The sequence below is a fragment of the Primulina eburnea genome, chromosome 15 (assembly GCF_022965805.1).
Source record: "Primulina eburnea isolate SZY01 chromosome 15, ASM2296580v1, whole genome shotgun sequence".
In the NCBI taxonomy this organism is placed as follows: domain Eukaryota; kingdom Viridiplantae; phylum Streptophyta; class Magnoliopsida; order Lamiales; family Gesneriaceae; genus Primulina; species Primulina eburnea.
In genome coordinates this window covers 32,154,033-32,223,054 of record NC_133115.1, presented here as the reverse complement: position 1 = coordinate 32,223,054, position 69,022 = coordinate 32,154,033, and the positions used below count along the sequence as shown (strand labels likewise).

The 69,022-nt window shown below is 35.1% G+C and overlaps 4 protein-coding genes and 1 pseudogene across 9 annotated transcripts; 2 read left to right on the top strand and 3 right to left on the bottom strand.

The window, feature by feature from the left end:
- The first annotated feature begins 8,771 nt into the window (after positions 1 to 8,771).
- LOC140814070 (formyltetrahydrofolate deformylase 1, mitochondrial-like) lies at positions 8,772 to 14,207 on the top strand. Of its 2 annotated transcripts, XM_073172929.1 has the most exons (9): positions 8,772 to 8,885; positions 9,364 to 9,628; positions 10,971 to 11,083; positions 12,034 to 12,184; positions 12,287 to 12,360; positions 12,449 to 12,608; positions 13,173 to 13,271; positions 13,355 to 13,441; positions 13,930 to 14,207. In XM_073172929.1, the coding sequence occupies exons 2-9, from the start codon at positions 9,488 to 9,490 to the stop codon at positions 14,074 to 14,076; spliced, it is 972 nt and encodes a 323-aa protein (XP_073029030.1). In that variant the 5' UTR covers positions 8,772 to 8,885; positions 9,364 to 9,487; the 3' UTR covers positions 14,077 to 14,207. The 2 variants fall into 2 exon arrangements, with proteins under 2 accessions (XP_073029030.1, XP_073029029.1); XM_073172928.1 differs by lacking the exon at positions 8,772 to 8,885 and having other exon boundaries at positions 9,229 to 9,628.
- A 768-nt stretch (positions 14,208 to 14,975) lies between these two features.
- LOC140813979 (uncharacterized) lies at positions 14,976 to 19,467 on the bottom strand. Of its 2 annotated transcripts, none has more exons than XM_073172817.1 (7): positions 19,239 to 19,467; positions 18,069 to 18,335; positions 16,992 to 17,633; positions 16,318 to 16,494; positions 15,713 to 15,858; positions 15,463 to 15,573; positions 14,976 to 15,222 (listed from the first exon to the last, which is right to left on the bottom strand). In XM_073172817.1, the coding sequence occupies exons 1-7, from the start codon at positions 19,389 to 19,391 to the stop codon at positions 15,144 to 15,146; spliced, it is 1,575 nt and encodes a 524-aa protein (XP_073028918.1). In that variant the 5' UTR covers positions 19,392 to 19,467; the 3' UTR covers positions 14,976 to 15,143. The 2 variants fall into 2 exon arrangements, with proteins under 2 accessions (XP_073028918.1, XP_073028919.1); XM_073172818.1 differs by having other exon boundaries at positions 18,222 to 18,335.
- Positions 19,468 to 36,455: 16,988 nt separating this feature from the next.
- LOC140813470 (SNF2 domain-containing protein CLASSY 3-like) lies at positions 36,456 to 48,000 on the top strand. 4 transcript variants are annotated; one of them, XM_073171943.1, is made up of 11 exons: positions 36,456 to 36,474; positions 37,113 to 37,379; positions 37,559 to 37,717; positions 38,354 to 38,641; positions 39,421 to 39,696; positions 39,817 to 40,077; positions 40,201 to 40,473; positions 41,256 to 42,502; positions 44,552 to 44,707; positions 44,985 to 46,933; positions 47,670 to 47,999. In XM_073171943.1, the coding sequence occupies exons 3-10, from the start codon at positions 37,576 to 37,578 to the stop codon at positions 46,908 to 46,910; spliced, it is 4,569 nt and encodes a 1,522-aa protein (XP_073028044.1). In that variant the 5' UTR covers positions 36,456 to 36,474; positions 37,113 to 37,379; positions 37,559 to 37,575; the 3' UTR covers positions 46,911 to 46,933; positions 47,670 to 47,999. The 4 variants fall into 4 exon arrangements, with proteins under 4 accessions (XP_073028044.1, XP_073028045.1, XP_073028046.1 ...); XM_073171944.1 differs by lacking the exon at positions 36,456 to 36,474 and having other exon boundaries at positions 37,042 to 37,379; positions 47,677 to 48,000; XM_073171945.1 differs by lacking the exon at positions 36,456 to 36,474 and having other exon boundaries at positions 37,042 to 37,379; positions 39,832 to 40,077.
- Positions 48,001 to 48,516: 516 nt separating this feature from the next.
- LOC140813884 (eukaryotic translation initiation factor 4G-like) lies at positions 48,517 to 57,822 on the bottom strand. The gene is given in 12 exon segments (XM_073172674.1): positions 48,517 to 49,000; positions 49,080 to 49,274; positions 49,947 to 53,047; positions 53,146 to 53,538; positions 53,678 to 53,902; positions 53,904 to 54,476; positions 55,032 to 55,088; positions 55,198 to 55,271; positions 55,408 to 55,587; positions 56,985 to 57,118; positions 57,295 to 57,522; positions 57,663 to 57,822. Coding segments are annotated over 11 exon segments (5,427 nt in total). The 5' UTR covers positions 57,459 to 57,522; positions 57,663 to 57,822; the 3' UTR covers positions 48,517 to 48,669.
- A 6,319-nt stretch (positions 57,823 to 64,141) lies between these two features.
- Positions 64,142 to 69,022, bottom strand: part of LOC140813885 (eukaryotic translation initiation factor 4G-like) — a 9,202-nt pseudogene continuing 4,321 nt past the window's right edge.

Sequence of the window (69,022 nt, the reverse complement as noted above, 5' to 3'; positions counted from 1 at the left end):
CTTCTCAGGAACCACCAAGGGAAAGTATGGGATCTCATAATGTAAATATGAGAGAATCTCAGACTGATTTCCATACTGGTGGAGGATCACACCCAGCGGGAACAAGGGCAAGGAGAACTCAAATTCCTCTGCACCAAACACCCTATGGGAAAACTGTTTTAGATCCTATACATCCTTACGGGGTTATGCTTAACCTTGATGTATTGGACTTCAAAAACAGAGAAGATCTCATAGACGATTGGACATCTGCTATGAGGATCGCAGCAGGAACACTTGATCTCAACAAAGAAGGATTCATTAAACTTTTGGAAATGAGTCTTATAGGATCAGTAAAAATTGCTTGGGACATGACTTCATCAGACATGAAAGAGTCAGTCCTAGTTGGGGAATCTCTTAGTGAGATCGCTGGAAAGATGGCTACCCTATTCAAAGCACACTTTATACTATTTCAATAGTCAAGATACAGAGAAGAAGAAAAAATATACTCAAGCTCTGTATAGTCTTGAATTACATGATATATGTTTGGTAGATGAATACATTATGTTATTCACCAAATATAGATGGAATTCAGGAGTCGAAGAAGATATAGCTATGCAGCTTTTCTTCGCAAAAATGCCAAGTCCTTGGAGAGAAATGCTCATAAGGGAATACGTACCTGGTAATCCAGATACATTGGGAAGAAGAGCCTCTTTCCTTAAAGGGAAATTAGCATAATGGTGTCACATGGCAGCATTACAAAAGAATTACAAACGACTAAGGGGTATCAACAAAAGAACTCCTTTGTGTTGTAAGGAAAATGATCTTCCAAGAATTATTGGAAGTAAACCACAGAAGCATAAAAGGAAAAGTTTTAGGACTCATCCTTATGCACGAAGTGGAAGAAATTCTTGGAAACCAAGAACCGTATGGTCTAGACAGAAAGCCAGATCTTATAAATCTGGACAAAGAAGCGGACCATCAAGAAGTAGGATATCATCCCAGGCATCGAGTTCATCTCGAAGCACAGGAAGAACACCTACAAAGAAAACTTTCAGAAGAGCTCATACGCGAGCTAATGAAAGTTTCAAAGATTGTAATTGCTGGACATGTGGAGCAAGAGGTCATATCTCAACCAACTGTCCAGAAAATGAGAAAAGAGGTATTAAACGTTTCGATCCTACTCCGGATATAGAAGATGCAGTTTATTACCAAGATCTCATTCAAGTATACCGATTTGAGGATATTGCCTCAGATGAGAGTATATATGAAGAAGAGGAAGTCTTAAGTCAGGAAGAATCTGATGGAACAGAATCGGAATCTGACTGAAGACGAGGTGTTTCGACACGAAACACATGAAGATTTGTCTGGGTTTTTTAGCCAGACAACAATATCTCATAACATGGTTCAAAGAATCATGAGAGAAAATCCAAGTCTACAGAGATACCAAGGTTTCTCTGCAGGACAGGTAGAAAAGTTCTTAGGAAGTCTTGGCCTAAGAAGCAGAAAGCATCATCTAATCTATAAAGTTTCTAGAAGGGAAATGACAATCCCAATGGAACTTACAGGAAATAGAATGGAGATGCAGTTAATTCCTTCCGAAGAAATAAAGGAGGAATTACAAAAACTCAAGATAGAAGTAGCAAGGACTATGTCCTGGATTCATATAGGAGCAATCCAGATTATGATAAAAGCTACTTTCAAAGAAGGGATAGATTCACCAATTGATATCGCCATATGCGATAAAAGAATGGGGAATCTACAAGATTCAGTACTGGGAACAATCTCAGGAAACATCTGTGCAGGAAAAATTGTAGGAGTAATCTATCCAAGGATAGCCTACAACCTGGCAGATCGAGATTTCAGCCGAGCCTTGACATTACATCAGAACTTCAAGGAAAAAAGGTTGATGAAAGAAGGCAATAGACCATATTCTATTATCTATCAGATTTCATATGCTCTATCTAATACACATCATTCTGAATTGTTTATTAGAAACGAGTTTATTGAAATCCCTGAGATATTTGGAAAAGTTGCGCAGGCAATTTATCCAGAAAGAATTGAGTTTCCTTTAATACAGGAAACAGATATCCAGATCCAAGACAAACCGATTCTACAGAGAAATCAAAGTCTTAGACTGGAACCAAGAAGACTATCTTTTCAAGGAGATAGAATTACAAGTTACAGATGGGATAAAAAGCCTGTCATAGAAACCCAACAGGAGTTGAAAAGTTCTTCTACAATAGGAAAGCTCAGATGCCCAGAAGGTTGGAAGGAAGTAGAAATAGTATTTGACATTACAAAACAAAGGAATCAATTTCCTTGTAATTCAATATACTATTTGGAACAACCGATGATAGGAACTTATCAAGGACTGATTAATATCGGAGAATTGGAGGTTCATATTCAAGGAATTCCAGGAAAAGAATCAGAACGACTGATTCTTGGGCTAGAGTTTCTCGAGGAACATAAACCTTGGAAACGTCTAGAGTATGGAATGGAGTTTATGGCAGAAGATAAAATGTGGAAAATCCAATGACCACAAGTCCATTCTCCATATACATTCCAGTAGGAATGTTGTATGAACAATATAAGGCAGAATACTTTGCTGCATATATTGATTCAGGTGCTGGAATATGTACAGCAAAACGAGGAGTTTTTCCAAATAATTTGGAAGAAGAGTTACCCAAGATTGCTGGAAGAGATTTTTCCAGAAGAATCTTAATCTTATGTAAAGGGATTAAGATGACTGAAATCATGATTGGCGGTGCTAGACAAACACCTTGGTACAAGGTAAAGACACCACCAATTTATTTTCATGATACAGGAGCTGACATATTGTTAGGAAATAATTTCCTACAAATGTTCAAGTCCTATACACAAGAAAATGAGACTAGAAGATTAGTGTTCACAACACCATGTGCTCACAAAATCATAGTCCAGAGACTTAGGGAGGCATTTTACAGAAAATTGCCAATCCAGTTTCGCAGCAAGCGTGGTGATTCAGGAAAACTTCTGAACCCAAAAATGAAGGATTCAAGACGGTTTGGAGAAACAATGCTTCAGTTAAGAGCAGATAAGGAACTCCAACCAGAAGATATAGAATGCCTTAAGATAACTCTACATACAAATGAAATAGAGTTTGAATCTAAGGTATCATTGGAAGATGTCAAGAAGAGGATCAAAGAAAATTATAACGAAGATCCTTTGGCATGGTGGGACAGAAATCAACTCAGGGCTTGCCTTAAGATCAAGGAAGGCAAAGAATATGAATTTGTCCGTTGTAAACCCATCCCAATGAACATCATTGATCAGAGGGATATGCAGATTATAATCAAGGAACATTTGGACCTTGGATTAATCAAAGCAGGTATGTCACCATATAGTAGTCCAGGTTTTCTGGTAAGAAATCATGGTGAAATTAAACGAGGAAAACCCAGATTGGTTATTAATTATCAAGAAATTAATAAGATTCTGGAGTTTGATGGGTATTTTATACCTAGTAGAGAACACTTGATTAGTTGTATTCGCAATGCCAAGATATTCTCTAAATTTGATTGCAAGTCTGGATTCTATCAGATTCGGATGCAGGAAGAAAGCAAGAAATTCACAGCTTTCTCCACACCTCAAGGACATTATATTTGGGAAGTATTACCAATGGGATTGGCTAACTCACCCCAGATATTTCAAAGAAAGATGGATAATCTTTTCAAAGATTATTTCAAGTTTATGTTTGTTTACATCGACGATGTTTTAATAGCATCCAAAGATATGAATGAACATGTTAAACATTTGGAGATTTTCTCTAATGTTTGCAAGAAAGAAGGACTGGTTTTATCTGAAAAGAAAGCAGTCATTGCTACAAGAAAGATTGAATTCCTCGGAATTGAAATCGATGAATCAGGAATAATTCTGCAAGAACACATAGTAGAAAAGGTGCAGAATTTTCCAGAGAATCTCAAAGACAAGAAGCAACTTCAAAGTTTTTTAGGGGTTGTTAATTTTGCTGGGATGTTTATTAAAAACCTAGCAAAACACAGGAAGGTGTTCAGTCCATTGTTGAAAAAAGATGCTAGATTTATATTGACAGACGAACACACAAAAGGACTTATCCATTTAAAGAAGGTTTGCAAAAATCTTCCAAAGATGGCTATTCCTCAAGACGAGGATGATCTGGTATTATATACCGATGCCAGTGATCATTGGTGGGCTGCAGTATTAACAAAGCTCACACCAGATGGAGAACAACCATGCAGATATTGTAGTGGGTTATTCTCAGACGCAGAAGCCATAAGATGGCATATCAACGAAAAGAAATTTTATGCAGTAAAAAGGGCTTTTGAAAAATGGCCGTTATTTTTACTTGCAAAGAAATTCACTTTGAAAGTTGATAACACTCAAGTTAAAGCCTTTTTGAGGAATAGAATTGAGTCTAAACCGGAGAAGGCTAGATTATTACGATGGCAAACTTTATGTCAAAATTATATTTTTGATATTATGATAATAAAATCTCATGAAAATATTCTTGCAGATTTTTTAACAAGAGATGGACAGCATTGATATTGATGCTATTATCAAGATGCAGAGGCATTTGAGGGAACACCTTGAAATGCTTCAAACCGAGTTCAACAAGTTAGCTGTTAACGCAGAAGTTGCGGGAAGGCTACAACAAGCTGATAAGAGAATTGTCTCTGATCGAATTACAGGATGTTTACAGGCATATACTCAGTTATGGTCTGTAACGCAAAGGCCTATCCTCCAGGGCATTGAAAAACCATTGGTTTCTCAAATGGAGAGTTTTCGAGTACAGGACTCTATACCTGTAGTGGGGGATTCAAATACCCCTTGCACAAGTGTTAAGTCGGGATCATCACGAGATGAGTCGGCTGAAACAAAAATTGAGACTCCTGATCCTTATCTTGAGTCCTCAAGTCAACCCTTCACCTCGGGGATTGAAGAGGGAGAGATCAACCTTAGGCCTCGTATTGACAAAGGCAAAGCTAAGGTTGGTACTAATGAAGGTGTAATTTCTCCATTTCAGGTTTATCAGCAGAATTGGGAGAAATTAAAAACACGTATTGGCATTAACCCAGCTACAAATAGGGTTGATGTTTCAGGAAAATATCCAATGGTATGGATGAAACCTAATTCATATCCCAAGGAGGTTAAAGCTTGGTATGAATTTGGGGCTCTTGCCTCAGTTTATACTACATCACCCAGCTTTCCGGAAATCTCAGGTTTACCAAAGTGGATCCAGGAAGCTGTTCACGAGACTTGGGCAAACAATGATTATTTGTCCAGAGGAGATGTTTTGGAGCTATACTTCTTTAGTGCAGCACCAGAACCAGCAGGGAAAGGTTCTCACGAAGCCTTTCATTTCATCAAGCTAAGGAGGCCGGATACAAATGTCCAAAAATTTATCAAGGATCCTCCAACAAAAGAAACACCCCTGGTTGCTTCAATCACTGAAGATGACATTTCTACCAGAAGAGCTTGGGGTTTATGGGTCTGTCTTACTGAGATGGACAAAGTCAAGTTTCCGTTCAAATTCTACAATCATTCAGTGAACGGATCATTCCTGTTGAATACCATGACAGGAAAAACAACAAGTTTTGCAGAAGATTTATTTGAAAAGAAAAGAAATCTCTTGTGGAACAGCAAGCTACCGGCAAGCAAAGAGACTCGCCGAAAGTTCTGTAATATGGCACACATAGGAAGATGGTCGGAGAACATCTGCTCTGAATGCCAAATACAGAAAGAACCAGAGTTCGGTAAAGGTTTCAAACCAAGATCTGATCGGAAACATTTTACCGAAGCAAGGACAAGTGGGGAAGGACCACATGCACATTTTCCTCGAGGATACAAAAAACCGAAGATTCCTCGACAAAATTAAAAGGGACATGTGACCCTCCATTACAAAAAGCAGGACCACTACCATGTGAGTGGTAGAATCAGGACAACCACTAATTAGTGGTAAAGGACAAATTGACCACCAATAACAAATGGTGGATGACTCAGCAAGCATTGGATACCAATCTAAAAAGAATCCAATGAATAAAAAATTAACTGGTCCCGAAAAATTCATCCATAAATAAGGACAGAATGAAAACCAGTTAACATACCAGAATCAAAACTTAAAAATGTATCGAGTATATTTGAAAGTTTTGAAAAGAAGGTTAACATACAAGAGGAAAGAGGCAGAAGCTCTTAAATGGTTAGTAAATCATTTCAAAGAGTATAAAAAAGATGAAATTACTGCCGATATCCTGGAAACTCATCGTCAATGGTATCTAAGAGAGATAAAGGAGGATGAGAAGTTGATGTCTAGATTAATAATCTAGACAGGGACCCTTCAACCACTACATGGTCCCCAAGCAAGCTGTAAAGGCTAATGAAGATTTGAAATCCGAGTTTCAAATCCGAAAAAAGCCTTCTATAAATAAAGCCGGAAGAAGGAAGTGAAGATCATCAAATATTTTCTCTATTTCTTTCATACAAGGTTGTAATATTTTCCTTCAAGTTTTATGTGTGTTAAGAGTTCAGCTACGATAAGTAGCTAAACAAGTTTCTCCTCCTCTACAGGAGGTTACTATGTAATAAATAAATGTTTGTGTTTGAATAAAAGAGATCTTTGCTTTTAGCCCCTATCATGTATTATTTTCAAAATTTGATCTTTTGCTGTACGCTCTAAGGTAGGAAACGAATTAGAGCTGTGCTAAGTATTGCTGAAGGAATCTGCTTAGTAACCATCGGTTGCGATCGTGTGGTTGGACTGTGAGGAGCAGTTCGTAAAAAACGGTGGATATAACCCGGTGGTACTCTAGTCAAAAAGGTAAAAGATTCAATTTATTTTACGGAAGCATGATGGGCCTTTTACTACAAAAAAGAAATCAATTATTTAAAATAAATATATAAGGGCAAACTTGGAAATTTGAGGGATATGGGGAGTTGAAACAAAGTTTTAATGGGGTAGGGAGTAAAGAGGAGGTTGAGAATGGAAATAGGGAGTTTTTGACAATTTCCCCTTAAATAATTAGTCAAGCTAAAGTCAGTAGATTCATTTAATGCTGTTAATTATATATTTTATTGCGAATACATGATTATTATACCAAGTATACCCCATATATTTAATTTTTAAAAAAATTATATCTCAAATGTATCAATATGATATGTATTCGAGTTTATCTCTATTCGTAGTTTGGTGAGATGTCCACATATTCCACATCATCAGTTTGGTTCATCGATACAACGATAAACTATATATAACATAAGAACGATAAATCGAAATATTTGGATAAGATAATAAATTATATTCAGCAATGACACGTTGTAGAGTTTGAGCCAAATATTAAACAAAAAATAAGGATAATTGGTAAAAACTTGTGTGAGACGGTCTCACGGGTCGTATTTTGTGAGACAGATCTTTATTTGGATAATCCATAAAAAAGTATTACTTTTTATGCTAAAAGTATTACTTTTTATTGTAAATATGGGCAGAGTTAGCCCGTTTCATAGATTGAGATCTGTGGGACGGTCTCACATTAGACCTACTATATCTTTTTTCTATATCGAACGATATTAGGTATACCATTGAGATAGCACCGACACTCAAAAAGCTACTCGATATTAACTTATTCATTAAAATTGGTTTCTCTTTAATCCATTTTGAATTTTAACATTTTCCATCATCTCTACGAGAAAGAAGGGCTCATTATTCAAATTGTAAACATGCGTTACGTACACATATTTCTACTATTTTTCACAATAATAATTTATACAAATGAGGGACGATCACTAAAATTAACAGATATTTAGCAAATTACAAGATTTTGCAAGTGTTGGGTTGTGTGTTTGAAACGAATGTGATAATATTTTTAAAAAAAGTTTTTATATTTTGTATAAAAATTCGGGAGACGATCTCGTATATTTATATTCGTGAGACATGTCTCATTCATATTTGGAGTGCAAAGTAATATTTTTGATATATAAAAATAATATTTTTTATTGAATGAGTCGAATAAGAAGTGAGACAGTCTCATAAAATAATCGATATTGTATAGAATTAGAAATTCTATTGAAATTTAAATCTAAAAAAAAGAAAAGAAAGGATATTCATAAAATAATTGATATTGTATAGAATTAGAAATTCTTTTGAAATTTTAATTAAAAAAGATAAAAATTTGTGTTTGACGATCTCACGGTTCGTATTTTATGAGGCATATATCTTATTTGGTTATCTATGAAAAAATATTATTTTTTTATTGTAAATATCGGTAAGGTTGACCCGTCTCACCGATAAAAATTTGTAACCATCTCACATAGATCTACTTGTATTATATATATGCACACCTTTGTGAGCATCGATGAGTTGTCATTCACTCATTGGATGCGCAATTTTTTTATATTTCATCACATCCAATAGGTGCTCACATAAGTATCTACGATAGATATGCATGATATCAAAATATATATATATATTAAAAGAGTAGGTCTCATGTGAGACCGTCTCACGGATCTTAATCCGTGAGACGGGTCAACCCTACCCATATTCACAATAAAAAGTAATACTCTTAGTATAAAAAGTAATACTTTTTCATGGATGACCCAAATAAGAGATCCGTCTCACAAATATGACCCGTGAGACCGTCTCACACAAGTTTTTGCCATATTAAAATAAGATTTTGTTAGTACATACATATATATATATATATATATATTTATATATATATATATATATATACCGTGAGACTTGATTTGTACATACATATTATATATATATATATATATATATATATATACAGTGAGACTTGATTTGTACTAACAAAATCTTATTTTAATACATCTAATTCCCAACCGCACAGGGGACAACCGCTGCTTCCTTAGCCTCCACCAATTAAGCGAGCGGAGAGGTAAAGATCTATAAATGTGTTCATCTTACAAATTGTTTTTGCTTTTGTTCGATTTTAGTATTGTTAATCTCTGATTTTAGTTTGGCAATCGTATTTACGAAAGATTTGAAATCAATTTCCCGCTGAATGGATATAAGCTTTTCCTTGTTTTGGTTTCACCTAAAATTATCCCTTGTGCTTGGTCCACACTCCGCAGTTCGAGTTATCTTTTTTTGATTTTACATTGGTGATGTTCTACTGACGAAGTGTAGTCTGTTGAGCACGGATAGAGATTATTTAAATGGCTGGTTTCTACCTCTACTTATAGAAATATGTTGAGAACAGTCACCGAGGTTTATGCTATGATCACAAACTTCTAAGTTACTCCTACGCATCTACCATCTATTTTTTTCATTGTCCTACTTTTTATGTCTCAAGTGTTTGGGGTATTTCTAAATGTATGTAAATTAAAAACATGATCTTTCCATGTCAAATCCAGAACCATGAATGGGTCGCTGCAATTGAAATGTACCCACCTAAAGTGATGCCTCAGAATTGCCAGCTTTGGGAGCCCGTTCATTGAAACCTATGCAACTGTTGATATATGTTTTTGTCTTTCGGGAATGAACCTCCTTCGAAAATTATCCCCACAGGGTCATGCATTTGCGAGGAAGTCCTTCACATCTCTCAAGCTCCCCGGCAAATCCCTGGATGATATCACCTCTCCTTCTCTAATCCATGGTATTCATGTATTCCATTGCCCAGTAAGCCCCTTTTCCTTGCATACAAAAACACAGAAGCACATTTATATCATAATATAGAAATGCAAAATCGTTATTTTGTGGATATAGTCTTTTTTGTTGTTGTGGAAGGAGATAGGTACGGTTATTCTCAATTGTAAATAACAGGATGAAGTGTTAGTACGCAGAATTGTGATTCCACAATCTGGAACATTTTATTGAAGAAATACCCTACATATGACATATTGCACATTTAAACGCTGGCAGTGTCTGGTTGAATATAACATCTCCATTGAAAACATTTATTCATTAGAAGCACACATTTTCCATTTACTTATGTGAAAGATATATCGGAAACACTTAATAGAGCATAAGAATGGATATATACATTTTTGGTCCCTAAAGTTCACCACAAATATATTTGTTCCTCACGCGTGTAATAATTTGGATCCCTAATATTGTATAAATTAGACATTTTTCGCCTCTGCCGGTACAGGATGTTCAATTCCCTATGTCTGCATTCACATGTACTGCACATCTGATTGTTGTTGATGGTAACCTGGGGGTGCATATACTTGATTTTAGTCCATAAGGTTGATCATTACTACAAATTTTATCCCACATATTTCACAACATATCTCTATCTTAATTTGTAACATAAATACATTGAAGTTTATTTGCCAATGATGAGAATATCACCACTTTACAGCGGGATAGTAATTGGTTATACATATTTTTTATTTCTAATGTTTTGGATCTAGTTTGACAATAGTGTGTTCTTTACAATATTCGTCTCGTGTCCTTAGAGTACATGAAGAAAAATTGAAGCTTAATTCATTTAGGAAGAACTTTAATGCTCTCTTCATGAGTTACATTATTGTTTGTAAATCATCTTTACCTTCAAACTTTCGTAGATTTGAAGAGTTGGAATTGAAAGGAAAAAAAGACCGACTTATCGTCAAAATTATACAAAGAGCTAGAATTTTAAACTCTAGAATTTTTAATATTTTAAATTGATATACCCGGGCTAATATCATATTATTCTAAAATTATACAAATTTACCTATAATTTTTTTTAAAAAATTGGGCCAGCCCGGGTAGAAGCCCACATAGCTCCGTCCCTGGATATAGATTGAGCTGAACCATGGAAAAAACTTGGCTGCTTTATGGGAGAAATTGATTTGATATAAGATAGTTGTAAAAATACATAGAGAATGTCGAAATTTAGTCCAAAAGGGACATAAATAGGTCACTGGGATTATTTCTATTACTCATAACGTGTGGTGATAAAGCATAATAGATGTTTGTATGGAAGTTATTGAACCATGGATGTAAAATTTGAATGATTGAGGTTATGTAAAATCAGGATGAAGTCGGAATTGTGGCTAAATTATCGGAATGCATAGCTTCAAGGGGCGGCAACATTCTGAATGCTGATATCTTTGTCCCAGAAAAAGAAAGTGTTTTCTATGCCAGAAGGTTCTGTCCCTCTCCCATCTCCTCTTCCTTTATCATCTTATGCCTTTTGTTGTTCTTTCAAATGTTTTATTAGCTTTTTCTGTATATTTTAATGTCATTTTTGCTACATTTTGATTGGGTTTCAACGTTAAAGCTAAACATGTATTGCTACTCTATTGGTTTTGTGATAAAGTCCAATATACTGTAGCAAGAAATTTGTTGTAACCGAAATCAAACTGATATTAATCTTTGCAGTTGCATGTAGTTGAAACTTGGGAAAATGCTTCATTTGCGTTTTTTGATACATTGATTACGTTATATCATAAAATTCAAATGATTCTACACTTGATCATTTAGCTCTGTATATATGTTGATTGATTAAACTGTTGTCGCAGAATAGGTTGTTGTAACTAAAAATGTTTGCTAGCAATTTGTAGCACGAACTGGCTGTCACTGTTGGTTCTTCAGACATGCAAACAGCGGTGGGTGTGCCTCCATGATACATTTCTTTAGGAATTAAATTTTTAATTCAGAATATTGGAATGGTATATTTTGTTTTCACTGCACAAGAAAAAGGTTTGAAGGCAAAATTAAGAGTTCAAGTCCAGCCTCTAGTAATATGACAGTCAGCAAATTTTGAATTGTTGTTTTATTGAATGAGCGGCGCCCAACTTTGTTTTCCAATTTTAAAAGTGCCAAGACAGATGTAGCATGGGCACACGGGGATAACGATCCCCAATGATTTTTTGAAATGTGGTTATTGGTCCTGTAGATCTTCGCTTAGCTAGCTGCTGTGATACATTCTCCAGAATTAAAATGATTCAACTTGAAGTATATGTAAAAGGGGAAAGTGCTTCCAACTATCTGTATTTTTTGCAGGTGTTTCATAGTTCAGTTGTTTGTAGATGTGATTCACCTGCATTAACATGTTTTCATATGGCAATTGGTATGAACTCCTTTATAATTTACAGTGGGTTTGTCTTTGACCCTGCTAAATGGCCACGGATGCAAATGGATAAGGATTTCTTAAAGCTATCAAAGACGTTTAATGCAATGAGATCTGTTGTTCGGGTGCCCAACCTGGATCCTAAATATAAGATTTCAGTTTTAGCTTCAAAGCAGGTGTGTTAATCCGACACCAGCTTGTGCTGGCTAGCTTATGCTGCTTTTTTTTTAAAGTATTGTTTCTTTAACATGCACTGAAGCTATTATCTATTGGTTCAGGATCACTGCCTTGTTGATTTGTTACATGGATGGCAGGATGGAAGGCTTCCAGTTCATATTACATCAGTCATAAGGTAAAATATAAGAAGATGCAAGCACTGTGTGTAATTGTCTTTAGCTTTGAACAAGTTATTCAAAGTGCTAAAGAGAGAAGTGTCACAGCAATCATGATCGAGGTCCAAACACCCATGTGCTGAGATTTCTTGAAAGACATGGAATCCCTTACCATTTTTTGGACACAACTAAAGAAGACAAAAGTGAAGGAGATATCTTGAATTTGGTGAAAGATACTGACTTTCTCGTGCTTGCTAGATACATGCAGGTGACCAGACGCTGAAATATTTTGCATCGAGTTGTATAGACATGATTTGTAGATAAAGCACAAATTATCTGGACTTGATAATGGACATTTTGTATCAACTTAATATGATCAATTATGGTGTAGGAGTATTTTTATTTTTCTGAAGCTCTTGTTTTTTTACACGGGCTTGTGGTAAATCTGTGTTAACTGTCATCTTTAATTGAAATTTGATATTTATAGATAAATCAACCATCTCGGGGCTAGGATTTATTTTTCTTCTTTTGGAAATAATGAGAGACATTGGACATGTTCCATGCCTTCTTCCAAGTTCTGAGGCACTTGGCATGGGCATACTAAATCAATGCTGTGAGGAAAGCTAATCCAAAAATGCATGATTAGTGAGAAGGTTATCCATTGAACCCATTTGCATTGATTTTTTACGTCCTTTTTTGTATCTCAAAATCTGGAAAGATTGCTCATACTTCTGGCTGTTGACTTTGTTTCCAGCTTCCGTGGGAAGAATTTCTCTCTTTATGGCACACAATGCACTGACTGCGTTTTAAAATAGCAGTTTATTGATATCAGGTATTGTCTGGAAGTTTCTTAAAGAGCTATGGGAAGGATATTATTAACATTCACCACGGCCTATTGCCCTCTTTCAAGGGTGGGAATCCATCTAAGCAGGTTCAATTTTTAGAATTTTCTTCATGGATGCCTGTATCATTAAGTTTGATATTCATGATTTACATGTTGCATAACATTCACAGGCCTTTGAAGCTGGTGTGAAATTGATTGGTGCAACAAGTCATTTTGTCACTGAAGAACTAGATGAAGGCCCAATAATTGAACAAATGGTAATCACTCTAATGCTTGAACTTGATAACGGCTTTGTTTTAACTACCATAATTCCATGCATGTGACTACTTGAGTCTCTCGCATGGTTGCTTCATCATCTAATACTCTCAAATCAGTTAGCAAACAAACTTACATTAATCGTATGTTCATTAGATGCATATTTTCTTAACCCAAACATAAGTACATAACCTTTCAAATGCTGTCATAGCGAGCTAGTAAATGGAAAACACTTTCTTTTCCCGATGTTAAAACATTATTGTACATTGCTACTGCGTTTCTTTATCCAAATTCACATGAATGCTCTATCGGCAACAGTCATCTAGACGCCAAACCCAAGTTAGTTCGGTCTTAAGTTTTTGAATGGTGCCGCCATGAAAGAGTAAGGAAAATCAGCACTTGGGCACAAACTGTGATAACATCTTCATGTAATATATTGTACTATTTGTTTGTACATCTGGAAAGACATGATACTCCTCGATTATTTTAGGTGGAGAGAGTTTCTCACCGGGATAACCTGCGGAGTTTCGTACAGAAATCTGAGAACCTGGAGAAACAATGTCTTTCACAAGCGATAAAGTCATACTGTGAGCTGCGAGTTTTGCCTTACGAGAAAAACAGGACTGTTGTATTTTGAGCCTAATGGCTGAGTGAGAGCACGACTCATTTATACTTCATTTTTTATCAGGAGCTCAACTATCCTTATTCTAACTACTTCACCCATTTTTTTATGGCATAAATGAAGTTAAACCTTTTTAATCAACTGAAGTCAAATTTGCATTAGAACTTCAAGTCTTGTATCATGACGAATTTCAATCACAACATAAGTCAATGAATTCCATTGAGATTACACTTTATTTACCAAAAACAGAAGAATTAATAGCAGGTTCTTAAGGCGAATATTTAGTTATTACATTCGGTCTTTTAAATGTTACTTTTACCTAAATCTGCTTGGTTCTTTAAGAAAGAAAAAGAAGAAAAAATCTGCTTGGGTTTTTATTTGCAACAGTCATCTACTTTGAAGCAGTGTATAAATGGCAGCCGACACGGTTGGCAGCTATTGGCCGCACCGCCTTTACCCTTGACGGTCGTGTAGGCAGCGAAGGTGAGATGGGGCGGGAGAGGCAGGCCGGTTTAGACAATCAAAAAGTCAACAAAATTTTAAAAACCCTAGTTATTAATATATTATAGACTCACACTTCAAAACAAAATTTAATATATTACATTTTTAGTATCAATATGCATACTTATTAGTTGCATTTATGTTGATATTTGCACCTTGTATAAATTGTATTCTATTTTATGAAACTTATTTATATATAAACATTATTTGATTTGTATGTATCTCGCATATATATAATTAATTATAAAAAATAATATAAAAAGCGTCTATACTTAGATAATTAAATGATTTGACATCTAATCCTTTTTAGGATTTAAAATATTTAGTAACTGCAGATTGAGCTCGATCATTTTTCTTCTTTGGAGTCCAGGCTCCGGCTAGTCAGAGCCACAGAGTATATGAACAGATACAGCTTCAAATGAACATATAAATTCCATATAATACAATTTTCCATTTTGTTACATTCCTGAAGTATTACACATCTTAAAAACATCAGCTGAGCATAAATCACAGAAAGTTATTTGTAGATGTCTTTTTACAATTGCTTTATCAAAGGCATTATTTATGTAACAGTTGCATCATCAAGATGGTATTGCCAAATTTGAGGCAGAACATTCTCCAGCACCATCACAAACATTATGTCTGCAGAGAGGACATACCCTGGTGAAGCAAAGCAAAATAGTGAGAAAATGAGTTATTTTAACGTATACATGGGGACGTTTCTCCTGGTGTCCGCACGACCCTTCAGTCATGTGGGCCAGGGATACCATGTTCTCTTTTGGCGTCGTAAGTCCCACGATAAATCAAAGGCCTGGATTGCATGATGTGTAACACGCTTGTTGCACCATAAATTTATAGGATCAAACTAGGTATCATAGTCATGAAGTGACAAAGAAATACCTATTTATTTCTTTGAGCCATTTATCGATACAAGGTACATGGTATTCGTGATTGCATGGAAGAACTCTTAACTTGTCCTCATCTTCATAGTCAGCTAAACAAATATAACATCTGTCGAGTATGTGCGACCATGTATCAGACCAAGAAATTAAACTTGAATAATATACGGTATCTGCAATTTCACATGGTAAGTTTGTTGCTTATGATTTCTTTTCAATTTAAATGTAAGTAGAAAATGAGACAAACTTACTGTTGAACATTACTGGGATCACGCTCAATGTTTTTAACCTTCTTGTGATACTTGAGAGGAAACGTATCCACGAGAGACTCTGGAGCAGGGAGTGGGACAAGGGATTCTGATAGTGACAAAGACTGATGATGAATTTCGTTCAAAACCTGTATGATAGATATCAAGTGAAATAATTCAGTGGCCGTAGTTTCAAGGACCTGCCTTCTATTTTCCAGTAGGATGTTATAGCTTTACTTATTATCATATATAAAAATATATATAATGATTTTAGTCTCCCCAATTTTTTTTTCCTCCAGATTTAGTTTCACCCTCCCTCCGTCGCTTTTCTGGCTCCACCATTGCAACAAAAAGTACCAGCAAGATCATAATCCAAGAATATGGGTTAAATTTCTCATTTACAACACTGATTCGGCAAGCTTACATTCAACAAATATTTGAAAAATCATCTAACACCTTTAGTAACAGAATTAATTTGTTTTTCCAAATGTTTCAAGCATGCCAAAAGTAAGTTTCTTGTCTAATATTGTTCGAACCACAGTAAATAGTGAAGAGCTAACGAGAAAAGCAAATTGTGAGAGGGGAAGCCAATGGAATCGAGGATTTACCTCAAATAATGCCTCGGCAAGCATGATTATTCTAGAAATACTTTCAAGAGTACTGGATTCTTCAGCCGTAAGGAATGAGTGGCATGAGCATGTACCATCAGGGTGGAGTCCGGATACACACAATGTAGTTTCCAGGCTTCCCTCATGAAGGACACTGCCTATAATTCTTTCCGAAATCTATACATTTGAATGAAGTGAACGGACAAGGTTAGTTTATGTGTTGCATGAAAGAAAAAATAAACTACTTTCAATAAATTTCGATCGATCTTGTAAAGTTCATGTAAAAATTCGACAGATCGTAGTTAGATTCCCTTACAAGCAAAGAGTATTCAAATTTCTTATAGTATAAATTATGTGCGTCTATAACTTAATGATAAGAAGTATTTGGGCCTCGACAAATAGTTATTATTGTACTAATATCTTCATCAAATTTTAATTTTAAAAAGGAAAATAGAAAAACTTGTTTGTAAATCATAGTTACGCCCATACATTTTCTTATACAAGCTTCTTCGAGTGCAAATTACTATCCATATAGGGAATGTTAATGAAAAAGTATGGAGGCATTTTCTCACTTATGTGATAAAGTCTAATATCATCTACAGGATATCTTGACAAGAGTAAATCCAGTTTTAGGCAAGTGTCAATAAAAATTGCAATAAAAAACTAAAAATCACCTCCGATCTCAATTGCCGTCTCCTTTCACTTCTATGATGATGTCTAGCACTGAAGGAATCAAGATCATAACCAGCTCCATTATAATCAACATCACCACCTGAATCGAAAAGCCACCTCATATGGGAGCCAGGATGGGAAAGATCACCGGTTAACAAAATGGTCGGTGATTCACTACGTCGTCTAAAGCTGTGTCTTGATAAAGTGTCCCAAAATAGCCTCCCGCCGTTTCTTCTTGATTCGTGACTTCTTTCCCCAATGCTACTTGATAGCAAATTTGAAGAGATACTCAGCTCATTGAGATGAAGCACGTTTCTCAAATCCTGATCACTATTAGATACAATAAATCCTGGACTAGAAATGGTTGTCACGTGAGAATGGTCATCTCCAGGGAATTGAAATCTCGGAAAAGAATCAGAAACCACAGAAAGAGACCTTAAATCGGAATGATTGTACTCTAAACCCACATCTGGATGATGTTGAAGGTTGTCTGAATCTGCACGTGAAACAGTGAATCCCTGTGAAGGACTTCTTGATTGATCATGGGCTGAGCAAAAGAAAGGTGTGATTTCTGCCGTTTCATCAGGAGCACCAGCAGTAGATATGCAATTTGTTGCATTCTCAGAAACCAATTCTTCACCAGGCTGTCAGAGGACACACTTGTAATTTCATGATTTCTATGTCAAACAATTAGAAATAAAAGGATATATTATGGGATTGATATTATTAAGATCGCAATGTTCTTTGACATTATATGATTGTGATTTAGTTTCAGGAAAGATTTCCTAAAATATTTTTAATGTTTCTCGCCTATATAAATTTATATTTGACATGATAGAGTTGAGATTTAGTTTCAGGAAAGATTTTCAATAATAATTCAACGTGTTCTCGCCTATATAAATAGGTGATTTTAGTCTAAACCGAGTAATCGATAGATTTCTAAAATCTGGACCTTACGTCATAGATGTAGGTCTTAATGGTCAAACCATGTAAAACCCGTGCTATCATGCATTCTCTCATAACTATATTTTACGATTTAGAATTCAACAGTTCTATTTCTAGCAATCATGAAAACATGCCTGAAATGGAAGAGATTCTGTTGTGTTCGAGAAATATGTCTGATCTGTGCTTGTTTGAAGATTTATCATTGAAGATTCCTCAAAAGCTTCGTCGATAATACTGTTATTTCTTCTAGACGAGTCTCCGTTCTCATAAAGGGAGCTTGTGCTTACCATGTGTGGGCTTAAGACTGAAGATGATTCTACCATCGAGTCATGAAAGTCACTACTGACTGGAGCTATTTTTTTGGTATCGGTAACCAATGACTTTTCTGGACAATCTTCTAGCTTCAAGGAACAAATTATAAGAGAGTCAAAGTCAGCATTAAAGATGAGTTATGGTGCATGTAGTATACCCCTTACATAGAAATTTAAATTTTGAGTTATGAAAATCCAGCTGAAGCAAAGCATTTTTGACAAGTTCATATAATCAAAAACCAGATGAGTAATATTGCTACTCACCAATTCCCCTCACATGCACCTGAATCAAATACATAATATTATCTCTCGCATAAATTATTGGACTAGATATAGTTGTCGCTATATCAAAAGTTATAGCGGCTAGCAAGTAGTTGCTGAATTCAGATCTTTTAAATCATATAAGAGTTGTTCCAGGTACTCTACAATATAGACAACCACACAGAATAAAATGTGCATAACTAATTTGTTTGCAGCAGATTCATTCTTCACCAAGAACTTACCCAATAGACCCAATTCCGTCCAATGCTACAAGAGTACTATCTTTTTCAAATGTCAACGAACTGAAAATCCGGGGGTAAACTTCATTTTTTTTTAAATGTCAATAAACTGAAATTTCAGGCGTAAGCTAAATGGAGTAATAAAATAAACATCATATGATACTTTAAACAACTCTGCGCACAGACACGGATTCATATCATGAACCCAAGGCATTTGACCCATCGTTACCCATCCCACACCTAAAAAAGAACAGGAAACATATGATATTTTCTCCCATTATAACATCAAGTGATTACTCCCAATCGATATCAAAATTCAAAACCAGGGATAAAAAATTCAACCATCAAGATTCGTACCAACACACTTCAAACAGTTCATACAATCAAGAAAACCTCGATGAACACAACGAAAAGGTCTTAATCCTAGCAGCAGACATAACCTGCACCAATCACGTAATCTGTATGAAAGCAAAAAAACAAGATACCAAACAACCTCAAAGGTTGCCTTCGAATTGAAAGAAGCGCAAAACAAAGAGGAAAGTTTGCGTTTTGCGCGGTTGATTATGGACCCACTTGAGCTGGATAACTTTCTCGCCGACGATGATGATTTCGAGGAAACCATGAGACTGCTGTTCGAACCCATCATCTGCCGGTTCTTGGAAAATTCAAGATTATTGTGCCGTATACAGAAGCCACTTAGGTACCGTTTGGCTATAGGAAGATTGAATTATTATAATTTGAGTGATAAATAATCGAAAGATGTAGATAAATAATATTGTCCGATAAAATATAGAAAATTTTATATGAATTAATAATTTGGATTAATCCTATGTATTTTATAATGATCAAAATACTCTTAATATCAATTTTTCTTTACCACGTCTTTTCCATTTGAAATTAAATTATCATTCTAGATTAAAAATTAATTTGGATATGTTTTAACAAACATATATTTTACATTTCCAAATAAAACAAATTTTTACTATTTTGACAAAACATTCAATTATATTATCAAAATTCAGTTTGTTGGTTGATTCAATTAATTTTATATATAGTCTCAATATTTAACGGTAACTTGTAAAAAAATATCCGTTAATGATTGTAAATGTGCTTGTTGTCGATTTATCTTCTTTTCCGGTAATAGTTGACTTCCGACAGAGACTTTCAATCTGATCCTTAACACTGATCGGTAGGAACTAAAAAACTGTATTACTTCATGTTCTGATCCTTAATCACTGATCGGTAAGGCCCTTGTAACAATTTGGTCTAAAGTGATAGCATGTCGTTTTGAGTTAAATCAAAAGTCTTTTAATTAGTTTGATAAGTTAATTTTTAAACTGGATATCAATTTGAGTTTGCGATCAGTTAAGTTACTGATTTCAGTTTCTTGCTCGAATTGAGTTGGGACTTCGGATCTTTTATCAAACACCAAAACTAAATGTTTCAACACAGTTATTATAAATTTAATTATATTTTTTGCTAAATGATATTATTATTAAAATTTTATGACGTTTCTTATATTTCAAAAATAAATATTGTTTGGTACATTTTCGGAGTTGGAAATGGTTTTGTGCTTAAATAATATTACAAATAAAATATTTTATGATGTTTCTTATCTTTCAAAAATAAATAAAAATTTTAAGTACATAACCATTTCAAACTCCGAAAATTTACCAAACAAAACCCAACAGAAGTAATTTATCACTTTAAATCCAACTTCCATTTTCTCTTTTCGAATTATTATTATTTTTTGTTCTTCTTGTTATTTATTTTAAATTATTTACTATTACTTAAAATGAATTTTTTTGTAAGCAAATGTTAATTCTTATATTAATTTTATTGTATAAATTTAATTCCTATTTTATTATTTTAAAAGATAAAACAAAAATTATGCACCAATGGTTACACACTTTCTGCTGTGTGTGTGACATGACATGACATAAAAATTAAAAATATATGTATTTCCCCAAAATTAAATTAAAAATATTTTCAAATAATTATTTCCAAAGGCCCAAAAACAAATGCAAACGTAGCCTAGAGACACGAACACGCACATTGAATGCCGCAGTTTGACTGTGATTTGAAATGATTTTATATTTATAGAAACTAAAGTGAAATGTCAAATTAGATAGATATAGTATTTTAAATCATGTTTATTTAGTCTTGTAAGTTGATTTTTATTTTTTATTTTAATTATATAACTTGTTAAATTTTAATTTTCATTATATAATTTTGATTTTTTTTGTTCTTGTCTTCTTTTTTTCTAAACCACGAAATATAAATTTGTTTTTTGGCTAGAAAACCGAGAGCTAACTATTCAGATATTGCTTTATTAACATCGTTGCACTCTTACTTATTTATGTGACAAGAATAAAGCTTATATTAGACATATTAAAATATACATAAATAGAAATACAGAGAAAAAACAACCCGTTTTTTTCTCATTTTGAAGTGTTCATTGTCGTTTTGCTTTATTTTTTGTTTTTTATCAAATGAATTATAATATGAGTAATATGATATTTATTCTCTCCGCATGTGGCACGTATGAGAGAATCAGTGTCAAAAAATCATATTCGGTGGATTTAAATGGTTTCGAACAAAAATGACAAAAAATAAAAAAATAAAGTTAATTTATGAAAATCGAACTTTCCAATGTATTATGATGATAACTTTTAGGTATTCTTGTCTAAATCATGTCATTAAATGAAAGATAACAATATTATTTTTTTTATAATTTATTGGTTAAAAACTATCTTGTAACATGCACTTGTGTTTAACAATATAAGTACAAAAATTCAACAACGATATTAATATTTTAAATTCATGATTTAGACTAACTTAGTTGTATAACTGTAATTGAATCAACAAAAGATATATAATTAAAAATATCACATTTCAATATATATACCACGAGTAAATTGACATTTTGTCATAAATCAATTAGCGTACGATGAGTCGATGACCTCTTATCACATATACTTTGTAAGTAATTGAATAGAGCTCTCTCATATAACATAAGCAATTTCCACGGTACGTTTCAAACTTCGTCATTCTTTCGTAAACGAGATTTGATATTCATATTTATTTTTCACATTTTCAATGATATACTTAATCTTGTACGAAGGATCAAAATGAACAACTCCCAATAGCGTTTGTGCCACCATATCATTGTTGAAGTTCTGATGGTATATACCAACATTGGTAGTTATACATGTGTGAGGCACGTCATATTTTTTTTTTTCTAATAACCAGTCTGGGAGTTCAAAGAAGCATGTAGACCCCATCGACAAATGACCGTAGAAGAATGATTTCTGCAACGTAATTTCTACAAATTACGTGTGATATCCACGACACGATACTCGTGCCTGAAAACTCTAATGGAATAATCCTTCACATATGCGATGAGATCCTTCTTATCTTTAAATAACATATTTACGCATAATTCACCTCTTCTCGGATTATAATAACTTGTTCGCATTCCAGAAGGTATACTGACAAAATCAGAAGGCTCTTCTCCAAAAACATTATGGAAAAATGATGGCATTTCATATGTTTCAGAAAGAAATGGTAAGATTTGTCTCTGTAACGTCTCACAGAGTGGTTGACGAGATGATGTCCCCTTATTAGGATTTGAATGTGTATTCACATCTTCATCACCATTCACTTCTTCTTCTTCGAACTCGTCATATGACATATCGAGTTCAGTATCACTCCTAGATATATCATCATTAGTGGCCAGATTCGGACAACGAGCCCTCGTATCTAATGTCGTATTTGGCCAATATGGAGCACGATTTTGTTCCAATGAGCCAATGATATATTGATCCCACGACCCACTCACATTATCGATATTTATAATTTTATATTACCGAAACCTTCTGTGACATGCGGAACATAAGATTATAGATCCTGAAAACCATCATATATAGAAGTATCATGTTGGTTATTGAACTTTGAATCAGATGTATGTGGAACGTGGTTCAACAAAACCAACACTATGATAAATTGAATTTGTTTTCACGTATAAATGCAACATATGCATATTGCCACATTGCATTATAAACTCTAAAGCATCATCATCATCATCGAGATTGACTTGAATTTTATGCCAAGATGGTCTTTTCATGAATAAATATTTGGTGACAACTTCAGAGTAAAATTCATTGGATCGATTCTTAACATTTTATGCACAACTTCAACCAACTCCAACAAGCTAATAGATCATAATACTCGTATCGGTCTAATACATTGAATACTATATTGGACTGATCTATTACCAATAACTATATGACCACCAAAATATAAGAGTACATCGATATTAGACATTTTGCCAAACAAAATTGAGAGAAAATTTAAGCAGAATGTTCGAAAAAAATATCTTTCAGGAAATAAAATTTAGAACTCATTGAAAAATCATCAGTGATCACAATATTTTATAGATTTGTATACGCGTCTATAAAATTAATAATATATTGTGTAAATATATATCATATGCGTGATTAATCCGACGTATTTCAGAAATCACATGAAAAATTTGACAAACGATTCAATTATTCAAGGAAAAGAACAAAATGAATTAATTATCACGGACTTCAATATCCACTTTGTGTAATTATTGAACAGAAAACGAATAAAATAATTAATTGAGCATCCATGCTTACTAAGCACGAATTTGGTGAGGTGGAAGAGCATATGTGCTTCGTAAACACGGATTTGGTGGTCACGTACTCAGCGTCCGTTGCTTTCGATCATGTTTTAACGCATTTTCGAATACTAATTTACTTTTGAAATATATATTTTTATTTTAAATTTAAAAAAAAACCCATATTTATGCATATCATAATATCTTCAATTTTTTTTTCACATCCTGATTTATGGGATGGGAGGGACTTAAAACTCGAATAGGAGACCATGTGACTTGTGAGCTAAGGCTCGGTCTCGTAATATCTTAAAAATCCTGGAATCTATGTTGTTCAATGTTTAATTAATTTTAACTGAGTAAATCTTAATGTAAAATTATCAGTAATTAATTATTTAGAATAAATCATATTAATTTCATGTGAGACGGTCTCTCATATCAATATTCATAATATAAGCGATATTTTATTTATAATTCATCTATACTACTGGTTAGACATGAGTTACTTTTATCCATAAACTGTTGGTCCCACGTGCGGAATTTGAGATAATAAAACCCGAAAATAAAGAATAAACTGGACACCGAGATTTACGTGGAAAACCCCTAAAAATTATTAGGGTAAAAACCACGGGAAAGATGAAAAAAATTTCCACTATAATATTTTGTGGTGTTTGTTCTCCTGTATTAAGAGAGTTTGTGTTCTCTTTGGAAACACAGTGAGTGAGTTGTACACCAGTAAAATATTATAGTGGAAATCTTTTCATCTTGCCCGTGGTTTTTACCCTAATAATTTTTAGGGGTTTTCCACGTAAATCTCGGTGTCCAGTTTATTCTTTATTTTCGGGTTTTATTATCTCAAATTTCGCACGTGGGACCAACAAGTGGTATCAGAGCCTTGGTTTAAAATTTCTTAAAATTCTGAGTATGCTCTGTGGTTGCAGCCTAGACTGATCTTCCACATCAGAAAAGATTTTTCGAGATTTTTTATTTAAGACGGGATTATTTTGTCCAGTCTACTAAAATTGTTGTAGACATAATGGCGGGAAGGTACGAGATAACAAAGTTCAACGGAAGCAATTTTATGTTGTGGAAAATAAAGATGCAAGCAGTTTTAAGAAAGAAAAATTGCTTGGCGGCTATTGGAGATAGACCGGTGGAGATTGCGGATGATGGAAAATGGAATGAGATGAATGACAATGCTGTTGCCAATTTACACTTGGCTATAGCTGACGAAGTTTTGTCAAGTATCTCTGAGATAAAAACAGCCAAAGTTATCTGGGATACTCTGACAAAGATGTACGAGGTCAAGTCGCTACACAACATGATTTTCCTAAAGAGAAGGCTTTATACTCTTCGGATGGAGGAATCCTCATCGATGACCGACCATATCAATACACTAAATACTCTATTTGCCCAACTCACTTCCATGGGGCATAAAATAGGGGAAAATGAACGTGCGGAGCTTCTACTTCAAAGTCTACCAGATTCATATGATCAACTTATCATCAATATTACCAACAATATTCTTATGGGCTTTCTAAGATTCGACGATGTCTTAACTGCGGTTCTCGGAGAAGAAAGCCGGCGCAAGAATAAGGAAGACAGGTTGGTAACTTCAAAGCAGGCAGAGGCTTTGCCGATGATAAGAGGAAGATTTATGGACCGTGACTCCAGTGGGAGCCAAAGGCGAGGTAGATCAAAGTCGAGAATTAAGAAGAAAAATATTTACTGCTTTAAATGTGGCGGTAAAGGGCACTTCAAGAGAGAGTGTACGAGTATCGATAAAAGTTCTCAAGGAAATGTGGCCAGTACTTCAGGCAGTGGTGAAATATTATTCAGCGAAGCTGCGAAGCAGCAACAGTTGCGGAAGGCAGGCACAAATTTTGTGACACATGGATAATGAATTCAGGAGCGACGTGGCATATGACGTCTCGGAGAGAATGGTTTGATCATTATGAACTAATCTCAGGAGGATCTGTATTCATGGGAAATGATCATGCCTTGGAAATCGTTGGGATCGGTACTATCAAAATTAAAATGTTTGATGGCACCATTCGCACCATACAGGAGGTACGACATGTGAAAGGACTGGCGAAAAATCTTTTGTCCTTGGGGCAATTGGATGACATCGGGTGCAAAACTCGGATCGAGAACGGGATCATGAAAATAGTGAAAGGCGCGCTTGTGGTTATGAAGGCGGAAAAAGTTGCTGCAAATCTGTATGTTCTTTTGGGAGAAACACACAAAGAGGCAGAACTAGCTGTTGCATCAATTGGTTCAAGAGAAGAATTAACGGTGTTATGGCATAGAAAGCTCGGGCATATGTCAGAACGAGGGTTGAAAATTCTCTCAGAACGGAAGCTGCTGTCGGGACTTGCAAAAGTGTCACTACCCTTTTGTGAGCATTGTGTTACCAATAAACAACACAGATTAAAGTTTGGCACTTCTACTGCCAGGAGCAAAAGCATATTGGAGCTGATTCATTCGGATGTTTGGCAAGCACCGGTTGTATCCCTAGGAGGAGCGAGATACTTTGTTTCGTTCATTGATGATTTCTCTAGGAGATGTTGGGTGTATCCAATCAAGAAGAAATCAGATGTTTTCCAGGTCTTCAAAGATTTCATAGCGCGGGTTGAACTTGATTCAGAAAAGAAAATCAAGTGTCTGAGGACTGACAATGGAGGAGAATATACCAGTGACGAGTTTGATGCATATTGTCAACATGAGGGCATCAAGAGACAATTCACGACGGCTTACACACCTCAACAGAATGGAGTGGCGGAGTGGATGAATAGGACCTTGTTGGAAAGAACAAGAGCTATGTTGAGGACTGCGGGTCTAGAAAAGTCATTTTGAGCGGAAGCAGTCAAAACCGCTTGTTATATTATCAATCGTTCTTCTTCAGTGGCGATTGATCTGAAGACTCCGATGGAGATGTGGACTGGGAAGCCGACAGATTATTCTCATTTGCATACATTTGGAAGTCCGGTGTACGTTCTATACAATGAGCAAGAAAGATCGAAGTTGGATTCGAAATCCAGAAAATGTATCTTCTTGGGTTATGCTGATGGAGTAAAGGGGTTTCGCTTGTGGGATCCTACTGTTCACAAGCTTGTCATCAGCAGAGATGTTATCTTCGAGGAAGATAAAGTAAAGGGAGACAAAGACACACTGAATTCAGAAACTACTATTTTTCAGGTGGAGAATAAAACGGACGAAGGTCAAGTTTCTTGTGAAGCAGTACCAGAGCACGAAGAACAAGAACATGTTGAGTCTGAGGTTTCCAATCTGAGGCAGTCAACTCGAGACAGAAGACCACCAGGTTGGCTTTCAGATTATTTCACTGAAAGCAACATTGCATATTGTCTATTATCAGAGGATGGTGAGCCATCGAGTTTTCACGAGGCTACTCAAAGCTCGGATGTATCCTTGTGGATGATAGCAATGCAAAAAGAGTTGGAGGCATTAGACATGAATAAAACTTGGGATCTTGTTACACTACCACGAGGAAGGAAAGCCATTGGAAATAGATGGGTCTATAAGATCAAGCGTGATGGCAATAACCAAGTGGAGCGGTATCGTGCTAGATTGGTGGTAAAAGGGTATGCTCAGAAAGAAGGCATTGACTTCAATGAGATATTTTCTCCTGTGGTTCGGCTTACAACAGTCAGAGTAGTGTTGGCATTGTGTGCGGTGTTTGACCTACATCTAGAACAGCTAGATGTAAAAACGGCGTTTCTTCATGGAGATCTTGAAGAAGAAATCTATATGCTCCAGCCAGAAGGTTTTGCGGAAAAAGGCAAAGAGAACTTGGTTTGCAGGTTGAACAAATCTCTGTACGATCTCAAACAGGCGCCGAGGTGTTGGTACGAGAGATTTGATTCCGAGCCTTGGATACAACAGACTGAGTGCAGACCCTTGTACGTATTTCAAGAGGTCTGGTGATGATTACATCATTTTGCTGTTGTATGTGGACGACATGTTGGTAGCAGGCCCCAACAAAGATCATGTTCAAGGATTGAAGACACAGTTAGCTAGGGAATTTGATATGAAGGACTTGGGACCAGCAAACAAGATTCTAGGGATGCAAGTTCACCGAGACAGAAGTAACAGAAAGATTTGGCTTTCTCAGAAAAATTATTTGAAGAAAGTCTTGCAACGCTTCAACATGCAAGATAGTAAGCCAATTTCGACCCCTCTTCCTGTTAACTTCAAGTTATCTTCCGAGATGTGTCCTAGCAGTGAAGCAGAGATGATGGAGATGTCTCGAGTACCGTATGCATCAGCAGTGGGAAGTTTGATGTTCGCCATGATATGTACAAGACCGGACATTGCTCAAACAGTGGGAGCAGTTAGTCGGTATATGACGAATCCTGGACGAGAGCATTGGAGCACTGTTAAGAGGATCCTTCGATACATTAAGGGTACCTCGAATGCTGCATTATGTTATGGATGATCGGATTTTACACTCAGGGGCTATGTCGATTCAGATTATGCAGGTGATCCTGATAAGAGGAAATCTACTACTGGTTATGTGTTTACGCTTGCAGGAGGAGCAGTAAGCTGAGTTTCAAAATTGCAGACAGTTGTGGCGTTATCTACAACAGAGGCAGAATATATGGCAGCTACTCAAGTTTGCAAGGAGGCAATATGGATTAAAAGGTTATTGGAGGAGATCGGACACAAACAAGATAATGTTCCTTTGTTTTGTGATAGTCAGAGTGCCTTGCACATCGCAAGGAATCCAGCCTTTCATTCCAGGACGAAACACATTGGAGTACAATTTCATTTTGTGCGAGAAGTAGTAGAAGAAGGAAGCGTGGATATGCAGAAGATCCATACAAAGGATAACATAGCTGATTTTCTGACCAAGCCAGTGAACACTGATAAGTTTGAGTGGTGTAGATCCTCAAGTGGTCTAGCGGAAACGTAAGCAGCAGGGAATGACAAGATTGAAAGGATGTGTGGAGATATGTTTGATTTTCAATCAAATCTCCAAGTGGGAGAATTGTTGGCAATAAATTTGGTATTGATGGGGGTTGGCAGGTGATTGTTGGCTGGTGATGGGTGATTGGTGATTGGTGGATGTCTTTATGACAGCCACGATACACGTATGGAGGGAGCTCTATAAATAGAGCTCCTCTCCCCCTGATTCTATCATCCCAAAGTTCCTTCAGCTCTTCTCTTTGAGCATCTCTTCTTCTTTGAGTGCTTAATATTATAATATTTGTTAGGTGTTTGTTCTCCTGTATTAAGAGAGTTTGTGTTCTCTTTGGAAACACAGTGAGTGAGTTGTACACCAGTAAAATATTATAGTGGAAATCTTTTCATCTTGCCCGTGGTTTTTACCCTAATAATTTTTAGGGGTTTTCCACGTAAATCTCGGTGTGCAGTTTATTCTTTATTTTCGGGTTTTATTATCTCAAATCTCGCACGTGGGACCAACATAAACTAGAGTTACTTTTGATTCTCCCAAAAAAAGGAAATGTCAACACAGCCGCGAAAAAACAACTATCTATCCTATGCATACATGAAGTGCGAAACAAATTTTTTCATAAATTGAGTCGAACAGAGAGAACGTCTCACGAAATTTATTAATAAAATGATATAAAAGAGAGTATGTATTTGGACATGATAGAAAGAATGATTTTTTTTTTTATAAAAAAACACACGTCCAATGTGCGTAGGCCTTCAACCTTTTACTTTTAGGCCACGAGTTAAAATTCGACCCTACATCTTCCGTTAGGGTCGACATGAATAGCATAGATCGCAACGTGGCAGCAATTATTGGGTGTTTTGCTGGCAGCATCTCGTGGCCTCACGTGTAATTAAGATTGTTTATTTTTATTATATATTAAACAAATGCTAAAATATTTATTTATTATATATATATATATATATATATATATATATAGAGTTTTGATATCCTTCACACCTACCGTGCACACTTTTGTGAGCACTGATGAGGTGTCACTCACTCATTAGATGTGATGAAATATAAAAAACTTGCAGATGTAATGGATAAGTGACACCTCATCGGTGCTCACAAAAGTGAGCACGGTAGATGTGCAGGATATCAAAATTGTATATATATATATATATATATATATATATATATATATATATATATTAGATAAAATGTGAGATGCCCGTGGGCAACGGGCTGAATTTCGGGCACGGGAGACAATCGCCTCGGAGTTTGGGCTTTATTGTGGGTCCAATTCACATAGATTCTTCGTTGGATTTATTTTAAAAAATGGTGGGTCCCATTTGTGTCAGTATATGGGACGTGGGGTCCATCCTACGCAGCTCCAAGGTGTAATGATGGGAAAGGACTGAGTGTGTGGGGACTGATAAATAATAATAATAAAGAATAAAACACGTTCCCACTGTTTCATTTATTTTACATAATTTTTTGTTCAAAAAAAAAATCTTGTATAATTTTTTTTTTTAAAACTTTATATTTTATATTAAATCATATGATTTCGAAAAATAAGATTTTTTTTTATTTCACAATGATTAACCGAAGTTACAAAATAATTGTGTATTTTATTTTTCAATTTATCGTCTCATCTTTTAAATCTACCGATTTCTGAATATAATAGTGTATTCTAATATATGTTTTCAAATAATCTTTTTTGTATGCTTTGCCGTTATATTGTATTACATTTATCGAATACGAGGATCTGTTACAAATCACATTTAATTAACATATAATTATGACCTGTATAAACAACGAAAAGTAGGTCTCTTGTAAGACAGTCTCACGAATTTTTATCTGTGATATGGGTCAACTCTACCGATATTCACAATAAAAAGTAATAATAAAAATTAATAAATTTTCATGAATTACCCAAATAAGAGATCTGTCTCACAAATACGACCCGTAAAACCGTCTTAAACAAATTTTTGCCAACCACAAAAACGAGTTAAAAACATAATAACACGTTCAAATATAAAATAATGAAATCAAAAAAGTATTTAAATTTCGATAACATTAACAACAATATACAGAATCTAGCAGGTGCAGCTAACACAGTAAAATTTAAAATAATTATTTTTTATTTACCGAACAATTTACATCGCGACCTTATAATATTTAATTTGATTAATAAATATATTAAATCGGCATATTCAACTCATCCAGCCATAGATTTAACATGTGACGCAGAACAAGTAAACCCAATTTACGTATATATAAAAGCATGTAATATAAATATTCCTAAAAAAATTTGTATATTATAAACAACATAATTTAGGAATATATATAAGAAAAACATATGAAAAATGAAATAAAATATTATTTTTTAACAAATTTTTATTTTTACTTTTTTGTGTGAAATGAGTGGTTTGCCTTCAAATACTGGCAATCAGAGTTGGGTAAAAATATTTATTAATTTCCTTTTCGATCAATGAATAATAATACTGTAATTTGACTATAAAAAGAAAATAAATAAGCTAGTTATATATTCATGTAAAAAAAATTATTCAAATTTTAAATTAATTACATATAAATAAATAAGCAAACACGTCCACTATTGATCTACACAATTGACGGACACATATTTTAATTTTATGAGAAAAATTTCTTATTTGACTACTAAAAAAAATATTACTTTTATATTAAAAATATTATTTATTACTATAGATATCGATATGGTTGATCCGTCTCACGGAAAAAGATCCATGAGACCGTCTCACCAAATATTTACTCAATTATCAGTTAATAAAAAAGATCTAAGATATAGTGAGGCAGAAAAGCTCATGCATGCGTTCAAGATTATTTACAAATGGTCAAGAGATCGATCTATGTATTAATATTTTTCGGATGAGTCTATCGCACAAAATTTTACAGTACAATTTATCTAGTTAACATATATCACCTGTAATTATTTAATTTGTGGGATTACTAGGTGTACATAAAAAAAATAACAATTATATACATTGATATTCAATAGAAATAAAAAGTTCGGTTCTAGCAGGTGATTCTAGGTCGAATGCAAACCTCAAATTTACTTTAAGCATGAAATCACGAAAGAGACCGTTAGAAAGGGCCGAGATTGTGTCCCGACGTAACCTCTTCGATTTTCAAGTCAAGTGTTGAAAATAAAAATGAGAGAACAGCTAGGAACGTTGCTAAAAATCAATATCGCGAATGAATTACTTGACACTTGAACCTGATGTTTATAGGAGAGTATATGAGCTTGTCATGAGCCATCTATCTTGGTTAGTGAACGAGCTGGAAGTCTAAAATCTGGTTTGGTCTTGATTTTGTTGGATAAAAAATAAATAAAAATTCTCCAAACTAGAGATATACATTTTTTCTTCTTTCTTTTTTTTTAAAAAAAAAAAATACCACAAACTTTTGGTCCCCCCCAATAATTACGATGCACTTTGCCACACGACTCAAGCCAAACAATCACTAATAATCTTTAAGCATTGTTAAATATCAAGCACAACTTTCCACTGTTTCAAGATTTCCGAATTCCCATACCATGGGCAACCAATTTTATATCTTTGATTTTTTTTTTTAATAAAAGTATATATTTAATTGTGTTAAACAAATTTATATCCCCTACCAAATTTTTTTCGATCATGGTCACTCATCTATATGATCGACACAATATTTAAAAAACCAAGTGTTCATATTCTTTGGATTACATCCGATGGGGTTTTGTTATCACATGAAATCAAAACTATGTTTTTCTACTATGTTAGGACCGAGGAACATTATAAAAATGAGATGATTCAATTCGATCCATAACCACATTAAAAATATATTTTTAATATAAAAAATATAATTTTCTACGAGTCACGTTGAGTTGAAAATCCATCTCATAAAATTGATTGTAATATAATCTAATAATAGTTTTTATCATCATTTCCTAGGCAAAAACTTGTGTGAGACGGTCTCATGAGTTGTATTTTGTGAGATAAATTTTTTATTTGGGTCATCAATGAAAAATATTATTTTTTATGCTAAGATTATTAGTTTTTATTGTGAATATTAGTAGGATTGACCCATCCACAGATAAAAATTCATGAGACCGTCTTATAAGAGACTGGCTAGTAAATGATCACAAACCACCAAATCTTATTTCTTGCTTTTTTTTTTTTTTTTGGACTTTTTCATGCATATTGATAAATATAATTTATTATCTTCAATAATTTTAACAATGGAATAAAAAACTGGCCTCCACCACAATCGATTGCCAGCTCTCCAAATTCCATCTATATAAAACCAACAATAATTTCCTCTACACTCGAACTTTCTCTTCCTCCCCCCAATCGTGCACCGCCGGGGAAACACTGTCGCTCCACCCTAATCCGCCTCACCTCCTCCCCGATATATACAAACATGAGGCCTGCTGCTGTATCTCACTCTGGATGTGAATACGAGCACTCTAAACCCCATTTTCTTGATTCTTGCTTCCTTTGTCATAAACATCTCTCCCAAAATAGTGATATCTTCATGTACAGGTACTTTTCTAGCTAAATCTGTTTTCGTGTTAATACTCAAAATCTTCATATATTATATTTTATGCTGTAAATTTTTATTTAAACATGTGTTTTTACTCGTAATCTGGAATTGATCGTGGAGTTGAAAATGTTATTGGGTTTATTTGCAGAGGGAACACTCCATTTTGCAGCCAAGAGTGTAGGCAAGAACAGATTGAGATGGACGAATCCACAGAGAAAATATGGAAAATTTCATCTTCCAAGAATTCAAACTCAGAATCTACCAAAGAATCTCATACCAAGAAAACTGTGCGGACGAGCACTGTGGCTGTAGCTTAAAATACAAAAAAAAAAAAAAGCAATTAAATTAATCACATGCATACTTCTTAAAAGTAAAGAGAAAGATATTTATCAGTTTTCAAGCATTTATGGGCTCTGATTCATCAAGAAAATGAAGGGTCTCTCGATTCAGAGCTGCAACTTTATTAATCCGCCAAGCATTCTTCTTCTTCTTCTTCTTCTTCTTCTTCTTCTTCTTGAGATTTAAATTGGTGTTATGAAAAGATCGATATTGATTTAATAATATTGGTTCCCACTCGATCAAGATGTTTCATCTGGTAGCTTTTTATTATGATCTGGTTTTTTGCGACTGTATTTTGATCTTTTACAAGAACAACAACAACAAAAAAATATAGGGTGAAGTGAAACTATTGTAAAAAAAAGTAAAACACACACCAAATTTTTTTTTACATTCCAATATAGCTCTCGGTACAGAATAAAGATGGATTGCGTGGTAAAAGTAAAGATTGCAAGAGTAGTATCATGTGACAATGTTAATACGTGAGATGATCCAATCTTACCCAAATTCACAATAAAAAATAAATTTTTAGCATATAATAATATTTTTTCATGGATAACCCAAATAAAAGATGTGTCTCATAAATAACGATCTATTATAGACGATCTCACACAAATTTTTGTCAGATTTTGCAAATAACCACAATCCAAGTAGATCCATTCCAAATTTATTTAATTTTAAACAATTCAATTCAACGCAATTGCGGATGTCAATGATGAATAGCAAAAATAACCGACAACAATTTTAAACAGTAAAAAAATAAATATTAATTTTTGATTTTTTTTCACAAAGAACAAAAGAACGATATGTTTTTTAAGCTTATGAGAAATTAAGGGTTACTACTGCATAGAAAGTTTGAAGTACTGATGATTGTTGATGGTAATTTCACGGGAAAAAAAACTTCGAAAAGGCAGAAGGCAAGACACTTGGAAATCATATGATTAGGAAAGAAACACCGGTTTTGTTGAAAAAGTATTAGATTATTATAGTTTCAGGATGTGTTTTTCAGATTAATCCGCGTTAGGCAAAACCGGTGAAGATCGTGGCCAGATGGTATATTACAGAATCATATCTTGCTGGATAATTTATACTCACGGTACATGCGAAAGATCGTCAAAAAAGCAGCTCATCATCTAGCAACGGAAGCTATTAAGAATGATGTTATTGGAAAATGGTTTAATTGTATGTTTTCATCAACCTTTATGAATATTGTATTGACAGACTCTTTGGAAATTAATTAATGGATATCTGTGACTTATTTCAAAAAAAATAAATAAATAAATAAAAAATTATTGATATAATGTAGTTAATATATTTGAAATTTTTTAAAAAATATTATATAAAAAATATTGATGTCATTTGAGATAATATGAAAGAAATATAGTAATCTTTTACCATCAAATTTACTTATTTACAATTACATTTCATAACTGAGAAGAATGAAATTATTATTAATAAAAAGAATTATTAAAATATATTTAAAGAATCATATATTATTTTTTCTATCAAAATTTTAAAGAATAAATAAAAAAATGAATGAATTTTGATTAAAATATTTAATTATTTGGGAGATCATGTTAAAAAAAATAATAATACTAAAATTCAGATTAAGATGCATAATAATAATTTCAATTTAAAGACATTCAATATACAAAAAATTCACGATAACACTATTCACTAAAAATTTAGAAAATTTAATATTATATAAAATATTTTTTACTTAAATTTATAAATAGCATGCATAACTAATTATATAAAAATATCACAAAACCCGAAATCATAACCAAAATTAAATAAAATGACATAATCAATGTAGACATCTATATGTACTTCATATTTTCAAAATACATTGTATTCAAATTTAAATTTTTTTAAAAAAAAATCGGAAAGACTTTAAGTTTAAATGTAGTTTATACTAAATTTCTGATTAAGATGTATAGTAATAATGTCAATGTATGAACAATCAATATTCCAAAATTTCATGACGACAATCTTCATTAAAAATTATAAAAATATAATATTATATACAAATTTATTTTTTATTTAATCTTTTAGATATTTGTAGAACTAAATATATAAAAATATCACAAAATCTAAAATCATAATCAAAATTAAATGAAATGAAATAATCGATTTATATATTTAAGAGTAATACTTAGCTGGGAGACGGATCAATCTATCGATATTCACAATAAAAAGTAATAGTCTTAGTATAAAAATTAATAATTTTTCATGGATGACCCAAATAAGATATCCGTCTCACAAAATACGACCCGTGAGGCCGTCTCACACAAGTTTTTGTTTATATTTAAACGTATTTTATATTTTTAAGATACATTAAATTTAAAAGAAATTGAAAAAAATACACTTGATTATTTATTTATTTGCTATTTATTTTCAAAAAATAATTAAAAAACTAATGTTAAATATATTCATCACCCTTTCTCCGCACGAGAGGTGTATACAGTGGTCAGTGTATATATAGATATGTAGGCCTATGTGCTTTATTGGGAAATAACACGAGTGCAAGATGCCATTTGTCCACTAAAAAAGCCACCAAATTTTCTTTGATGTTTTCTTTATACGATGTGGGAACTTGAGTCAGTTCGGTATGCATTGATAAATCTTCGGACCAAAACAATTGTTTACGTATTATGTTAATCAGATAAATCATATTAGAGTGGGTCTCACGGATCGTAATCTGTAAAATGAGTCAACTTCATCAATATTCACAATAAAAAGTAATACTATTAGCATAAAAAATAATTTTTTTTATGGATGACCCAAATAAAAGACTCGTCTCACAAATACGACCCGTGAGACCGTCTCACACAAGTTTTTTGTCATCATTATTGATAGACTCATTCAAGAAAATATTAATAGGAAAAATCGAATAAATACGAAGCGCGTGATATAAGTAAATATCACAAAATTATATAATCGCGATAAAGTAAATTTACTATAGATTGAGAATAATATGCCGTGAAATTCAGTCAAATTGATTTGCAATAAGAAAATCAGGATTCACATTGGATGTCCATTAATAGGGAAATTAACAACAATTTTAAACATGCAAAAAAAAGACAAAATTAAATACTGACAAATTTCACAAGAGTGCTGCTGACTCAACGTTGATGAAAGTAAGAAAAAATTGGCACCTTTCAAATCTTCAAACTAGCTTTTATAGTTTGATTCCACCAAAATCTTTGTGAGGTAAAACACTTGCAAAGAAAAAGACTTGCTTGTGCTATTTGGCTCCAATTCAGATAAATGGTATGCTTCTTGATCTCTCATGTTTCGTTCTATTCTATTTTATCGAGATATTAAAATCGATCTCTCGTGGATTTATTTGAATGTATCATTTCCGACACACAAATTTTTTTATTACGACATTGGGGAAGGGGTGGACCGGTGATTTGAACGCATGAGGAAGATGTTTATGTGGCTTTATCTAAGTGATGTTAGCGATATATATTTCTTTTTTTGAATGTACCGATGTAATGAAATGCGATGCGGTATGCATTGATTGATTTGTGTTCAAGCATTTGTTCCACATTGTTTTTTAAATCTGGATACCATAACTCGTTGATCGGAAAAAATTATTAGTCAATCGATGTTCAGTAAAAATAAACGTAATTTTTTGTGGTCGGATAAAAACAAAGACCAAAGAGGTGAAAAAGTATTTAAAAAATTATTTTACGATTCGAGACCCAATTATTATTAATTTTTAAAAAGAAAAATTGTTCTTCTGGGAACTTTAGAAGGCTGGAGATAAATTGATTTATAAGGTGTGAGGCAAATATTACTAAATAGTAAGTTAAATATAGGTTTAATTTAATGTAATAAGAGAAGTCTAAAAGGGTCGAATTATGTATACATTTTAACTGCGATTCTTCGAACTTGTGATCCAGAGAGGTGAAGGAACAGGATCGAGGAGAGATGATGAGATTCAGATTTCTTCTTCGAGTTCTCGGAATGCAAGTCATAGTTCGGGTGGAATTGGAATCTTGTCGCTCAGGGGCAAGGAGGATGTTGTGGGAAAATCACGGAGCGAAGTTCCAAGCTTCAAGAATGCAAATCCTGGCTCAAACGGAGAATTTGGCGACCGTGATCGTGGAGATTGGGGAAGAGGAAGAGAGGGGAAATTAATTTCAGGCCGAGAGTGGATCTCCACATCGGTAACTCTGCCGCTCATTTCTTTTATGTTTCTTCGTAAAGTTTTGACATGCAGTTTATGTTTTTCTTGTTTGGAAACTAACACAAAATAGTGTATCAGTTTTTATTTTTTGGGGAAGTTGAATCAGAGGTTGCTGAGACTTAAGCTGTAGGCGATTCTCATTTTTTTGTCCATGTGTAGGGAGTGACGATGAACGCATGGATCCCAATGATATCGAGATTGAGAGAATTGATGAAGCTGAGTTTAGGAATAAGAGAACACATTCTATGCCAAGGCCTTCAACCAGGCAAGAATCAGATGAAGGTTGTTCTGCAGCCACTTCCAGGAAACATGTTACAGGTATGAGCAAAGAGATATCCTTTGCTGATCTTTCTAGATCCTTTTCTCCTAATAATTCTAGAGGACTGTGTAAATCAACTTCATTTGTAGAAAAAAAGGTGGCAGTTTGAATTTATTTCCATTGGCTAGAGCTTGATTTGGATTATACAGCAACTTCTTATGGAATATTTGTATCACATAGGTTATGACCATAGACAATAGAAATATAGCGGTGTTATGTGTTCAAGGATTGGAAGGTATTCTTCCTATAATAGGATGTCTTCACGTGCAGATCAAAGTTCAAATGTCATCTAGTTATAAAAGTTTCAGGATCCTAAAGCCTCTGTTGTCCTCTTTCTGTGAGATCAAGTTCTATTTGGTTTGTCTTATTAAAGATCTACTGTCATAAATCAATAAAAAAAGAAAAATCTTTAGAATTTGATTCTTGAAACCCCGAGAGTTTTTGAAACCCCAGGAGTTTAAAGAGCCTGAAAAGAAGGCCATTACTCCTATGTGATCAAATCTTACCCTTCTCTTGCTCAATCAAGAACGGAATGCTACCTTCTTAAAGAAGTTATCTAGAAGGCTGTTGTAAATAATGGTGCTGATGCCAATTGCTGCAACTCAATGGTAGTTTTCTCATACTTTTCATTGCAGGGAATAACAACATAGATACGGGTCTCCAGGACATTGAGATTGAAATAATCAACAAAGCTGAATTTATGAAAAAGAAATCAAGTTCTTTGTCAAAGATAAGGAGGACGTCAGCCAGGCAAGAATCAAATGAGGGTTATTCTGCAGCAACTCGTAAGAAGACAGCAGAGTGGATGCAAAAAAAGATATTCCCTGCTGGTCTTTCAGGATCTGTTTTGCCTGAGAATGCTGGCAGTGATACTAAACATTGGCCGCTAGATAGATCAAGTTCATTTGGGAAAATAGCTGATGGTATGACCTTATTATTTTAATCTGCTAGCTGTTACTTGGATCCTGAATTTCAGTCGGTGTTTTTTTCATGGAGATAACATTAGGCAATAGAATTACAGCAGTAGTACATAGGCCAAAGATTAAGAAGATATTTTCAGTGTTGGCAAAAGATGCATCAGTTCCATCCTCACAACAAATATATGATTTGCATTTCTCTTCTCCATGAGAACTCTGCTTTTCATATATTCTTTTGACGCTCTTACTATTGAAGATCTCTCTCACTGTCTAAGTCACATGTTCTCAACCTTCAGAACCTGATTTTGGGGTCGCCTTGACACTAGCTCCTCCATCACTACCCCATGAATTTAGAAAGCCTAATGAAAATTGAAAAGACTAGGGTTAGTTTTCCTTTTCCATAGGAATTTTCCTTGACACTAGCTCCTCCATCACTACCCCATGAATTTAGAAAGCCTAGTGAAAATTGAAAAGACTAGGGTTAGTTTTCCTTTTCCATAGGAATTTTTATTTTCTTCAATTCTAAATTGCTCACACAATTGAAGATCACAAACGATGTCTGAGTTGCATGTTGCTAAATCTTCAGAGTTTAATTTTGCTTCTTGTTTGACTCCATCCTCCTCTGTCACAACCCCAGTAATTTAGAGTTCCTTGGAAGCCTAAAGGAAAAGAAAAGACTGTCAGTTTTGTTGATTTCCTCCAAGATTCTCTCTGTGTTAAAGAAACCACTTATGCTACTTGTACTACTTAATTAGTTGTTTCATCTCATTGCAATATCTGTGAAGGGAATGGCCGTGAATATATGTTTCCTCGTGGTGTTGAGATTGAGGAAATTGATGAAGCTGAGTTCATGACCGGGAAACCTCGTGACATATCAAAAACAGGCCCTTCAAACAGACAAGAAATAAATGAAGGTTATGTCACCACTTCTTGGAAGAGTGTTGATGGTGTGAGGAAAAACATATCCTATTCTGCCTTTTGTGGATCTCTTTCTCCTGAGGATGCTAATAACGATTCTGGTCAAGGACAGCCCAACAAGTGGAGGCCATGTGTAGAAAAAGGTGATGATTTTGAATTCATTTATGATGTGTCATTTAAGAAGTAAATGCTGTAGTTTTGTAAAAAATTTTACCACTGGTACACCTAAGTAGCAGTTTCCTTGTTTTATGTATTCATCCTAGGGAATGACAACGAAGATATGGATCCCGAGAAAATTGAAATTGAGAGAACTGATGAAGATGATTTCAGGAATAAAAAAACACATTCCTCGCCAACGATAACTCCCTCAACCAGGCAAAAGCAAAGTGAATGTTGTCCTAGGAAGAAAGTCGAATGTGTGAACAAAAAGATATCTAACTTTCACTCTGGTTCCCTTTCTTGTGGGGATGTTAGCGTCGATTCCAATGGAGATCCAGACAAGTCAGGTTCATTTATGAAAGAAGGTGATAATTTTATTTATTTTGTTTCACCGCATGCCAGTTGGCACTTGACCTTAGATTCACTTCTCAAGACATTTGTACTGCTACTTAAATAACAGTGTCTCATGTTGTATGTATTAATTCTAGGGAATGGCGGTGAAGATATGGATCCTCAGAAAGTTGAAATTGATATAATAGATGAAGCTGAGTTCAGGAATAAGAAAATGCATTGTGTGCCAAAGGGAGCTCCTTCAACCAGGCAAAAGCTAAACAAAAGATATTCTGCAGCGGCCTCTAGGATGAAAGTCAAATGTGCAAGCAAAAAAATATCTAACTTTCACTTCTGTTCCCTTCCCGCTGAGGATGTTAGCGTTGATTCTAATGGAGATCCATACAAGTCAAGTTCATTTGTGACAAAAGGTGATAATTCGATTTTTTTTTCTGTTTTACCTGTATGTGAGTTGGCACAAATTTGTTACTGTTTGGGTCATAGGTGAGAATGTTTGTCTTCAAAGTCAATATGAGTGCACGTCAATTTAGAAAAACGTCATACCTCATTTGAGTTCTCATGTGTGCAAAGATGTTAGTTATAGTCCAGGTTTTCATATTTTCTAAGTATTTTCTAAGTATACAAGATTTCTATGAAGTCAGAAACTATTGAACAGAGGAGTAAAATGTTTTGAACAGTATAATCACACTTTTTGGCAGAATTTCTCAATTTACCTTTTAAACATCATGTCATAGATGCAGTCAGCTGTTTCAGTTAAAAGATCTTTAACATTGCCTAATTATCAGTTTCTTTTTACCAAATAATTGATTCATGCAGTTAGGTCCGTGGCTAAATACTTATTTTAATGGTAACAATTCAATGAGGTGTTTGGATGTTGGAAATTGTAAAGAGATATTGATGGCCTAAAGCATATTAACTTGGCAGCAGGATTTGCAGTACTCAATTATGTGGAGCTAAGATTGATAAATACAGAGGTGAAATGAAAGGGTACATGCATTGCCAATATAACAGTAATTTGCTTTATGTCACATATAATTTTGCTGCTTGAATTGTTGAAGCTTTTTTCTTATCCAGATCTTTTGAATATTTTTTAGCTTTACACTTAATATTGTAACAGATCAGCATAATGTAATGGAATATTCTTCTTTATTACATCATTTTTAGAAAAAAACTGATTTGGCATATATGACAGCCATGGCGAATGAAGCTGAAGAAATTGAGTTTGAAATGATGGGTAAAAATTGCATCAATATAGAAGACTCTATTGACTTCAGAAGAAAGAAGATTGGTCAACGGTGGGACAAAAATTTCCATGATGATGTCAACAGCCACTATCATGAATGGCTCAACTCTAACTCAAGCATTCAGTCCAAAAGAAAATTGAACATGAGTGGCGATGATGATGATTTTCTAAAAGCCGAGAAAATTTGCTCAAGCGGTTTGGAACATGATAATGAACTTGGTATTGCAAATCGGACTAGGTCAAAGACAAGGATAGTGAAAAAATCTCCTGATGTTGATAAATATTTGTCTTCCAATGAGAGTATTTTTGAAAGTAGGGATGATGAAGATTTTAGAGTGGACAAATCTTCCCCCTCTGATAGTTGGGAGCCACAGTACTACGATGTACAAGATAATGAATCAGTGAAGGTGTCAGCAGCTAAGTTTTCAGATTACAGTAAGAAAGAAAGGACTGCTGTAAGGCGCTCTTCCAAGAAATGGCACTTTCCTAATCTTGACAGAGAAGAAGAAAAATGTGATCAGCTCTCTTGCTTTTTTAGAAAGAAACGGTTGAGTATCGATGCCTCAAGCAAAAGAAATGTGGAAGGGACATCGTACAAGCCAAATAAAGTCCCAGAAGAAAATTATGACGAAAAGACAATTCTTTGTGACGATTCAAATGAAGAAGAGGTCTTTAAAAATAAAAGTGATGGTATAGAAGAGAACTTACCGAAATGCCCAAAGTTAGATCAGTTGTACACTCAGAAGCACGGTGATGAAGCAGGAGCCAGCGGCTCCAAGGACCATTCAAAAGATGAAGATAGTGATCCGATTGATTTTGGGGTTCAGAGTGGATGTAGTCAAGCCAGTTCAGGTTTCCATGTCCATGATAACAATGATAAACTGCCTGTGGCTGATGGAACAAAGCACCTGAGAAAAAGGAAGCAAGTTTCTTCAAAACGATATGATTTCTGGAAATTGATGGCAGACTCTATATTGGAAAGGGGACAAATGCCTGAAGAGATAGAAAGTGATGAAGGAGCTAAACACGCACCTGTACCTAAACTTCAAAATAATCTGCCTTTGAAATTCAGATTTGAGGACGAGTTACCAAAAGCAGTGGAAAAAACAGAATATGAGAAAGAGATAGAAGGATTGTTTGCTGAATTAGATTTTTCTTGGGCATCAGTGCAGATGGGTTCATTCAACTTCCCCGAGGTAAGTCTAGCTTAATCACTATTTGTGATCTCTGATTCGAAAGCATGTTTATCGTTTTAATAGAGAATGTGAACAGTCTTAATGACTATTTTATGTGGTATAGAGATGCTCTCCACATTTCAATTCCTCTTAGAAAATTTATGCCCCATATAGAAACTTTCCCGGAAACATGACTGGACATTTCTTTTAGTTTAAATTTTCAAAGAAAGAGATGACACTGTTACAACTAACTACTTCTTAATAAATTTTCCCTAGTCAGGTTGTTTGTTGTTAAAGTGGAAAATTCTCTAGGTTTCTTCTGTGAACAGAGAAATTTTGGAGACTGATTCATAACAATTTTCCTTTAACAGTACATGATCTGTGCACCTTTCTCTGGATTACTTAAGAGAGCAGTTATTTTACCCGATATTTGATCAGATAGTACCTATGGAACCATCTAAAAAATCTTTTTTAGTGCTAAAATGATTTTCGTTTCTTGGAAATTTGAGCACATGTTTCAGTTTGACTTGCCATATAGACCAATAGTTAAGCTTTTGAAGTTGGTTAAATGAACGAGAATAATACATGTAAATATATTTCATGATATGTAAGAGTTTTTTTGTCAATCTACAGAGAGTTTGGTTTAACCAATCTCTTAAGTAATTGTTAGCTGGATATCTCTATGAAGACTGTCGTATCAATCAACTCAGGGGCGGAGGCTCACTCACCCGCCCCCTCTCAAATTCTTAGAAGTTTGAATATTACATGAAAAGGTGAGGGTTTAGGGGGTAAGGGAAATGGAGGGGGGATGTTGTCTCCCCTCTTCCCCAAAATTTGTAATGTTTATACAAAATTGGTGGTACTTTTCCAATTCTTTTAATTATAAAATTTTATATACAAAATATTATAATGAATAAAGATAATTCCACCCAAAATTTCATTTAACCTTGCCCATTTACCTAATTTTTTCTTCCCAAGCACCTAAATCTCAAATTTACAACTCAAAATACCTAAATATAATAGATAGGCAAATAGATTGTATTTTAATAATATGTTTTCCAATTTTTAATTTCTCTATATTATTATTGATTTTCAATTTTTAAAATTTTACTTGTCTTCTTTTTTTTTCCAGAATTGATTGCTATAGTATTTATTATGGATGAATTAATGGAAATTTGGCACTTTAATTATTTATATTTTTAGGTAATTTATTTTTATTCAGTGGTTTCTATTTTTAGTTTTTATTATTTCAAATTAATATTATGTTTTAGATTTTTTAATACATATCTCAAATTTAGTAAATATTGTTGTTACTTAATAAAAACTCCCTTGGCACGGCGTGAATATATATTAATTTTTTTGTATTAAATGAATTTCCTGTGAAAATCTAGAGATTATATTAAAATTTTAAACTTTAAACATGATTTTTTATAATAATTTTGTATGTTATTAGTGATATAATTATTTTAAAAACAAAAATTATAGATAAAGATAAAAAAAATATTTTATTAGGATAATATAGTTATAGATAAATGAAAATATACCGAAATAGGTTTTCTCATATTTTTTTAAAATAAAAATGGAATATTTTTGTGATTTTAGAAGATAGGTACTTTGGGTTTAGCAAAAAACGATACCAAAGTTTGTTACACTAGTCCCCTTTACCTTAATAAAACAGTATAGATTAAATAATGTACTATAAATTTTAACTTAATAATAGTAATAGTTAATAATTATTAATAATTTTGAAAATTTTATTTCCGCACCCAACCCCCCTCAAAACAAAAACGTCTTTTGCCCCTGAATTTATCAATGGCATAGTTTATGGTGTAAGCTATATGAGGAAGTATGTTCATATGTATTCCACTATTATAAATAGTCGACCTGAAACTCCTAACCTCGGGATACTGATAACCGCAGCAAGAACCATGCTAACAAACTGAAGAATCAGATGACCGTCAGTTGCACCTCTATTAAGCTGGACTAATTTTTTTACCATGAGCAAGAACTAATTTTAGACCAACATGGTTCAAAAAGTGCGATGACTAATGCTCTTTCTATGGCCTGCAGGTTGATAATGTAGATACAAATGCTCATGGTGAAGAAACTCAACAATCCCGGTGTGCCAGAGGGGATCACGAGTTGTTCTTGCAGGATGACATGGGGTTGGTATGTATATATTGTCCTCATGTGGAGCTTGGACCAAGAGATGTAATGCCCATGTGGGTAAGTAGATTTCTTTTGATCAACCCAGATTGTTGATAATGATTTGAGCTAATTAACCTGAATCACTGTCTTCTGCCCATGTGGGTAAGTAGATTTCTTTTGATCAACCCAGATTGTTGATAATGATTTGAGCTAATTAACCTGAATCACTGTCTTCATTTCCTGCGGCGTTGTTCATCTCACTGGAAAGAGTTCTTCTATTTTCTAGGTTAATTGTTTTCTTTTCATATATGATCTTAATTTAGCTGGCAAACATACTGCCGTCGAACTTATGCAGGTAGAAAAAAATTGTAGAGTATCAGGAAGGACAAGATCTTCTGAAATGGGGCAGCTTCTCGAGTTTGACCAACTCGATCTCACCACATCTTCTGAACACGATTTTACAGATTTCGACAATAATGGAAATGGAACAGTTTGGGACGTTAAGCCTGGTATAAAAGAAAGTATGTACAAACATCAGCAAGAAGGATTTGAATTTCTTTGGAAAAATTTGGCAGGCAGCATCAATCTTGCTGAATTGAGGAGTTCTGATCCTAGTGGAGTGGGTGGATGCATCATCTCTCATGCTCCAGGAACTGGGAAAACCCGTTTGACTATAGTTTTTATAGAAACTTATTTAAAACTGTTCCCAAGTTGCCGACCAGTTATAATTGCTCCCGCGAGCATGCTTCTAACGTGGGAAGAAGAGTTCAAAAAATGGAATGTCGAGTTCCCATTCTATAATCTCAATAATCTGGAGTTCTTGGGCAATGAAAACAACACCGCTCTCCGACTTTTCTCAGGGCCTAGCGGCCAAAACAAGGAGTTGATCCGCATGGTAAAGATTTATTCATGGCATAGAGGTAGAAGTATCTTGGGAATCAGCTATAGTTTGTACGAGAAGTTGGCTGGGGAGAAATACAGAGAAGATAAAAAGAGAAAGAAGAATAAGAGAGTTGCAGTTGACAACAAATGTGAAGCTTTAAGAAAAATACTTCTTGAAAAGCCTGAATTGGTTGTTCTTGACGAAGGGCATACTCCTCGTAATGAGAGAAGTAATATTTGGAATGCTCTCCTCAAACTCCATACCAAAAAGCGGGTCATTCTTTCTGGAACTCCTTTCCAAAATAACTTTGCTGAACTCTTCAACACATTGCGTTTAGTGAGACCAGCATTTGCTGATGTACTTTCGCAAGCAAAAAATTTTTCTGCGGAAATGATTACATCAAGGAAAATGCCCAGGAGAAAACATGAGGGGAAAAATGCTCGATCAATATCAAAGGCCATTAACTCTGCTGTGGAGAAGTTGAAACTTTCCATGTCACCATTTGTGCATGTACACAAAGGCACCATTCTTCAACAAAGTCTCCCTGGATTGAGAGACTGTGTTGTCCTTCTAAAACCCCCGGCCTTACAGAAGAGTTTAATTGATAGGTTAGAAGGGTTGCAAAGCACGTTTGAATTTGAGCATAAGGTTGCATTAATATCTGTGCATCCATACCTTCTCCAATTCTGTGGTTCAGTTGAAAAGCAGTGGCTTGGAATTGACATGGGTGCAATTGAGGCCTCTAAGCTCAATCCCAACGAAGGTGTGAAAACAAAATTCATCTTTGAGCTTGTCCGCCTCAGCTTGGCAATGAATGAAAAGGTGCTCATATTTAGCCAGTACATTCAACCTCTAGAACTCATAAAGGATCAGCTGAAAGAAATTTTTATGTGGGTGGATGGGAAACAAATTTTCCAGATGCAAGGGAAGCTAGATCAAAGGCAGCGTCAACAGATGATTAACGTATTCAATGATCCACAGAGTGAAGCAAAAGTCATGCTTGCCTCGACAAAGTGCTGCTCAGAAGGTATAAGTTTAGTTGGGGCTTCTAGGTTGGTCCTACTGGATGTTGTTTGGAATCCCTCAGTTGAACATCAAGCGATAAGTCGTGCATACAGGATTGGGCAAAAGAAATATGTTTACACCTATCATCTGATGACTTCTGGGACGACTGAGAGTGACAAGTACTGCCGACAAGCTGAGAAGGAACGATTATCTGAGCTTGTGTTTACCTCTTCTTCTAATGAAGGTGAGAAACATAAGCAGCCTGCTACTGGTATTGAGGACAGGATCCTTGAGGAGATGGTTGGTCATGCAAACCTAAATGCAATGTTTGAGAAAATTATTAACCAGCCAAAGGATAAAGACTTAACTCGAACTTTTTGTCTCACATCTTGAGGATGTGCACAGAAGCATTTCAGGTATCTCTATCTATGATGTGTGTTGAGTTTCTTTATTAGATTTAACAACTCATAGTATCCAAATGACTGAGTACTTTAGACAAATCCCATTTATCAAATGAAATGTCCTCTCCAACTGAGATGCCAGAAATACCATTATTATATGGATCGACAGAGGTATCCCTTCTTGATCTAAACAATGACTTTGAAGCTTTTATGCATGTATGTAGGACCAATGCATTATCACTAAGTGACCAGGAAAACACCAAGTACTTCATCATGCACATGTTTGTCACCTTTTCTTATATGAAGCTGGCATGCTAATTGCTTCTTCCTGATTGTCCTTGCTCAACCGACTTTAAGACGAGTATTTTGATGTCTTTAAGATGTCAGGAAGCAACGGTTTACGATAATAATTTTTAGTTTCAAATGTTCATCATAAGAACATAGAGATATTGTTGGGGAAGTATATCATATTTGTTAAACTATCTCGTACCAGGGCATATCCGCTAGTGAGAGCAAAACCCTCACAATTACTTTTCCGATTATTTGTCGGTTTCAGATTTCATGTACAAATTTTTTTGCCTAAGAACCCGAACTATTGTCAGCGTCCCTTGTCAAAATTTCACTGTTCACTTTTGATAGCTTTAGTGTCCATACGTGCCAACTTTGATTATCTATTTTTCTCAAATTATTATATTCCCTTGTTATTACTAAGAGGAATATTATTTATTTAGTTTTCACTATTTATTTGCAGATCCAAGTAGAAGTCTCCTATCCGTTATCCGTCAGTTGTCCCGTTTGTATCATCAACTTTACATTTTCCGAAGTGTTAGTCCGACTAAATTTGGCACATGTTACTTTGTACTGTTTCTGAATACGGGAAATTGTTGGCTCAAGTCATCCATCACCACCTGCAAATCGCAATTACTGGAGAACATTTACTTCTGTTTCATGAAAATTGACTGCTACAGATTGATTTTTATTGGATAGCTTATATTCATGGATTTTCTGTTATTCTACTGTAAATTTCTTCAACTATTGCCAAAGATTTTAATTTCAGGAACAAAGGGGACTCCTGACATATTCCCCGTACTTTTAATATCTTTTGAAGAAAACTCGGTCGATCTGTGTTTCAGGCTCTGGCAAAAACTCACCACCTTCTAAAATTGGATGGCATTTCTAGTAATTATGCATCAACTTAAAATGGTGACTGCATACTTGCAATCAAATGCAATTTCTCATCCAAAATTCGCCAGTTTTTTGGGTTGAGCTTACTAGTTGATAAGAAATAGAGCTAGCTCAAGCTTTAAATGAGTTCAAATCGAATCGATCGGCTCAACTTGTGGGGGGCACATTTATACATAGCTAAACCAAGAAAGATGATTTGAGGTGAATTTTACTTCTTAATCCCTTCTGTTTGCCAGAATGTACAAGTCAAAAATGAAGAAAACCAAGGTAATTATTCTAGCAAACAACTAAAAATGCGGACCAGATATTTTATATATACAAGGATGATAAAAGTTCAGTTCCTGTTGGAGGACATAAATATTCGATTATGCGTATATTGGATGCTCTGCTGACCCTTGTGATAAAATCATAATAATAATAATAATAATAATAATAATAAAATTCTTGACAAAATTGTAGCATAAGATCGTAAAGATTAACCCAGCATAAAATCCCCCTTTAATTTATATATAATATTATAAAGAAAGGAATGAATCTCTACAGGTTGTAATGAGCATCGCTAGCCTTTAAATGAACTTATCCAATCTCCAAGATTTTTTTGAGCCCGGAGGCCTGAAGTTTTCAAGCTGCAGATTAGAGCTTGAACGAATCTCGTTCAATACTGAATCACCTTTTTCTGATTTGATGATCTCCAAGATACCTCCAAGAACTTCGGCTGCAAGCCCAATTTCTACAAGACGCCCTTGCTCTTCTCCACCTTCATATATCAAATGCCCAATTGCAGAAAGTGCAACAATCTTTTCCAATATAACTTGTGCAAGAATACGACTTAGGAACTCTGCTGCCCTAGGGGCATCGTTTACAGCATCCTCCAAGACACAGAGAACAGATTCAAACCTGTTCGAATACAAATATTTTTCAGACAAAGTAAAATTCTAATGTGTAATTTATTTAAAGTGAACTGGATGTAGCATACCCTTTGATGAGCTGATCCTTGTTTATCGTGCCATCTTGACGTTTTACGAGGGTAATAAGCAGCTTCGTCAAGAGATCTCTTTCCACGTCTTTTCTCTCAAAAGAATCTGTGACCCAGATAGATATCATAGATGGATAGAAGGTGGGGGTATTCAGATCCTTGATGCATAAAGCAACTTCATTTTCGTCTCTTGCACTGGAAAAAATGAAGACAGATTTTCAAGTTAATCTGTATCAGTGCATAATGCACGATGATGTCTGCTATAATTCAACAAACTAAAATCAATAGAAGTGAACATCCTCGGAACAATATTTCAAAGTTCAAACAACCAATGAAACCATGATACACACTGGCGGCCAAACATAGTTGTAGATATAAATACAATCCCACCGGCCTCCAAATCACCTACCCACGACCACTTCCAACATGATATAATAGTTGAATAGAATCTTTCATAAAGTTCCAATTCATAATCCAAGTACAATTTTAAACACCATAAACTGCACACGATTGCAGCTTGTTTCTCAAGGAACTATTCACTTCATGCAACTAGTTTTATGAGGAGAAAATCAACAATCCAATGACAAAGGTTGGCAACCTATTCAATGCTGTTTTTTTCTTTTTTACAGAAAACACTCCGGAATTGAAGAGCATAGAAACAAGAATATTTGACCTTTCAACGAACATGGAAATACTAGACACCCTCAAAGGTGATCACACCAAGGAAAAAAATATTGGTTTTCAGGTAATACCAACTTATCTCATTCTTAGGGATTTTAGATTTATCATGCATTATTTCGAACAGACTGCTCAATGGAACACCGGCGGACATTAATAAAAATAAACATACTGGAGATATGGTCATACCCGTAGAACTCCTTAATTGCAGCCATGGACTTGTCCTGCAGGTACTCTTCTGGCCACACTATTTCTGAAGATACATCTTGCATACTTATTGGGGATACACCACGAGTTGGTGGAGAAGCAAGAAGAGATCTATCAAAGCCATGGTCTGTATTTCTAATTTCTCTATTTCCATAGGCAACTTTTTGCTCTGGGGGAAGTGACTGGTCATAATTGGGCGGAGCAGCAAACATGTCAGGCAAATATCTTGGTGCGAAATCCTCTCTTTGGCCATAACGATCTGGCATTGAATTGAATCCATTCAGACCAGGTCTCACCCTCCTTTCATCTCCAGGATTTGGCATCTCAGGCAAAGGAATACCAGGTGCTGATTGCTGCCCCCTGAAAGCCATTCCCCTGGCAAGACCACCTTGAGGCCCAAGAGTTATAGGCTCATCCCCAAGAGGTCTTTGCGACAGAGGAACAGACATTGTCCTACTCTCAATGGAATGTCTCTCCTCGGTCCTAACATCCTGAGAACCATAACCACGTATCTGAGGTTGGACGGCACGGAAGCCGCTCATCTGGGAATTTGGAGAAGACAACATAGTAGGAGTTCGAGGAGAAAAATCTACATGTGGGCCCCGTCGGACAGAGCTACCCATACTCGGAGCACGGCCTAACCTACTAGCTTGTGCCTGCTTCTCTTGGGCAGCGTCTCTGTGTACCTCCTCAATTTTTTTTGGACCTTCAACTTTCCGCCTCTGCTGCCACCTATTCTTTCTAAGATCAATAACATCTTTAAGCATGAACCTTACCCTAGATGACAGCTTCATATTATTTGACAGCTTAGCCATAATGTCAAAATAGAAATCCATGTGTTCCTTTGCTTTATGATGATCTATCATCTCACCAATCGTGCTCATCAATTTGCACAATGCTTCGATATTTTCCTCATCAGGAGTCTGATACTGACCCAACAACTTATTAATGCACTCATGCATTATTCTGGCAGTTAACATTTTTTTCTTGTACAGCTCTCCAATTAGTCTAATATTACCCAACATGCGTCTCCTAGCTTGGAGTCTCTTCACTTCTCTCTCTTCTGCTGTAAGCATATTTTCACCTTCTTCCTCCACTTTATTTGCCTCCTCTTCCTCTCTTTCTCCCCTCTCAAATTCTTCTTGACATTTGTTCAGGAGCAGCGTTTTGAAAGTGATTGTTTCATTGTCCACTTTCAAATTAGGTAAATCTGCTGCAAGGTGAAAACAGAAGTTGGCATACATTTCACAAAAGGTGGGCTCCATCAGAGCTTTATCAAAAATCTGGGAGATCACACCGGACAAAGTAGCAAAATTGTCAATGTTCACTTGTTTTACTTGCTCGAACAGCTTCTCAAAGTTTTGTGGGGTGAGCTTGTTCAATATGGACTTTAACTGCCTCTGTTTTGCTTCTTCCTCATCAGTGATCTTACCCACCTCATACTTTTTGTCAGCTTTGTGCATGACTTGCAGTGGAGTCTGAGGAGAAGGAATAAAACCCTTCTGGAAACTAGTTCCTCGTTGCCATCTGTCAGAATCGGAGGTATTTCTTTGCAGGCCTCCATGTGGACCAAGGGGCTGAATTGGCCCAGAGAGAATGGCACCAGAATAGTGGACGGATGTTTGACCCCGTGGATTCCTCAGAACACCATAATTGCCTCCCTGAGTATTTCGAAACCCGGTAACATTACCCACATAACCAACATCCACTCGCGTGTCTCCTCTGCCTGACACGAGGGGTCCAGAAAATTTACCCCATTTGTCATCCTCCCCCAAGTCACTTCCACGACGATCTAATCTCGAGCCTCCAATGGGCCTATCGATATTTCGTCCCGGACTAGGGTGTGGCTCATGATAAAATTGGACATTAGATACCATCAATGCATCGGCAACATCAGAAGTGATTTCAAATCCTTCAGGGAGATCAGTACACTGCTGTGCAAATATGAAGAGAAAATCACGAGAGTACCGTTTTATCACCAATATATCGCCATCTCTATCATCACTCTGAATTTCATTATTTGATGTTTCTGACTGTGGAGTAGGGATATCAGCATCATTTTCCCAGTCATCTGGCTCAACTCTAATCAGAACTGGTTTCTCAGTTAACAAGGCATTTTGGTGAGGGACATCAACAGATGTCTGCTTGATGCTAGAACTTGAAACGTTTTCTAAATCCTCTACGAGCGTCGCAGTTTCTTTCTTTTCCTCTGGACCCTTATAAGCCGTATACAAATCAGAACTCGTTCCGGCAGCATCTGCTTTTTTATACAAATCTTTATTTCTCTTCTTTACTCTAGGCGCAACACTTTTTTGCACATTTGAATCTGACAAGATTTTCTGATTGGTGATAGCTGGAGAAGGAGAAATTATGCCATAACTATTGGAGTCACTGTCTTCATTTTCATATATCAAAGCACCTTCAAGAGATGTGACTAAAACAGGGGAAGACACCAGATCTACCGTAGCAGGCCTTGTGCTAATGTTCTCAGGCATGCGTAAAGGCATATCTGAAATTTTAATATTTATATCCTGTGAAGATAAACTGTTCACAGACGCAGAATTCTCAACATCGCCACAATATGCTGTGTGAGTAGACTCAAATACACGATCATCCACTTTGGTAATATCACAGCAGTAACCTGAAGTCTCTTCTGTCTTTTGCTTTGCCCGTTCCAGTAAATCATCTGCAGTAGATGAAACCTCCTGCAATGAACTCTCCTCTATTTTACAAGTTTCTGATGAATCGAAAGAAAGAGATTTCATTGATGCATCCAAACTATCCTGATCGGTGATCAACATTATGGCTTCACCATGTTCCTTTCCACCAATTGTGTCGGGTTTTAACTGGCAGCTTGTTAAGTACGAGGTGCCTAAACTCATAGTATCACTGGTCTTCCTTTTTGCAGCACCTTCCTTTGAAAGATTGGAAGCCTCAGAAGACGCACCTACAGTTGTTGACAACAATTCCTTCACAGGTTCAGATACCATATTAGTTCTCGAAGAGGTAAATTTAGTTTCTACAGCTTCACTTTCTGAAAGTTGAGGAGGATAATTTGAATTAGAGGTTGATTGACAGCTGACCTGAAAGCGTGAGTTTATAATTATGCCAATAAGCCATGATAAACCAGCTCAGAGTGAACCACCACATACAACAGGACTGTAAACTACATATAAAATACCTGATCCTGGTAGACAATGTTCTCTGCTTTTTTCTGTTCATTTTTTATGGGATCAGGCACAACTATTCCATTACTTGATTCCTCTGCCAATGTGCTTGACTTTGATGCAAAACCATCAGCAGCAGAAAATGTAACAACTGATGTGGTGGGCACATTAACCTCTACATCAATAGAACCTGATGGCAACTCAGATGTCAATGATGTTCCTGCTCCAGGCTTTGAATCTGGCAAAACACTAGAAGCCAAGGGCCCAATTTCCTTTTGTGGCCGGGGCGAATCATCCATGTGTGACTTTGAAGGCTTCAAAGACTGCACTTTTCCGACAGATATATAACTTGTAGGTTGTAATACCTCTTTCTCCCCATGAGGGTCAATGGCTGGCCTCATAGTTACCTGCAGAAAATGATATAAAAAGGTCATGACATCTTTAAAAGCTGACTCCGTCCAAATTGACAGTGTTCACATTTGAGGCGTGGTTTTTACAAGGCTAATGTGACAATACAGCAAAAATAGTTTCACACAAAGCAATAACCTGTTTATAGAACTTCGGTGGCTGAGAAGTGGGAGGAACCTGAGTACTATTAGGAGGAGCAGAGCTCGCAGCAGGAAAATAGAAAGAAGTGGCATTGTAAGGATTGGTATAAAAATTCATTGGGTGATTGGGAGGAAAGGATGGAATATGCTGTGATTGAGGTTGCACATTAGAATGTGACCTTGGACCAGGTGAGCCATCAAGCCTCAACTCTTCGTGAGTATCTAGGATGAGTGATCTTCACGGCTTTACGAGATCCGCTATATTTGACAGCCTGCTGCTGAGGAAACTGTGGGACCATGTTCATTCCCATGTTTCCCAACTGAGGAGGCAACTGAGGACCAATTTGTGATGGAAAGTTCAAGGCCTGTCCCTGATGCATCATTCCTTGAGCCTGCATTGGATGTGGTGGAAGACCTGAAACAAACATTGGCGGCTGCACTGATGGGTTACCCAGTGATAAGGGCAATGGCATCGGCATTGGCAATTGCAATGACGTTCCTGACATAGACTGAGATTGAATTTGTGGATTGGGACCGCCAAATTGAACAGTTACTTGTGGCTGGTGAAATTGTAGCTGCATGGGCATGCCAGGTACAGAGAGTACAGAAGGCTTCTGAGTTTGAGCCATGGGTGGTGCAGCGGAAACTTGAGTATCCCTCCTAGACTTGGACACCGGCTGAGATTCACCAGCATTAGATTGATCAAAAGCCCCAGCATCCTTTTTTGTCGGAAGCTGTTTGGGTATGGATGGAAGTGGTTTTGCAGGAGCAGCAGTCCTCAAAGATTGAAGCCGGGCCTGTCAGACAAGAATCATCAAATCATCTGGTGAGCAATTGAACTTAACAGAATAACTGCTGTTGTCGCCACATTTTGCATGCCAATTATGTGATCTAGACAACAGGCTAACAAACAAAGAGAAGTTGATGGTAGGTAGCTCAAAATCTTGTCACGTTCAGGTAAATTAGATACAAAGAAGATATAATGAATTGCCGCCACAACTGTTAACAACAAATCATCAGAATCCTTAGAGTTGATTCTAGGCAAGGCCCATTTTTTCTCGCCATATTTCCAAAAACAGGTGAGAGAAAAATAATTAATTGAACTTCTCTGCTGAAGTTACACTGATAAATAGATGCATTTTCCCTAAGAAAAGTAAAATAAAATTTCTTTCTCTCCCACATAACACATTATTTCATTCCATTTTGTCCATTCAATCCAAGAAGGCTGTTAAAAATTCAAAATCAGCCTAATACTATACAGCATCCAAAACAATTCTATTTTTTATCGAAGTTCAAAAATTTTGATGGCAGAAAATGAAAGCATCTAGCTATCATCTATTAAAAACAAAAACCTGATCCTTTTTTTGCTCATCCAAACTTGGTGGTGCAGAGCTTGTTCGAGCAGGTATCTACAAACGAAGCAGAAAATATTGTGTTCAGGGGCTAAAATCATTAACAAGAAAAAATGGGGTTCGAGGCATCAAGTGATTCTTTGTACTTCATGCAACTGAGACATACCTGCACACCATTCACAAAACCAGGACTTATGGATCCAAACTGCAAGGGAAATGACCTCGATGCGTCTCCTGGAGCTGGAAAATAGAAAAAGGGTAAACATTGTCAATCACACAATTGTCTAGATATCACAATCTTTATTGAAATGGTATACCAGTAAATACATGTTTGAAAAAAATCAACATATTAACTATTTAAAATAATTTGTCATACGCTTTGCAGGCGTAGCAGGGGCCTTGGATTCAGAACTAGCAGTAGAAAGATTGAATGATGGAGCCGCAACAGAAATATCAGAAGATGGAGGCCTTGGAAGAATTTGGTTGACTTGTTGAGGTATAGCATCCATCGGATCGAAATTGGAAGCTGTATTGGTAACTGGTGCCTTAGACAATCCTAAATCAAGTCATAAAAATATATTCGGTCAGAAAACAAAAACCTGAAAACATAATATCAAGGAAGATCAAATTCTGTAAGTGGCAGATTAATATTGATCTTCTCTTTAAATTGAAAATTTGTGTTTGGGCTGGTTTTTGTTTTCCCACAACAATTATTCCACTTCTATTCCCTACACTTTTTCAATAACCATCAGAAGACATCAATCCTACCAATCAAATCAAATCTAGAAAATATGTTATCCAATCACTATATCAAAAATATTTTCTTTTCCTTTCCCATGTCTCTTATATCCCTCAAATATCTAGAGCAGGTGCAGGAAAAAGTTAAATCACTTAAGTTTGCAAAAGATAGCTACAAACAAATGTGCCATGTAGCAATTGTTGTTTCAGGCATGCATGCGGTTTCAGGCTCTACAGGTGCAAGTTAGTGCAACCAGAGGTACCCCAAGTGCACTAACATCGAAGAGGATCACGCCTACATAACAAAGTGCAGACTCCAGATGGGCCACAATGCACGACAGCCCAGGTGCAAACTTTTGTGTCCTGTATATTTTTTTAACACGCAAATTAGGGCTATTATATATTTGGGTCAAATATCCATAGTTTACATCTTTCAGCGCTTCAGCCGATGGAGTGAAAAAACACAATTTTCACGCACAAAAAAACACATCATCCCAATCCTATTATGTAATTGTGTATTGAAGAATCCAAAATATATATTTGTGAGTGAATAAAGAAACACATCCTCTAGGTCCTCTAATGTAATTTCTTTTGAAGGAATCTGATCAACCTAAATCAACAACTTCCAACCAAAACATATCCTCCAGCAACGAGGACGGGCAGCAATCTCTGGAAGGTTTGATTAGAACTTTCTTAGGTATTTTAGTGTGATTTTTTTTTTCATTTACTTTCATTGTAATTACAATCACTCTATTGACTAAAATTTAGTTTAATCATTATATTAGCAAGTTATTTAGGTTTTTTTTGGCTGAAATCATGACTTCAAGGGCAAATATCTAATGCTTATGTCTGAAAAGCATAGTTTATTGCTAAAAATCACAATTAGGTGCTTAATCTGAGATTTTTTAATCATTTGACCGTGGTGGAATTTAATTGAGCAGAGTTTGATATATGTATATACATATCAATTTTTCACCTCATTGTGCCCTGCTTTTGAAAGATGTGTGCCTTGGGCTCTCCTACCCGTCGACACCTGGGTGTCGCTTGTGTCCTCAATAAGTATGCATGCGGCCAAAACTTTTAGTTGAATGTTTAACATCAAAATTTAAGCTTATGTGGACATAAATAAGGTTCCTCAAGAACTAATCAAAAGCATCTTAATCCTCCCAAAGAGATGGTTAAACAAATACAAATGGGAGAAAGCAAACCACTCACTGTCAGTCGGCTGCTGTTTATGAACATCATTCTGCAGTGCTTGTGATGCATATGAATTACTAGAATCTGTACTCACATTCGGGCTTCTTGGCATTGACTGCACTCCTGGTGCATTGCCATTATATTTCTTAACACTGCATGTCAGAAAACAACACACGAAAGCAATTCACTAGCGATAATCAAAATTCAAACATACATCATCAATCTATCAATTCACGCATAACCACATGCATGATTCATGAACAAAAACAAGAGATAAATGAGCGGAAAAAAAACCCTCAACTGAAGTTTAAATATATGAAGAGCGTACCCACGATTAGAAGAATTTAAGGGGGCGAACGAGGCGCCGCCGCCACCACCCTTACTGGAGACACTCCCAGAGAATTGGCGCGGCTGATTGAAGCTCCCAGATCGACCTGTTTTTTTGTTCTGCGTAGACTCACTCCTGTCAGCCCTTGATTGATTATGGGACATAAATCCTAATCTTCGGGGAAATATAATCGCCGCTTTCCCAGATAATCTCCGTAAATCTGTTATCCTACACAGATCCACCAAAAAAATTCAATCAAAACCTATAATTGACACACGCCAAAAGGGAAGAAAAAGAGGAAATAATCTAAACGGCAGTTAAGTAATCGATGAAAGATTGCGTTCTGATGTTAATTAAACTAAAATTACCTGAATTGTAGAACGTCAAATTAGGGTTTTCTCATGGGGAGAAATGAATGGCGGGAATCATGACTGCATATCCACAGAGCAAAATCAAAATATACGAAGGGAAGAACAAAATCTGTGCGGAGAACAAGTGATTAACAATAATTCACTGCTACTGAAAAAAAAAACTGTAATTACATTCATGTAATTTCATTATTATTAGTTTTATATTTCAATGAATACTTTTCTGGTTTATCCGGAAATTAGTGTTGTATAAAATATAAATCTATATATTAATGGTATTTAAATTATGTAAATTTTGTCTAAAAATATAGAGAATTTAGTATCTTAATTCAAGCTATTTTATGAGACGGTCTTACAAGTCAATTTTAAGAGATAAATATCTTATTTAACACTACTTATCAAAAAAAATATTATTTTTTATGTCAAAAATATTACTTATTATCGTAAATATTTACAGTGATTGACCATCTGTCTCACAAAAAACATAGTAAACTTATTATTCATCACAAATGCGCTGTCACGATTCCAACTAATAATTCCCTTATGAATTCAAATTGATTGTTGCTTCGACACTAAAAAGGACTTAATCGTCTAAGAAACTGTCCTAATTTTCCTTGTTTATAAGGCCGTGCTTATTAAGAGGTAAGAGGCAAATGAGTCTAATGATTCAAGCTCATCTCTTTTTTGAGACTTAAAAATTTAAAAAAAAAATTAAATATAATATTAGTTATCAGATAGCCCAAAACCAAGTATTTATTAAATGAAACTTATTTAGCATGTTATCGATTTATTTTCCAATATTCATCTGTAGACAAGCCTTAATCGACTCCAGTCGTTGCGTCGTCTCTAGTTTTGATTGAAAGACCCGTGAGGAGTTGTAAGTCTATTTTCTTGTTCGGGCTTCTAATTTTTTATTGTAGTTTTTTACTTTCTTCGGGGCTTTATGTGGTATCTATAATCTACGATTTTTGACTGAAATTTTGGTGGATATAATGTCTATCCGGCTTTCGAATGCTCATATTGCTTATAAAATCTTGTTGATTGTCCCGGTCACAGTAGCAAGTGCAGAGCGAAGTTTCTCAAAGATAAAGCTCATCAAAACTTTTCTCTGATCAACCATGTCACGAGAAAGATTGAATGGATTGGCTATGTTATCGATTGAGAAAGAAATTACTGAACAACTTGATTATACAGACTTGATTAGCATTTTTAGCTCTAAAACTGTTAGGCGAGTTGTTTTTTAGTGTTCATTTTGGACATGCTTGATATTTTTATTCATTTAGTTTTTTATATTGTCTTTAATGTATTGATTTAATTTGAAAAATTGCTATGAAACTAAAAAAAATATGAACATACATTATGATTCGGATGCCTCTTTTTAAAAATTAGACTCAAGCCCAAATATTGTTAGGATCGACCTGCTTGTTTCAATCATTCGATTATTTCAATCTCCAATAAAAAATGAGGTTCAAATAAGCATATATTATATAGTAATAATTTTATGTGAAATAAACATATATTACAATTTAATAATCTTCACAACTTTTTTTCAATGAAATCTAATTTTTTTTACGTCAAATAAGTAATTATTACAAAGTTATATATTTTACATAAAAATGATACTTTTGACCAAACAATTAAGCATGAAACACAAAGTAATAATTTTTATGTAAAATAAGCATTTACTACATAATATATTTTATTATTATTTACAATGAAAACTAATATTTTTTTCCTCTTAAAACTAATATCCTTCATGTCAAATAATAATACATTAGCAATATTTTTACACAAAAATAATAATTTTAACATAAAAGTAATATTTTTCATTTTAAATTAACATATATTACAAAATAATATTTTTAGAATGAAAATTAACACTTTTAATCTAAAAAAGAGTAATACTTTTGATTTCAAATAAGCATATATTACAAAATAATACTTTAGACCTAAAAAATAATACTTTTGCGATGCACACTAAAACCTTTTAATATTAAAAATAATATTTGTTAAGATAAAGCCAATGAATCAAAAGCTATAGTTGTTGTTATCCAATGTTCAACTTCATTTATGATAGCAAAGTGTTCACATATTTGAGTTTTAATGAATCGAGTTGTTAGATTCATGAGTCCAGGATAAGTGCATGCATGTCTATCTGCTAATGTTGTTTCACATCTATTAGATATCAGTCCTACTCTTTTCCTACCGTCGGTCTTGTCCCATCAGATACGGTATTACCCGTTAAGATCCGACGTCATTCTTTTACGATCCATTTATTCAACCAGATCAAGTAGCGCAATGTCAGCAGCTTGACCCGTGAGAACTTATCGGGAGGTCATTCATCCTAGTACCACTCTCATTTATGTATGCTTTAATCTAACATTTTCTACCACCAAGAAGTATAGAAATATGCTTCTAGGTAGATTTGAAATCATGACCTCACTCTGATATCAATTGTTAAAATTAAGCGCTTACCACATGATCAAAATCTATAGTTGTTAGCAACTTTGTTTCTTATATTCATGGCAGCACAGAATACACCTAGATGTTATGGGTCGAGCTGTTACACTCATACGTCCGGATAGGTGCATGTCTATTTGATGTGATGTTTCATATCCTTTATAAACCAGTCTTACTTTTTCCCTACTATCGGCTATGTGTCCAGCAGAGATCGTATTACACCATAAGATCCGACGTCAATTTTTTACGACCCACGTAGTCAACCAGATCAAGTAGCGCATTGGTCAGCAATTTGATTAACGATAACTTCTCATAACAGAAAGTCACTTATCTCAGCACTATTCTCACTCATGCACGCTTAACCCAACAATTATTTTCAGTAAAAGTAGCATAAAATACAAAATAATTATTTTGACATAATATATAAAAATAATACTTTTGACCAAAATATAATACTTCATTTCGAACAAGCATATATTATGAAGTTAGAGTTTTTACCTAAAAAATAATACATTTGTCTTGAAAAGTAATAAATTTGATAATAAAAGTAATATCTTTCAATTAAATAAGCTTGAATCACAAAGTAATATCTTTTTACAAGACAAATTGTATTTTGCAGTAAAAACTATTAATTTTTAATATTTTCAATCAAATAAGTGTATATTACAAAGTATAAGAAATAGTACTTTTGCAGGAAAACCGTTAATTTTCTTTTCAAATAAGCATGTGTAATTTTCTTTTCAAATAAGCATGTGTCACAAATCAATATTTTTGTGGTGAAACCAATATTTTTTGACCGAAAAATTAATTTTTATAATTTCAAACAATCATATATTTCAGAGTAATAATTTTGACCTAAAAAGTATTATGTTTAACATAAAAGTAATAGTTTCAATATTAACGGTAATATTTTCAGTCAAATAAGCATAAATTATAAAGTAATATTTTTGAAGTGAAAGTTAATATATTTGAGCTAAAAAGTAATATTTTTTATTCTAATAAGTATATATATTACGAAATAATATTTTTGATCTAAAAAATTATATTTTTGCAGTAATAATTATATTTTTACATAGAAATAATACTTAATTAGTATGTAAATGATAAAGAAAATGATTGTGGTAGGATTGTAATATATGGTGTAAAATAATATTATGTTTGGTACGATTTTTAAGTGTAGGATAATTTTGAATTTTTTGATGAAAAGACAAAATTGCCCTTTCCCTTCGCGGCGGTGGCGACGGCCGGCCGGAAACGACTGACGGGGGGCGGCGGCCTGAAACGGCCGGCCGGAAAAATCGGCCGGCGCAGGCGGTCGGTCGGCGGTCAGCCGGTGGTCGGACGGCGGTGGTCGTGGCGGCGGCGGTCGGTGACGGGAAGTGATGGTGAGTTTGAATATAAGAGAAGGGTAAAATTGGAAAAATAGGACGTATTAAGAGTGGGATAAATAATCCTAGGAGGTGAGGAGGTATTATTTTAACCTACCTAATATAACCTAATCATTCATATGAGGGATTGACTTGGTTTAATAAAAATTGAACCAAACGAGTGATTAGGTGGGTTTAAAAAAAATAAACCCACCTAATCTCAAATAAGTGTTTATTAAAAAATAATATGTTTACAGTGAAACATAATACTATTGTATTAAGTAATATCTTTCAGTCAAATAAGCGTAAATTAAAAAGTAATAATTCTTTTACATAACAAATAATAACTGCAATGAAAATTAATCATTTTTACATAAAAAGTAATATTTTTCAATTAGATAAATGTATATTATGAAGTAATATTTTTGACGTAACAAGAAATAATACTTTTGAAGGGAAAACTATTGTTTTTCATGTCAAATAAGCATAATTACAAAGTAATACATTTGCAGTGAAAATTAATATTTTGAACTAAAAAATAATATTTTTTATATAATCTTTCAGGTATTAACCTCTCATATTGTAGATCATGTACCATCATAGATACTTTGGTAGGGTTTCCCTGAACAACACGAGAAAACCCCATTGTACTATGAGAGTCATACTGATCTGATACCATTTGTAAAGCCTTGTATTCGACGATTGTCCTCATTGTATCAACACTGATCTTTCTAGCATGCTTATGTCTCAACTTACACGCACTTTGATAAACTTCCCAATATGTCAACAATGCCAGAATTACCCTAAGTAAAATATACTTAACTTTGAAGTTTTTAATTAATGAGTTATCGAAAAAAGATGTATCTTGTTTATAGGAGTGATGAATACATATGATAAAAAAAGTTAATTAGTTTCTTATGATATAAATTTGGTGATTTTTAGATTAAATTAAATTGATTAAATAGACAAATATTTATGTAAGTAAAATTCTAATTACATTTTTAAACACATTGCATGGTCTTCAACATTTGAAAATAATATAAATAGTTTATTCTTCATGCTACTTAAAAATTAAATATTCAATCACTCACAAAAAAATTTACGCAATTGTTTTTTTTTAAAAAATTATAATTATATAATATAATGTTTTCAATTAAATCTAAGGAATAATCATATTATTAGTTATGATTCAATTTTTTCTATAATTATCAATAAGGTTGACATTCAAAAATATTATAAAATAAATTTAAAACATAGAAACTAAGAAAATAAAAAAAAAATTAACATAATATAAACGATATCCAACTCATCAATTTTTTATCAATAAATTTTTTCATATAAAATTCATCCCCCGAACAGAAAATTCTAAATCTGCCTTGTCATGTGAGAAGAAATGTTCACTTTAGATACACTCTTATAATATTACTATCAGGTTTGCATGAAATTTCTCTTTCAATGATTTTGAAGCTTCTATGCATGTATGTAGGACCGATGTTTTCTCACTAGACGAGCAGGAAAACACCAAGTGCTTCACCATGCAAATGTTTCATGTTTGTCACCTTTTCTTAAGTTGCATGTGAGAAATATATCAAGAAGCTGGCATGCTATGATTTTCCTTAGCTTGCGCAAATGACTTGAAAACAAGAGCATCTTGATTTCTTTAAGATGTCAGGAAGCAAGCAATTTATGATCATAATTTTTAGTTTCAAATGTTCGTTCGTCATAAGAACATAAAAGAGATCTAGTTGGAGAATAACATAAAAGAGCTTTTATCTTCTAATATAAACGATTAGTACTGAGAGACTCACGCGCGATTATTTTTCTTAAATTAATGTATTTCTTTGTTGTCATCACCAAGAGGAGTATTATTTATTTAATTTTAACTATTTGTTTGCAAGAGCCATCTCATATCCTTGTCAATTTGGGTCGTCAACTTTACACTATGGCGTTGGAGGTGAATTTTACTTATTAATCATTTCTGTTTGCAAGAAAGTACAACTCAAAAATAAAGAAAACTAAAAGTAACTATTCTAGCAAAAAAAAAACGAGGACCAAATATATTAAATAAGATCGAACATTTGTCGTTCTACAAAAAATTATAATTTATGGTAATGTTAAAACTCAAATCTTTTAAACCGAACAATATTCAAAACGTCATGGTTCAACCACTCAGTCAAGAGAGAAAATAAGGCAAAAACTTGTGTGAGACGGTCTCGCGGGTCATATTTGTGAGACGGATTACTTATTTGAATCATCCATGAAAAAATATTACTTTTTATGCTAAAAGTATTTCTTTTTATTGTGAATATCGGTAAGATTGACCCGTCTCACATATTAAGATCCATGAGACGATCTCACATGAGACCCACTCAGAGAATAATTACATACCAACAATCTTTATCCTGATAATTACACTCTTTGCAATAAGTTTAAACCAAAGTCTTGACCTCGACACTTATACCAATTATAAATCGTCGTTTTACAAAAAACAATAACTGATGATTTTTTAAACTATACAATAATTCAAACGTCATGATTCAATCTTTTTCTCAACAAACAATTGTTGCACCCCAACATATTATATACAAAGATGATAATAATTTAGTTCCTGTTGAAGATGTGTTTCATTGGATGCTCCGCTGGCCCTTGTGATAAAACTATAATGATCAAATTCACGACAAAATTATAGCACAAGAACGAAAAGATTAACGCAGCATAAAATCCCCCTTTAATTTATATAATATAAAGAAAGAAAGAAACCAATGAATCTCTACAGGTGGTAAATGAGCATCGCTAGCCTCTAAATGAACTTATCTAATCTCCAAGATTTTTTTGAGCCCGGAGGCCTGAAGTTTTCAAGCTGCAGATTAGAGCTTGAACGAATCTCGTTCAATACTGAGTCACCTTTTTCTGATTTGATGATCTCCAAGATACCTCCAAGAACTTCGGCTGCAAGCCCAACTTCTACAAGACGCCCTTGCTCTTCTCCACCTTCATATATCAAATGCCCAATTGCAGAAAGTGCAACAATCTTTTCCAATATAATTTGTGCAAGAATACGACTTAGAAACTCTGCTGCTCTAGGGGCATCGTTTACAGCATCCTCCAGGACAGAGAGAACATATTCAAATCTGTTCGAGAATGAATCTTTATTCAGTAAAAGTAATACAATAATGAGTTATTTTACTCAAAGTCAAGTGGATGTAGCATACCCTTTGATGAGCTGATCCTTGTTTATCGTGCCATCTTGACGTTTGACAAGGCTAACAAGCAGCTTCGCCAAGAGATCTCTTTCCACGTCTTTTCTCTCAAAAGAATCGGTGACCCAGATAGATATCATAGATGGATAAAAGCTGGGGGTATTCAGATCCTTGATGCATAAAGCAACTTCATCGTCGTCTCTCACACTGGAAAAAATGAAGACAGATTTTCAAGTTAATCTGTATCAGTGCATAATGCACAATGTCTGCTATAATTCACCAAATTGAATTCAATAGAAGTGAACATCCTCAGAACAACATTCAAAGTTCAAACAACCAATGAAACCATGATACACATGGCGGCCAAACAAAGTTGTAGGTATAAATTTCCCTTTGTCATCTAATTCACGAACCCACTACCACTTCCAACATGATTAAATACTTGAATAGAATATTTCTTAAAGTTCCAATTCATCACCCAAATACCATTTTCAAATAGCATAAACTGCACACTACATCTTACCGTGCAGCTTGTTTATCAAGGAACTATTTCCTTGTGAATTAAAAAGATGGACACTCTATACCTTTGCATGTAACTAGTTTCTCGAGGAGAAAATCAACAATCCAATAACAAAGATTGGCAACCTATTCAATACTTTTTTTTTCAGAAAACACCCTGGAATTGAAGAGCATAGAAACAAGAATACTTGACCTTTAAACATGGAAAGACTGGACACTCTCAAATCCTCAAAAGATGATCACACCAAGAAAAAAAACATTGGTTTTCAGGTAAATTACCAAACTTGTCTCTCTCTTAGGGTTTTTAGATTTATCGTGCAACTTGAACTAATGACATCTTCCTAGTTCCATTAATAAAAACAAACATACTGGAGACTTGGTCATACCTGTAGAACTCCTTAATTGTAGCTATGGACTTGTCCCGCAGGTGCTCTTCCGGCCACACTATTTCTGAAGATACATCTTGCATACTTATTGGGGGTACACCACGACTAGGTCGAGAAGCAGGAAGATATCTATCAAAGCCATGATCTATATTTATAATTTCTCTACTCCCATAGGCAACTCTTTGCTCTGGAGGAAGTGGCTGGTCATAATTGGGCGGAGCAGCAAACATGTCTGACATATATCTCGGTGCAAAATCCTCTCTTTGGCCATAACGATCTGGCATTGAATTGAATCCATTCAGAGCAGGTCCAATCATCCTTGCATCACCAGGATTTGGCGTCTCAGGCAAAGGAATACTGGGTGCTGATTGCTGCCCCCTGAAAGCCATTCCCCTGGCAAGACCACCTTGAGGCCCAAGAGTTATAGGCTCATCCCCAAGAGGTCTTTGAGAAAGAGGAACAGACATTGTCCTACTCTCAAGGGAATGCTTCTCCTCAGTCCTAACATCCTGAGAACCATAACCATGTACCTGAGGTTGGACAGCACGGAAGCCGCTCATCTGGGAATTAGGAGAAGGCAACATACTAGGAGTTCGAGGAGCAAAATCGACAGGTGGGCCGCGTCTGACAGAGCTACCCATACTCGGACCACGGCCTAACTTACTAGCTTGTGCCTGCCTCTCTTGAGCAGCGTCTCTGTGTACCTCTTCGATTTTTTTTGGACCTTCAACTTTCCGCCTCTGCTGCCACCTATTCTTTCTAAGATCGCTAACATCTTTAAGCATGAACCTTAACCTAGATGACAGCTTCATATTATTTGACAGCGTAGCCATAATGTCAAAATAGGCATCCATGTGTTCCTTTGCTTTAGGATGATCTATCATCTCACCAATCGTGCTCATCAATTTGCACAACGCTTCGATATTTTCCTCATCAGGAGTCTGATACTGACCCAACAACTTATTAATGCACTCATGCATTATTCTTGCAGTTAACATTTTTTTCTTGTACAGCTCTCCAATTAGTCTAATATTACCCAACATGCGTCTCCTCGCTTGGAGTTTCTTCACTTCTCTCTCTTGCTGCTGTAAGCATATTTTCACCTTCTTCCTCCACTTTATTTGCCTCCTCTTCCTCTCTTTCTCCCCTCTCAAATTCTTCTTGACATTTGTTCAGGAGCAGCGTTTTGAAAGTGATTGTTTCATTGTCCACTTTCAAATTAGGTAAATCTGCTGCAAGGTGAAAACAGAAGTCGGCATACATTTCACAAAAGGTGGGCTCCATCAGAGCTTTATCAAAAATCTGGGAGATCACACCAGACAAAGTAGCAAAATTGTCAATGTTCACTTGTTTTACTTGCTCGAACAGCTTCTCAAAGTTTTGTGGGGTGAGCTTGTTCAATATGGACTTTAACTGCCTCTGTTTTGCTTCTTCCTCATCAGTGATCTTACCCACCTCATACTTTTTGTCAGCTTTGTGCATGACTTGCAGTGGAGTCTGAGGAGAAGGAATCAAACCCTTGTGGAAACCAGTTCCTCGTTGCCATCTGTCAGAATCAGAGGTATTTCTTTGCAGGTCTCCCTGTGAACCAAGGGGCCGAATTGGCCCAGAGAGAACGGCCCCAGAATAGTGGACGGATGTCTGACCCCGTGGATTCCTCAGAACTCCATAATTGCCTCCCTGACTATTTCGAAACCCAGCAACATTACCCACATAACCAACATCTACTTGCATGTCTCCTCTACCTGACACGAGGGGTCCAGGAAATTTAACCCATTTGTCATCGTCCCCCAAGTCACTCCCACGACGATCTAACCTCGAGCCTCCAATGGGCCTATCAATATTTCGTCCCGGACTAGGGTGTGGCTCACGAGAAAATTGGACATTAGATACCATCAACGCATCCGCAACATCAGAAATGATTTCAAATCCTTCAGGGAGATCAGTACACTGCTGTGCAAATATGAAGAGAAAATCACGAGAGTACCGTTTTATTACCAATATATCGCCATCTCTATCATCACTCTGAATTTCATTATTTGATGTTTCTGACTGTGGAGTAGGGATATCAGCATCATTTTCCCAGTCATCTCTAATCACAGCTGGTTTCCCAGTTAACGAGGCATTTTGGTCAGGCACATCCACAGATGTCTGCTTGATGCTAGAACTTGAAATTCTTTCTAAATCCTCTGAGAACGTCGCAGTTCCTTTCATTTCCTCAGGACCCTCATATGCCATATATATATCGGAACCCATACCGGCAGCATCTGCTTTTTCATACAAATCTTTTTTCTTCTTCTTTACTTCGGGCACAACACTTTTTTGCACATCTGTATCTGACAAGATTTTCTCATTTATGATAGCTGGAGAAGGAGAAATTATGCAATAACTACTGGAGTCAATAGAAGGCCTTGCGCTATTGTTCTCGGGTATGCGTAAAGGCATGTCTGAAATTTTAATATTTATATCTTGTGAAGATAAACTGTTCACAGACGCAAAATTCTCAACACCTTCAAAATATGATGTGTGAGTAGACTCAAATACATGATCATCCACTTTAACATCATAGCCGCAACCTGAAGACTCTTCTATCATTTGCTTTGCCCGTTGCAATAAACCATCTGCGGTAGATGCAACCTCCTGCAATGAGCTCTCCTCTATTTTACAAATTCCTGATGATTCTAAAGGAAGAGGTGTCATTGATGCATCCAAACTATTCTGACCGGTGATCAACACTATGGCTTCTCCATGTTCCTTTCCACCAACTGTGTCAGGTTTTAACCGTCTGCTTATGTGTGAGGTGCCTAAACTCTTAGGTGTGTCACTGGTTTTCCTTTCTGCAGCACCTTCCTTTGAAACATAGGAAGCCTCAGAAGACGCACCTACAGTTGTTGACAACAATTCCTTCACAGATTCGGATACCATATCAGTTCTCGATGAAGCAGATTTAAATTCTACAGCTTCAGTTTCTGAAAGCTGAGGAGGATAATTTGAATGAGAGGTTGATTTCCAGCTGACCTGAAAGCGTGAGTTAATAATTATGCCAATAAGCCACGATAAACTAGCTCAAAGTGAACCACCACATACAAGAGGACTTAAACTACATATAAAATACCTGATCCTGGTAGACAATGTTCTCTGCTTTTTTCTGTTCATTTTTTATGGGATCAGGCATAACCATTCCATTACTTGCTTCCTCAGCCAATGTGGTTGACTTTGATGCAAAACCATCAGCAGCAGCAAATGTAACAACTGATGTGGTGGGCACATTAACCTCTACATCAACAGAACCAGATGGCAACTCAGATTTCAATGATGTTCCTGCTCCAGGCTTTGACTCTGGCAAAACACTAGAAGCCAAGGGCCCAATTTCCTTTTGTGGCCGGGGCGAATCATCCATGTGTGACTTTGATGGCTTCAAAGACTGA

Bases quoted from the DNA above. Each gene is read 5' to 3' on its own strand.
- LOC140813470 (XM_073171944.1), top strand. From the start codon at position 37,576: ATGGATCCCAATGATATCGAGATTGAGAGAATTGATGAAGCTGAGTTT. The intron at 40,474-41,255 runs GTGATAATTCGA...CATATATGACAG, and splicing joins AAGTTCATTTGTGACAAAAG to CCATGGCGAATGAAGCTGAA. The intron at 42,503-44,551 runs GTAAGTCTAGCT...TATGGCCTGCAG, and splicing joins GTTCATTCAACTTCCCCGAG to GTTGATAATGTAGATACAAA.
- LOC140813979 (XM_073172817.1), bottom strand. From the start codon at position 19,391: ATGATGGGTTCGAACAGCAGTCTCATGGTTTCCTCGAAATCATCATCG. The intron at 15,859-16,317 runs GTAAATCCTCGA...TCTATCATACAG, and splicing joins TTGCCGAGGCATTATTTGAG to GTTTTGAACGAAATTCATCA. The intron at 15,574-15,712 runs GTAAGTTTGTCT...CATACTCGACAG, and splicing joins GATCCCAGTAATGTTCAACA to ATGTTATATTTGTTTAGCTG.
- LOC140814070 (XM_073172929.1), top strand. From the start codon at position 9,488: ATGAACCTCCTTCGAAAATTATCCCCACAGGGTCATGCATTTGCGAGG. The intron at 12,361-12,448 runs GTAAAATATAAG...GAAGTGTCACAG, and splicing joins CATATTACATCAGTCATAAG to CAATCATGATCGAGGTCCAA. The intron at 13,272-13,354 runs GTTCAATTTTTA...TAACATTCACAG, and splicing joins GTGGGAATCCATCTAAGCAG to GCCTTTGAAGCTGGTGTGAA.